We start from the raw sequence: 72,089 nt of genomic DNA on the forward strand, positions 1-72,089 counted from the left end.
AAAATAGGAGAAAATCTTCATGATTTTGGCTAAAAAGGTCTTAGCAATAACATCAAAAGCATGATCCATAAAAGAAAGCATTGACAAATTGGACTTCGTCAAAATTAGAAATGAAAAAAATAGAAATGTTTATTTGCAAGATACACTGTTAAGAAACTAAAAAAAAAAAAAAAAGACACAGACTGGGAGGGAGAAAGTATTTGCAAATGAAATAATCAGAAAAGGATTTATATCTAAAATATGTAAAGAAATCTCAGAATTCAAAAGTAAGAAAATCAACTACCCAGTTAAAAAGTAGACAAAGCATTTGGTCAGACACATCAGCAAAGAGAGTATAGGGACAGCAAATAAACACATGAAAAGATGTTCCACATCATTAGCCATTAGAGAAACGCAAACTGCTGCCACTGCACCTATCAGAATGGCTACAATTAAAGACACTGACAATTCCTAGTGCTGGTGAAAATGTCAACATAAACTCATAAACATTGTTGGGTGGTAACACAGAATAGTACATCCACTCTGAAAAATGTTTTAGCATTTTATTACAAAGCAAAAAATCTAATATAATCTAGCAATCCTGCTCTTAAGTATTTATAACAGCAAGGATTGGTAAACTATGGCCAACAAGCTAAATCCAGCCTACTGCCTGTTTTTATAAATGAAGTTTTATTGGAACACAGCCATACTACTTGCCACACTTATTTCTATACAATTATCTATGGCTGCTTTCACACCAGTTGCAACAGAAACTGTAAGGCCCAAAAAGCTAAAATATTTACTCTCTAGCCCTATACAGAAACAATGGACTGTCCCATGTTTGGGTGGACATATATAAGTATATGAAAACAAAAGCCTGCACACAAATATTTTAATAGTAGCTTTATTCATAATTGCCCCAAACTTGAAACAACCCGAATGCACTTCAACAGATAAATGGCTAAACAAATTGTGGTATATCTATACAATGGAAATATTTAAAAGGAATACTATTTAAAAAGAGCAAACTATTAACACTGGCAAAAACTTGGAGAATCTCAAAAGCATTATGCTGAATGAAAGCTAATTTCAAGAGGTTACATTTCTACGAATCTATTTATATGACATTTTTGAAAAGACAAAATTCTAGTAATAGAGAAGAACTCAAAGGTCACCGTGGGTTATGGGTGGTGATAGGGTGTGATTACAAAAGAAAAGCATGTGAGGGTTTTATGAGGTGATAGAATCATTCTATATCTTAATTGTAGTGGTACCTTCATGAATCTATACATGTGCTAAAATGTATAGAACTGCACACCAAAAAAATCAGTTTCCTTGTATGTTAATTTTAGAAATAAAAAATAACTTTAAAGTGAAGCTATCTGTCCAAGGCCAAACAACTAGCCAGGAGTATAATTGAGATTCAAATCCAAGACTATGTCACTCCACTGACATTTAACCTGATTTCCTCATTTTCTCTAAGAGTTAACAAGGCTTGGAGGGATTAAATCACCTGATTTATGTCCTGCTCTGAGCAATTCATGGTGGCTGTGTTGACACTTGCATGAAAACCGTGTTCCCTTGGGCTTGGGTACCTACTAAGCGTTATAACTGAGGCCAAAGACCCTTGCTCATTCTCCAGTGATATGAGGTGACTGGCTCCTCTAACCCACTCCTTCATGCGGTTTTGGGCAGGAACTTGAGTACCCATGCCTGTGACCCATCAACATTATCAGCACCACACTTGTCTCATGCTATCTTATCTATTGTAGGCCTTTATAGTTTTCACGCAGCTTTCAGTTTCACTTGAACTTCACAACCACCGAGATAGAGATCGAGCAGGAATTAGTTATTTGCATGTTATAACCAAGAAAACGGAGGTTTAACCAGATTAAAGAATTTCTCCAAAGTTACAAGGTGTTATGAGAGAGAGGGGTGCTTAGAGTCTAAGAGGTCTGACTCCTTGAACACAGCTGCTCTTTTCATTTCTTATACAGATCATTCTTACACAGGCCATTTTATACAGATCATCCTTATCCTTTACGGAAACTTGTTCTGGTTCAAAATTGCTGAGGTGTGGGATGAAGGCATTCACAAAGCTGCTGTGTGGGGCGTAGCTTAGAAGGAAACCTCACTGATAAATGGATGCTTTTCTGAGTGTTATCTACCCATCTGCCTACTCTCTGAAACCTGCTGAGGCCAGAGGTCAGGGGCTTTACCCATCAACTGAAGTCATTTTAGAGCTTCATCATCTGAAACAGAGCCTCATCTTTACTTCTTAGATTCTTTCTGCGACAAACACAGACCACAGCAAATAAAGTTTCTGTGACCCAGCATCTTGAAGAGGAAAGTCGGGTCATCTGGTTAACTGTCCCTGGCTTGCCTGATGTGTATTTTGATAAAAATCCTTCTTTCAAATTCTTCATTAAATGTATTCAGCATGTTAGGTCTTGGGATTACTAATCTTGATTTCATTGTTAGTCCCGCTCCCTGCTGCAAAATTATCTTTGACACTGGTTTTCCTAGAGCATTCAAATCTTAAATTAGAAAGCATAAATTTCTCACATATTGAGTAGCAGCTATGTAAATGAAAAAAAGGTCTAAGTATTTGAGGCCAAAAATGTATTTTTCTAATATTTGTTATTTATATGTAATAATTGTATATGTGTATTGAGTACATGTGGTATTTTGATACATGCATGTATTGTGTAATAATAAGGGCAACTGGGATATCCATCACCTCAAACATGTATCATTTCTTTGTGTTGGGAACATGCCAAATCTTTTCTAGCTATTTTGAAATATACAGTAAATTATTGTTAGCTATAGTCACCCTTGAACACTAATACTAATTCTTTCTATCTAACTGTATTTTTTTAAAAGAGTATTTGGCCATCATCTAAGTAAACTAAATGCTTTTTACTCTAAAGAGATAATAAGATCCAGGAGATGAAACCCCAGTGTAATTAATAGAAATAGTAGATGACAAATCTAGTTAAATGTTATTATTCCCCACTCCTTCCCCTCTCAGTTCACCTTCTTTTCATTTTTCATATGCTATCAAGTAAGACATTCATAGACATGAGAAAGGCATTCACTGACATAAGGGAAATGGTACATGGAGAGCAAATTGTGGTGTGCATTTGAGAAAGCAGGTTTGCTCCAAAGAGAGGCTGGCACACAGTGATGTTTGCTTAGTGAGCCAGACTCTAATTTTATTAGCTCATTCTCGTCTTTGAAAGTGCTAAATGTCTGCAGTTTCCCCTGGGCAGGTGATTCAGCACCTTCCGCATCAAGGTCCAGATAGGGTTGCAGTTTCACTCTGTGTGACCAGATTATTGTTGAGTCAAAAGGAACCTGACATTGTGTATATATATCAATGTGGTTCTGCGTATTTCTTTACTGGGATGTTTATTTTTTCACATGCACACACTTTCCTACCCAACCCTCTTTCTGTGTTGGCATATGCTGTAGTGTTTCCGCAAGATATTGGTTCATTATTTCTGACTCTTGTGACATTCATTCTTATTACTTGCCCTTAAGGACCTGTTTCCAGTCATTGCTGGAGGTGGAACCAGGGAAGAATAACACACACGAAATGATTTCTGGTTTTAATTTTAATGGCAACTGCAGTCTCTCCCTATTCAATTATTTTTCTTGGAAACAATTCCTGAGTGCCTAGTTTCAGGGGAAACCTTCGTCAAATAAACATAATATCAAGTTTGTATTAATGTGATGGGATGGCATTTAGTACAATCAAATCTTGTTACTATGACTTACAGCAATGAATAAAGAAAGGAATTCAAATTCACGATTATAAGTTTTATGGAGGAAGGAATGTGATTTTGTGTAAATATATAAAGCTTTGTCTATGCATATATCAACATTCACACAGGGCATGCTATAGAGAAAATGAGATCCCTTAAACATGCTCATTCACTCAGTCAACCAACATAAGGGAACGATCTGATCAAGATGGTTCTACGTGGCTGGGTATGGCAGGGGAGCAGCTGCAGATGGGGCCAGGTTATGAAAAGTTAGCCAATGCCACAAGCTATAAAGTACTCCTCTTCCACTCCACTAGGCACTTTTTTGAGTATCTGTTATGTACCAGACACTGAGAAGACTCCAGCAATGGGAAGGCAAAGTGTCTGCCCTCCTGGAAGTTATATTCTAATGGAGAACATGCATTAAGCAAATAAACAAGATAATGATGGGTAGTGATTACTGTTATGAAGGAAATTCATAGAAATGCATAACAAGAGCTGCCATATTGGGGAAGGAGAATGTTGAGGGAAGGGGTTCTTTTAGATAGGGTGGTTATTGCTGGCCTCTCTAAGAGGAGACATCTATACTGAGATGAAAGAAGAGGAAGAGTCAGCCATGAGAAGTGTGCAGAAAAGACTATTCCATGCAGAGAGAACAGCAAGTGCAAACGCAAAGGCTGGCCATGTTGGAGTGATGGAAGAGGGCTCAGGTTGGCTGGAATATGGAGAGCCAGGGGGGCATGGGTATACAATGAGATTGAAGTCACATATGGATGTCTAGACCAGGGTGAAGTGTTGAGTTTTAAACAGGACTTGTATCAGCTCATCTTGGCTGCCGGGAGGAGAGAGGATTGTGAAGGAGCTGGGAGGAGAAAAGCAGAGAGAGCCCTTAGGAGACAACTGTAGTCATCCAAACAAAGAGCTAGGGAATGGAGCTAGTTAGTAGCAGATGAGATGGAGCACAGTGAGTAAGATACATGATATGGAAAACCAAAGAGCCTGCTTATTTATTGGCTGTAATAGATGAGGAAAAGAGAAGACATAAACATGGCTCCTGGGTCTACTATGGCCATTTAGATTACTTTCAGCTGAGGCAAAGCAGATGCCCTTCTAGAATAATTTGCATTTTACGGTGAGCCCTGTGACTTTTTCCTTACAGAAAGAAAGTGGTCTGCAAATGGTTATAATACAGAGCTTAAGAGGCCAAAGTCATCGTTTAACTGTGTGATCCTAGGCTCGACGTTGCCCCTCTCAGAGCCTCAGAACCACCTTGATTTACCTCCAAAATCCCTTGGAGGTAATGAGTTTTTCATTGGTGCAGAAATAGCCATTCCCTTGGTAGAAGTAGGATTGTAGAACTGGGAAACTGAACCAAACATAACAATTGGTCGAGTGCGTTCCTCCCTCATTACCCTGTAATCTCCAAAGAACCTCCTCATAGGTGCTCTTCATATGATTTATCTTTGCACCTTAATGTCAGCACAGCAGCAAGTCCATGGCAGGGAAGGGGCAGCCCAAAATACATCCACCAGAGGGCAGCATAGAGCTGTGCTTGCCCAGATCAGCCCCTGAGGTCATCAGCCCCTGCTGTGGGAGCGTGCAGATAGATAACCTGCTTCCGGAGAAGAGCAGAACTGGGGTCTGGAATCACTGCTGCTGAAGCAAACCTTTTAGCCAGGGTACTGAGAAGAGCATAAGAATGTCATTGCTACAAACAATGACAAACCCTAAATCCAACTGCAGCTTGCACAGTCCAAAAAATAGATAAAATAGTATTTTTATCTTTAGCTATCTTACATGGAGTGCTATGTACCTGGCACTGATAGATGGGTATATGCATTATCTCACTTAAGCTTTACATCAACCCTATGTGCTGCATCCTGTTTTTTATTCCTAGTTTACAGATGAGGAAACAAGTTACTGATGATCAGTGATGGGGCAGTTTTCTCTAACTCTAAAAGTCTGTTTCACTATAAAACCTCCTCCTCCAGGCTATATACATCTGCTTGTTATTTTTCTAGAGTTCTGCTGGCTGCTCTGTGGATAGAAAGGAAGTATTACATAAGGATTATATAGGATTTGGCTCTTGCCCTTGAAGTACGTACACTTTCAGAATGGAGAGAACAACTTAAGTATCATACAAACGATTGTATATAATCCAGAGCTTGACGGCTTGGTAAAACTACGTTTTCACTACTCCCCAGTCTCAAGTGTTTTTCCACTAGTACTACACAATTTCCATAAACAAAGTCATTTTCATGAGAAGCGGTGTGCTGTAGTCACACATTCAATCATTCATTCATTTGCTGTCCAAATATTTAATGAATATCTCTTAATATGACAGACACTGGATATCACACAGAAACATACTTCATCCTTGCCCTTGAGGGGATTATAATTTAGTTTGGGATGGTGAAAAATAGACAATAGCAAGTAAACCAACAAATACATGTGGGATTATAATTATACATGCCATTAAAAGGGTCCAGTGGTTAGCTATTATCCCTAGTGACCTCAGCTCTTGGACCAGTGATTTCCTACTTTGATTCCCGTGATCTCCTTCTCTATTCCAGCCACCGGGCAACTCTGCCTTGAGCAGGTCTTCTCTTCTGTGGCCTTGACCTTTCTGAATTGCCTCTGTGATTGCAATCTCATGGACACGTCTCTCACACTTGTTTGGATTCCAGCCAGCCTTTCCTCCGCCCTCAGTGTATAATCCCTCTTTCTGTATTCTCTTGTCTGCTCAGGACTCCATGGCAGGTTAATTCAGCCATACCCTTGTTCCTGCTCTAAAATCCCCTGACCTCCCGTGATGCCCATCCTGGCCAGTCCTGAGTCTACCTAGCACTCTGCCCTCTCTTCCCCAGCACCGCCCTGACCTTCTTCCCACTCATCCTCTCTGACCAAACCTCAAAGCTCCTCTGCAGACCTTTCAGGAGAACTTTCTTTGCTTCCTGTTTTATTCTCCATGGTCCCCATGTCAGGCCTTTTCTGCTCCCCTCAATCCCAAATATACTAAATGCACATTGTAGTAAATGTAAGAAAACATGTGAACATCCTCAGCTTCCTTTGTCTTTACCTCAGAATCTTCCTCCACCTGTGCCCATTTGTCTTTGGCTCTCCAAGCAGAACAGAGTTTCTTGCTCTTGCGGGCACTTCATGATAAGGCCCAATGGTACTTGAGAAGAATCTTTTTTATTATTATTATTATTATACTTTAGGTTTTAGGGTACATGTGCAAATGTGCAGGTTTGTTACATATGTATCCATGTGCCATGTTGGTTTGCTGCACCCATTAACTCGTCATTTAGCATTAGGTATATCTCCTAATGCTGTCCCTCCCCCCTCCCCCCAACCCACAACAGTCCCCAGAGTGTGATGTTCCCCTTCCTGTGTCCATGATTTCTCATTGTTCAATTCCCACCTATGAGTGAGAACATGCGGTGTTTAGTTTTTTGCGCTTGCGATAGTTTACTGAGAATGATGTTTTCCAGTTTCATCCGTGTCCCTACAAAGGACATGAACTCATCATTTTTTATGGCTGCATAATATTCCATGGTGTATATGTGCCACATTTTCTTAATCCAGTCTATCGTTGGACATTTGGGTTGGTTCCAAGTCTTTGCTATTGTGAATAGTGCCACAACAAACATACGTGTGCATGTGTCTTTATAGCAGCATGATTTATAGTCCTTCAGGTATATACCCAGTAATGGGATGGCTGGGTCAAATGGTATTTCTAGTTCTAGATCCCTGAGGAGTCGCCACACTGACTTCCACAATGGTTGAACTAGTTTACAGTCCCACCAACAGTGTAAAAGTGTTCCTGTTTCTCCATATCCTCTCCAGCACCTGTTGTTTCCTGACTTTTTAATAATCGCCATTCTAACTGGTGTGAGATGGTATCTCATTGTGGTTTTGATTTGCATTTCTCTGATGGCCAGTGATGATCAGCATTTTTTCATGTGTTTTTTGGCTGCATAAATGTCTTCTTTTGAGAAGTGTCTGTTCATGTCCTTCACCCACTTTTTGATGGGGTTGTTTGTTTTTTCTCCCATTCACAATTGCTTCAAAGAGAATAAAATACCTAGGAATCCAACTTACAAGGGATGTGAAGGACCTCTTCAAGGAGAACTACAAACCACTGCTCAATGAAATAAAAGAGGATACAAACAAATGGAAGAACATTCCATGCTCATGGGTTGGAAGAATCAAATTGTGAAAATGGCCATACTGCCCAAGGTAATTTATAGATTCAGTGCCAACCCCATCAAGCTACCAATGACTTTCTTCACAGAATTGGAAAAAACTACTTTAAAGTTCATATGGAACCAAAAAAGAGCCCGCATCACCAAGTCAATACTAAGCCAAAAGAAGAAAGCTGGAGGCATCACGCTACCTGACTTCAAACTATACTACAAGGCTACAGTAACCAAAAGAGCATGGTACTGGTACCACAACAGAGACATAGATCAATGGAACAGAACAGAGCCCTCAGAAATAATGCTGCATATCTACAACTATCTGATCTTTGACAAACCTGACAAAAACAAGCAATGGGGAAAGGATTCCCTATTTAATAAATGGTGCTGGGAAAACTGGCTAGCCATATGTAGAAAGCTGAAACTGGATCCCTTCCTTACACCTTATAGAAAAATTAATTCAAGATGGATTAAAGACTTGCATGTTAGACCGAAAACCATAAAAACCCTAGAAGAAAGCCTAGGCAATACCATTCAGAACATAGGCGTGGGCAAGGACTTCATGTCTAAAACACCAAAAGCAATGGCAACAAAAGCTAAAATTGACAAATGGGATCTAATTAAACTAAGGAGCTTCTGCAGAGCAAAAGAAACTACCATCAGAGTGAACAGGCAACCTACAGAATGGGAGAAAATTTTTGCAACCTACTCATCTGACAAAGGGCTAATATCCAGAATCTACAATGAACTCAAACAAATTTACAAGAGAAGAATCTTACAGAGGCACTCCATTCATTCCTTCATGCACGCCTACCTTTCCTACTGCATTCCACAGCTGTGTATTGACCACCTACTATTTTCCGGCATTACAGTTAGCACAAGAGATACCCCATAGCAGCCTAGGATCAGGTCAGGTAGACTGGAACATTATGGGAGAAATGGGGTGTCCTGGTACAAGGTCAGGCCAGTGTTGGGGGGTGTGTGTGGAAGACCTGCTCTGCACAACACCAGAGGTCATATTAACATTCCGAACTTATTCTAAAAGAAAAGGAAACCAGAAGACTGACCTGATCTGATTTGCAGTTTCCAAAGGACCACTGTGGTTGCAGTGTGGGGAATAAATTAGAGAGGGCCTGAGTGGAAACGGAATGGAGGGAACGATAGAAAGCTGGTCCAGTAACCTGGGTGAGTGGGAATGGCTTCCTGTGCACAAAATCTCCACTCTTGAACATTCCGGCAGCCCTTGGACTCTATGCTTCTGTGATTCCTCGCAAGTGCCCCAAGGCTCTGGCCCTGCTCTCCCTCCCCTAATTTATCTCACGCAGAGTATTGTGCCCCATCCTGTACGCTACGCTCTAAATGACAAGAACCTCTCTCTGTTCTCTGAACAGTCGGGCACATTCCCTCCTCCAGGCCTTTGCTCATGCTGTTCTCTCAACCTGAATGGCCCTCCCTTCTCTCAGTCTGCTCCTATGTTCAACCCCTTTACAAATGCTCATTCATTACATGAAGAGAATGAAGCTAGTCCTCCTTGCAAATTTATGTTTATAATTTATTATATCATGATTACATTTTGACTTGCATTTTAGTTAGTTCCTTCCTGCTGTCCCCTAAATTGGGAGTCTTGTGGGAGAGGGAACATATTTTATTAGTATTTTTATTATCTCCTTCACACCCATACTACCTTGCACAGTGACAGTGGGATATCTTAGTGGGTGTTAAATGCTCCCTGTATGAAATCGCAAAGAATCCAACCCAATCCAATCCAATCCAGTTCAATTCAATTCAATTCAATTCAATGCCTTGTATACTGGTTATTTCCTTTATAGGTGGTAAGCCCTTTAAGGTTAGGCACTTTACTGTGTTTCTTTGTGTCCTACCTGGCTTATATGGTAGGCGCTTGATAAATGCTTATTGATTGCCTTACTTAAACATACTCCTTGGTAGTGGAAGTGTTAAGTTGGCCTTGGACTTTCATTTCTTTTTACTTCATAGATACCAGTAACTACTTCTTATTTCAAATAGGGTATGTGTAAGCTTGAAAATTGTAATTCCGTACAATTAAATGGCCAAAAAATGAAATGTAATACAGACTCTTAAATAGTTGATAAATGGGTTTAGGCAGCTGTATATAAAGACATAAACATATTATTCTTGGCAGGCTCAGCTTCATGAGGGCAAAAGAAAAAGTTATGACTGATGGGGACAGGGACAATGGTGGCATGACATTAGAGACCACAAATAATCTCCCTTCAATATCTATTTCACCAAATGGAGGCCTCCCCTACTTCGGAGGCCAAAGGTGTCCTTTGTTTTATCCTAAATGCTGTTAAGACATCATCTGTAACTCTAGAGGGTCTATTACATCGAATTCATTGGTATTGCATTCAAAGGACTTCCAATCTGGCCCAGGCCCCCTTACCAAGCTTATCTTTAAGCTACACACTGCTCGCTTCTTTTTTTTTTTTTTTTTTTTTGAGACGGAGTCTCGCTCTGTCACCCAGGCTGGAGTGCAGTGGCGCAATCTCGGCTCACTGCAAGCTCCGCCTCCCGGGTTCACGCCATTCTCCTGCCTCAGCCTCTCCGAGTAGCTGGGACTACAGGCGCCCGCCACCGCGCCTGGCTAATTTTTTTTTGTATTTTTAGTAGAGACGGGGTTTCACCGTGGTCTCGATCTCCTGACCTCGTGATCCGCCCGCCTCGGCCTCCCAAAGTGCTGGGATTACAAGCGTGAGCCACCGTGCCTGGCCCACTGCTCACTTCTTATGTAATGGAAATGCCCTTGTGAAGGTCACCTTTTTTTTATTGTGGTAAACTATGCATAACATAAAATTTCCCATTTTAATTATGTTTAAGTATACAGTTCAGTGACATTCTTATGCAACCATCACCTTCATCCATCTCCAGAAGTTTTTCATCACTGCAAAATGAAATTCTATACCCAACCATACCTATTTTTAATTTTTTAATTTAAAATGATGTCTTCTAAAGATGGGAAATCCAAACAGTAACAATGTGTAAGTCCTACTCACCATTCCACACCCACTTTCTGCTGTAAACATTTTTTTTGTGTATTCATCTGCATCTCTTTTTTTTTTTTTTTTTTGAGATGGAGTCTCGTTCTGTCGCCCAGGCTGGAGTGCAGTGGCACAATCTCGGCTCACTGCTGCAAGCTCCGCCTCCCCAGGTCTGGCCATTCTCCTGCCTCAGTCTCCCGAGTAGCTGGGACTACAGGCGCCCACCACCAAGCCCGGCTAATTTTTTTGTATTTTTAGTAGAGACGGGGTTTCACCATGTTAGCCAGGATGGTCTCAATCTCTTGACCTCGTGATCCACCCGCCTCGGCCTCCCAACTGCATCTTTTATTGTGTGCATAAAACACATATATAAGTCCATAAAAATGTATTATTTTATTTTATGAAAATTGAATCATAAATGAAAAATGCTGTTTCCATTTAACCAGGTAGTATGTACATTTTCCCCATGTTCTAACATATAGGTATACTCTGTTCCTTTTATTGTCCACAGAATGTCCCATAGTATGAATGAATGTACTATAATTTATTTAGCTATTTCCCTAGCGATAGACACTTAGGTTTGTTTTTAAGGTGGTTGTTGTTGTTGTTTTTCCTTTGAGAAACACTGCTACAATAAAAATCCTGGTACAGTCAGGCAAGCATTCCTGTGGGACACATTACTGAAGGTTAAATTTCTAAATATAAATGTTTCTACTTAAAAAAAAAGAATGTATACTATCACATTACTCTCCACAAGTGTTATAACTGCTTGTTTTCCAGGAGTGTGCCGGGAAAAGGGCTCTGTGCTTGGTAGCCATTGTTAATTCATGTCTTAGTGTGGATTTGCTTGAAGTCATTTCCCTCTTTGATGGGACCCTAGATGCTCTCAAAGGAGGATCTAATAAAAAAGAAAGGAAGCCTCTAAGAAAGTGGTGAATTCATAAATCATGGCAGGTTGATCCTGTTTGGGAAAATGAGAGACACACACACACATGTTCAAAGGCTGACTTTTCATTTCACTGCGCAGAGCAGAGGGAAAGGGCGTATGTTCCACTTGCTTAATTTTACTCTTCATGCTCAGCAATTTGTCCCTGCTCATCCACACCAAAACTCTGGGCTTCGAGTCAAACTTCAACAGCAGTGTCAAGGTTTATAAGTCAGGGAAGAGCTGTGCCTCAGATACACATCATCTTCAACTTCAATCAATTCAGACTTCCAAACATGCAGAGAGCATATAGAAAAGAATGGCTTAGCTGAGACTTGAGCTTACAACTTCTCAGCAGTATTTTCTATTTAGATTAATAAAACTCCAAAGCAGAGCAAAGAGGACTTGTGTTAGCTTTTTAGTTTTGTTTTGTTCTGTTCTGTTTTTTTTTTTTTTTTTTTTTTTTTACTGATGATGAGCTGGGGTAGCACTTGTAGTAATGCATGGCTTTGGTATTTGCATAGCATAAGCTTACATTCATTAGAAAAGCATACTATTCATTGAATTTCCCACAAAAACCAGTGGTTTTAATTAAGAAGAAAATTAATGAAATGCAATTAGTTTTGCTAATAAAGAACCATGCTAATTCCTGCAAAAAATCTTATTTTCTATAATTAGCTCATATGCAATTCATTCATTAGAAAGAAAATCACGTATACATGCAGAAAATCAAACTACTGAGCGGGAGAGTTTCTAATAACTGAACTCTGAGAGTAACTGTTGAATAGCAGAAAAACATTAAGCCAATATTTCCTGATATAGTATATCTCATGGCAGATTTCCAGAGCAACCATGAAAGGGGTCCCTTATTTTAGAGCCAAGCCTATGTGAAATGAGATTATTCTCTTAAGAACAGTTTTTCCATAAGCCCAGGTTGTAAGGGCAAGAATATCTGATGGCACCCTTGTCATCACTAAGCCAAGAAAGGAGACTAGAGAAAATTTATTCTATTGCCATGACTCTGGGCATTTAAAAAATCAACAGGGAGCTTTGGAACTGGATAAAATCTAAATGTTCAATGTATACACTGAGACATGTGGTATTGCCATTGTGCTCCCCACCCCCCATTTTTTTTTTTTTTTTTTTTTGAGACAGAGTCTCACACTGTCACCCAGGCTGGAGTGCAGTGGTGCGATCTTGGCTCATTGCAACCTCTGCCCCCCGGGCTCAAGCAATTCTCCTGTCTCAGCCTCCCGAGTAGCTGGGATTACAGGCACCTGCCACTGTGCCTGGCTAATTTTTGTATTTTTAGAGGAGACAGGGTTTCACCATCTTGGTGTGGCCCTTTTTAAACTGTATTAGGCTGAAAGCCTTTCACATATGGATAAGGACTCCTCTTAGATATCTACAAAGAAGTTGCCAGGATATTGTAGTAGAATTTTAGGGTTCTCTGCCCATCTTACAATAACCCCATAACTGCTCTTTTCAGCTTAAGTGTTGGCAACTAATGTATATTATGTGACTCCATGCTCCTCCCTACCACTGGCAAACAAAATTCTCTTTCCCAGGAATTTGGTATTGGGACTAAAATATTGTGATTGAGTCTTGGCTGGTAAGTGGAAGAAATCTGTCAAGAATTGTGTACTTCCTATCTTCTATTACCACATTCATGGAGAAGCAGAGAAAAGAGAGATTGAGAGAGATATAGAGAGACAAACAGGTGGGAGTTGGAGGATGGATATAGAGAGACAATCAGAGAAAAGAAATAGAAAAGAAAGGTCTTTTGTTTTTATGTTTTCTAGTTCAGGTGATTTCCTAAAGCCTGGCTGAGTTGTTGACTTTGAGGTCCTCATGATACTCCTCTATCCTTGTAACAGACCTCCCCTCTTTTGCTGATGTTAACCTGAATAGAATTCTGTACTTGCAACAGAAGGTCTAACCATTGCACATGGTGGAGTACGTATTTAAGTAGAGACCAGCTAGGGGTAGAAGCTGGGGAAGAAAAAAGGGAAGAGAAAAAAAATAGCAAGTACTCACTATGTGTCAAGCAACTGGCTAAACACTTTAAAAATTATTACTCCATAAAGTATCCTTTAAAAAGATGTTATTTCTCCCCATGTTTTCAAGGAAGAGTCCCAAATTTCAGACGTTTAACTATAGGCTGCACAGCTGGCTGGTGGAAGATCCGGAATTTGTATTCACATTTGGGCTATTGGGCTTGGGCTCTGGTCTGACTGTGATAAATAATAGTCACTTTGATACTTGCGTAACCTTGAGCAAAGCACTTCACTCTATTTAGGCCTTGGGTAAATATAATACTATTTAAGGTCCCTTCCAACTTAATAGTATAGTATCACTTTAAAAAATTATTTAGAACAGTGTTTCTTTATCCAGTACTTTGAGTAGGGGTGGAGGTGGGTAAGTTAGATCTAAGCTTTGATGTCCTTTCAAATTTTACCCGTCCTTCATCCCTACCCTACCCTTCCCCTAAAGAATTCCATAAGCTCTGGTGGATGTGTAAAGGTCATGGGCAACAGAGTTAAGATTTAAACCCAGGGCTGTCTTACCACTTTGTTATGCTGCTGTTTCCTCTTTTACTATGCCTATTGGAATAATATAGAAGTTCAATAATTTTTTCAACTGAATTGCATGAATATTTGCCACAAATTACTAATGTGTCCTGTTTTGAATGCTTCTTTACACATTATAGAATTAACTTGTCAATTTCTAATAAAAATCCAGCTGGTATTTGTACTGGAATTGCATTGAATCTATTGATCAGTTTGGGGATATTGCTGTCTTAACAATATTGAGCCTTCTAATCCGTGAATATAATATACTTTTCCACATTTTCAAAGGTCTTCTTTAATTTCCCTCAGCAGTTTTGTAGTTTTCAGCCTAGAATTTTTGCACTGCATTTATTAATTTATTTCTAGGTATTTGATATCTTTGGATGCTACTGCAAATCAATGTTGTGAAAATGACCATACTGCCAAAAGCCATCTACAAATTCAACACTATCCCCATCAAAATACCACCATCATTCTTCACACAATTAGGAAAAAACAATTCTAAAATTCATATGGAACCAAAAAAAAAAGCCCGCATAGCCAAAGCAAGATAAGCAAAAAGAACAAATCTAGAGGCATCACATTACCTGATTTCAAACTATACTATAAGACATAGTCACCAAAACAGCATGGTACTGGTATAAAAATAGGCACATAGACCAATGGAACAGAATAGAGAACCTGAAATAAACCCAAATACTTACAGCCAACTGATATTTGACAGAACAAACAAAAACATAAAGTGGGGAAAGGACACCCTTGTCAACAAATGGTGGTGGGATAATTGGCTAGCCACATGTAGGAGAATGAAACTGGATCCTCATCTCTTCTCACCATATACAAAAATCAACTCAAGATGGATTAAGGACCCAAATCTAAGACCTGAAACTATAAAAATTCTAGAAGATAACATTGGAAAAATCCTTCTAGACATTGGCTTAGGCAAGGATTTCATGGCCAAGAGCCCAAAAGCAAATGCAATAAAAACAAAGATAAACAGCTGGGACTTAATTAAACTAAAGAACTTTTACACAGCAAAAGAAACAGCAGAGTAAACAGATGACTGACAAGAGTGGGAAAAAATCTTCACAATCTATACATGTGACAAAGGACTAAGGACTAATATCCAGAATCCACAACAAACTCAAGCAAATCAGTAAGGAAGAAAAAAATCCCATCAAAAAGTGGGCTAAGGGTGTGAATAGACAATTCTCAGAAGAAGATATACAAATGGCCAACAAACATATGAAAAAAACACTGAGCATCACTAATGATCAAGGAAATGCAAATCAAAACCACAGTGCAATACCACCTTACTCTGCAAGAATGGCTATAATCAAAAAATCAAAACACAGTAGATGCTGGCATGGATGCAGTGAACAGGGAACAATTTTACACTGCTGGTGGGAATGTAAACTAGTGCAACCATTATGGAAAACAGTGTGGAGATTCTTTAAAGAACTAAAAGTAGAGCTACTATTTGATCTAGCAATCCCACGACTGGATATCAACCCAGAGGAAAAGAAGTCATTATGCGAAAAAGATACTTGCACACACATGTTTATAGCAGCATAATTTGCAACTGCAAAATCATGGAACCAACCCAAATGCCCATTAATCAATGAGTGGATAAATAAACTCTGGTATATATATACAATGGAATACTACTCAGCCATAAAAAGGAATTAATTAATGGCATCCACAGTGGCCTGGATGAGAATGGAGAGTATTACTCTAAGTGAAGTAACTCAGGAGTGGAAAACCAAATATCAAATATTCCCACTCTTAAGTGAGAGCTAAGCTATGAGGATGCAAAGGCATAATAATGACACAGTGGACTTTGGGGACTCAGGGGGAAAGGGTGGGAAGGGAGTGAGGGATAAAAGACTATAAATAGGATGCAGTGTATACAGCTTATGTGATGAGTGCACCAAAATCTCAGAAATCACCACTAAAGAACTGACTCATGTAACCAAACACCACCTGCTCCACAATAACCTATGGAAATAAAAATATTGAAAAAATATATTCTTGGTAGCAGAATAATATTCTCCCCCAAGATGCTCATGTCCTAATCCTGAGAACTATGGCAAAGGATAATTAAGTTTGCAGATGGAATTTAGATTGCTAATCAGGTGACCTTAAAATAGGGAGATTGTTTTGGGTGATCTGAGAAAGTTTAATGTAATAAAAGGGCCCTTAAAAGTGGAAAAAAGGGCTGGGCACAGAGGCTCATGCCTGTAATCCCAGCACTTTGGGAGGCCGAGGTGGGCGGATCACCTGAGATCAGGAGTTCAAGACCAGCCTGGCCAACATGGCGAAACCCCATCTCTACTAAAAATACAAAAATTAGCCAGGCATGGTGGTGCTCACCTGTAATCCCAGCTACTTAGGAGGCTGAAGCAGGACAATCACTTGAACCCGAGAGGTGGAGGTTGCAGTGAGCCAAGATCACGCCACTGCACTCCAGCCTGGGCAACAGAGCGAGACTGCATCTCAAAAAAAAGGAAAAAAGAAAAAGAAAAAAGTAGAAGAGGGAAGCAAAACAGGAAAGTTAAAAGGATACATTACTTTGAAAAAAGGTTAGAGAGCTGCAACATTGTTAGCTTTAAAGATGGAAGATGGGACCATGAGCAATGGAATGCAGGTAAATCTGTAAGTTGGAAAAGGAAAGGAAAAGGATTCTCCCTAAGAGCCTTCAGATAAAACCACAGCTCGGCTGACACCTTGACTATAGCCAAATAAGGCCCTGATTGGATTTCTGTCCTCTTAACTGTAAGATAATGAATTGTGCAGATTTAAGCTACTAAGTTTGTGGTAATTCAGTATAGCAACAATAGGAAACTAATACAGAGTTAGGGAAAAGTTCAGTAACTTAGGACTCTGAACTTTGTTAGAAAGGTCAGTTCTCTCTTCACCCCTAATCCCTTCATTCATGGAGCTTGCCCCACGGTGACATCCTGCAATTTGCCAGCTTTGGTAACAGTATCAGACAGAGCAACATTTGCATTTTTGCACCATCCCTGCTGCAAAGCTGAGCAACAGAAAGGTTTGACGGGATAACAAATACCAACAAATGAGAGCTAGGTCAGGAAGAAAACCTGGTAGAAGCCACACAATATTTGTGCAGTAGCCACAGGTATTTGTGGGCACCAGTGAAGCACTACTTTGAAGGATAACTTTTAGTGGGGACAAATTCCCTTTTGAGAAAGTAGGAGGCTAAAAGTTCTAATTTTTATAATTATGACTCTATTTGTAGGTCAGGCCAACTTGGATTATGCTAATAATAAGGTATACACTAATACTGGTTAATTTCTGAAGTTTATAACATAATTTTAAATATAATTAGAGAAGATTGAAGATTACCCCTATAATGAGAGCATCCTTGCATATTAGTTTTTCAATATCTTGAGTGATAAAAAATGAGGAGGATGTGAGATGTTGTGCTGGGAAGTGCACATAGGCCTCAGACTGTCCTCTCTCTGCCAGCTAAGTCCTGAGTGAGCTCCTACTATGAACTGAAATGCAAAAAATGGAAAGGGCATTTGTTGGGGCCAGTGTAAGTCAACTGTTTCCATCCTTATTCCTTAACTCAGAAACTCAAATGAAGAAAGACATTGTCAATTTCATGAGCAGTCCATATTTTTTCTATTGACGAGAGATAAAGAATAACAAATAAAAGTATTTTATAAGGATATGAGTTATAAAATTAAATTTTTGTTATCTCGAAATTGTTATTTTGTAAGGAAAAATATATAAGTAACAAATATGAGTATTCCTTTTTTTGGATCCATATTTGGCTGGATGCAGCCTGGACAGGTGTCATGGTTATAGATTATTGTTATGTGTCTGAGTTGTGATTTCAGCATGCTTATTGCTATTTCTTTTATTTTGCCAATTGCTATATTTTTAATAAAGAAAAAGACAAGGATAGATGAGAAAAATATAGAACATTTTTATCTTCAATGCATGTCAGTAAGAATGATGCTATGAAATTTCAGTTAATAATGAAATTGGAGCTACAAAGACCAAATCATAAATAAAATGAATTTGCAATAGTGTTACTCATAGTAACACACAAAAATATGAAAATATCATGTGCCATATTTGCCTCTGCACTGGGTTACATCTGTGCTTATGCTTCAATACTGTAATTGGCCATCTCATTTCTATTGCCTATGGAGCAATAGTCTGAAATAAAAAAGAAATATTCATATTTATTACTTATATTTTTTCCTTGCAAAATGACAATTTGGAGATAAAAAAAAGTTAATTTTATAACTCACATCCTTACAAAAGAATTTTATTTGTTATTCTTCCAAAGGAAATCCACATGCTATTTACTTTATCTCTCACCAATAGAAAAAAATATGGACTGCTCATGAGACTGACAATGTCTTTCTTCATTTGAGTTTCTGAGTTAAGGAAACAAGGATGGAAACAGTTGACTTACGCTCTCCCCAACAAATGCCCTTTCCATTTTTTACTTTTCAGTTCAGCTAACATATATTGGCAGCTTTTACTGTGCCAAGCACTGTGCTAGATACCAAGGATACAGAAATGATTAAAACACAGTTCCTTTCCTCAAGAAGCCCATGCTCTGATGGAGGAGGCAAACAAGTGCTTTAGGCCAAAATGTAAAACTATGAGGGCACCAAAAAGTGAGTAGTTTATTTTGCCTGGAAAGAAATAAAACCTTCATAGAAGAGGTGACATTTGAAAGGGGCCTTGAAGGAAAAAAGAGAAGGTCAGTAGTTGTCCGTATGAAACAATAAAACAGCATAAAAATTCTAAAAGAAAGTTCCGTTTGTATTCTGTGGGCTGCCTGTGCAACTGGATCTGAGCATTCCCTGGGGTAGCTGAGGGGGCTGTGTGGACCAGACAGAGCACAGTCTTCCCCGGCCTCATCAGTCCAGGCTGAGTGACCTCCAGCTGCAGGAAGGAGAAAACACCAGATCCCTTCACTGCACGGCACCAACACCTCCTGTAACGTCAACCCAGGGCTCCGGCACCAACACCTCCTATAATGTCAACCCAGGGCTCCGTGTGTCCTCTTCAAGAGGAGAAAACAAGACAAAACAAACAAACAAACAAAAAACACAGCAGGGCCTTTCTGCCATTTCCTGGCTCTGAAATGAGGTTAGTGAGTTAATGAACGAAGCCATCGTGTCTTTATCTGTAAACTGGGGAAAGCTATACCCCCCTCAAGTGCTTCAGTGAGGATGAAAGAGAGAAATGCATGCAAAGCCTCCGGCACATGATCCTGAAAAGTGGGAGCATGGCGATGATGGTGATGATGGTGGCCATGCTAAGGATAAAGGACGGGTCTGGTCTCTGGGCTGCCTTGGGAAGCCTGAGCATCCCATGCGGTGGGCAAGAACAATGTGATCTTGGCTACCCTGGCTCCGACCCAGAGGGACTTCCTGCCCATGTGCACTTCCCTTGCCGTTGTCCTTGTGGCTCAGGTGGTGCAGGCAGCTGCTCCAACTGCTGCCTCTGGTGCCCTGACAGCTGCAGGGAGCCAGGCAATGGGCTATGAAACCGAACCTCAACTGGAAACTATCCGCCCTAAATAATCCCAGCAACAAGGCCCGTCTCACTCCTCTTCCCTGCCTTCCGCCATCCCTGTTTTCACCTGTTGTGGTTTCCCTCTCATTCCACCTGTATTTTCTTTCATTTTCTTTGCCCCTTCGCTGCCTCTTTTCCTCTCTCTCTGTTCTCCCTCCTCCTCGCTCCCTCACCTCTTTTTTCTTCTCTGCATTCTGGCTGCTCCTCCAGTTCTGGTTTCTCCACTGTGGTGTGGCAGAGGATGTGAGGTCAGAAGGCTCAGGGCCTGCCCGGCTTCTGAGATGCAGGGCAAGCCGCCTCAGCCTCCTGGGATGTGGTTTCCTCATCTGCAGAACTGGACCAGAATGACTCCGGAGTGTTCCTTCCGCTCTAAACCCCCGTTCTGTTACATTGTGTTGTGTTTGCCTTTGTGCCTGCTTTTCCTGTTTCAGCTGTCTCATCTGTCCACCTGCCTCTCCAATCTGCATCCCACCACTCGGGTTCAAGCCGCCAGCATCCCTTGCAAGGACCCCTAGAGCAGCCTCCTGCTACTGGAGGTCTTCCTGCTCCTGTGCTTATCCACATGCAATGTGTTATCCACACAGAAGCCGCAGTGACCTTATCAAAATAGAGATGAGGTTGCTCACTCAGCTTAAATCCTCCAAACTCCTTTACACCCCTTTTCTATCATAGGTCCCTGTTTATGCTCTTCAGAGTAATTATTATTGCCTGAAATTATCTTTATTTACTCATGAATTTCTTAATGTTGATGTATCATTTGCTGTATGTCTTCCACACTAGAATGCAGGCTCCAGGAGTGATGGACTTGATTGTCTTGTTTACTCCATATCCTCACTGGAGGGGCCAGGGCCTTTATTCTCTCCAGAAACACTGAATGAGGGAAACTCCCTTTGCCGGAGAATCCATCTCTCCCCTTCTTGAGAGTATTCTCCCCTAACCACACCATTTCTTACTTAGAAATACCTGTGCCTGCCAGAAATCCTGCCCATCCTTCTCTGTCATTTCTGATATAATTCCCCTCATTCACTTTTCTCAGTCAGCCGGGTCCTGTGTTCTCGTGGGCTATGGTAAAGAACAAGAGCAATGATGAAGCTAGTTCTTCTCTTACTAGAGAAGCCCCCTTTAATGTCAATCTGTGCCGTTGGATGCCTTAGGATAAAATAACTTAACAACTCTGAGACTTGAATCTAGATAATTGTCTTACAATGCTGAGAAAGAGACTTCTTTAAGAAAATGTATTAAAACTTCCAAAATTCTGTGCTTGGTTCCTGGGGAGATGTTAGGAGTAGCCATTTTCTTTAAAACACCTCTTTAAAGTAGGTAATGTTAATATGTCCACTTTACAGGTAACAAAACTGGGATTTAGAGAGTGCACAACTGGACAAGGCCATAGAGCCAGAGGTACATGGAGCCAGGATTTGAATGGAAGAAGTGCAATGCCAGACCCAGGCACCTAGCCACCACGTGGGTGACCCTAGTCACCCTCTCACTCCATAGATTAGATTACTCTGCATTATTTTCAGCATAACACTTATGAATACCTGATGCGGTCAGATTTCTTGTCTATTTGCTTCCATTATAACATAAACTCCATCCAGGCAGTTACCATATCTGACCTGTTCTCTGCACTTATTCCAATGCTTACAATAGTGCTTCATACATAATGGACGTTCAATAAATATTTCCTAAATGAATTAGTTATTTGCATATTGAGGATGAGATATAAAAGAAGGCCTGATAATTCTGTATATAAAACTCCATCTTAGCCAGGCACTGTGGCTCACACCTGTAATTCCCAGCACTTTGGGAGGCCAAGGCAGGAGGATCGCTTGAGCGCGGGAGTTTGTAGCCAGCCTGGTCAACATAGACCTCATCGCTACCAAAAAAAAAAAAAAAAATTAAAAATTAGCCAGGCACGGTGGTGCATACATGTAGCCTCAGTTACTCAGGAGGCTGAGGCCAGAGGATCACTTGAGCCCAGGAGTTTGAGGCTGCAATAAACCATGATTACTCCAATGCACCCCAACCTGAATGACAGAAAGTCTGGGTCTGTAAAAAACAAAACCATCTTCTTTGTCGATGGAATTTTCTCAAAAGTATCTTAGTATTGGCATATCTTTTTCCTTTGAGAATGCATTGGCTTTTTGCAATTAGCCAAAACTGTTAAAGACTGCTTTTTTGTCAAAAAGAACATATGGTCATAAAGCATCGTCACTGCTTTTCTTGCCCTGAAATTCGAGCTGTTTGTGGAGGTGTCTAACTTTCTGTGCTTTGGGAAACTTATGCACTCTGGTAAGGCCCCTGGACTCTGTCTCAGAATCATCGTTTTTATAACTATAAAAGAAAATATATAGAATTATAAAGAGCCAATTATATTGAATACAGTTATCAAAATATTAAAAATTGTGACATAGTAACATATTTGCTTCTTTAATAATGTATTAAATAAGAAGATCTAAAAATGTCTAATATCAACCTGGGAATGATATTTACACATATCTGCAAAAACTAAAATGTGATATGAAAATTACAGAATTAAATTAGACTCACAATTTTCACTGGTAACAAAAACTTAGGTATTACTATTGCTTTCATAATTAAAGGAAACTTTAACTTTCATAAAGAGGTTAGTACAAAGAAAGATGTAATTTTGCTGCCCAGATTTACAGGCTCCTGAATCTTATCCACAGACTCCATGGACCCCAAATTTTAAAACCCTATATTAGAGAAATCTAGAATAGGTTCAGCAATAGCAGCTACATGTAAGTAAGAGTATTACCTCTTAAGGTGACCCTAAACGGGTTATTCCTTACATGGTGTATAAGTTCTGACATACATGGTTATTTTTAAAGTTCAGCACCACTTTTAAACCTACTCTAAACCTTTTAAAACTTAAAATTATTTAATTTTAAATTAATTTTTAAAATTAAAAGTTTTAAATTAAGTTGTTGAAATTCAGCATCACTTTATACCTACAAATAGCGGGCATAGTTATTATCATTTTAATCTGTTTGCTCATTCTCTACATATATATGATATAATATTCTGAAAACTTTTAGTCCTTGACTATTATAAATTTATAAATTTTATTGGTAAATTTTATTTTATATTTGTAATTTGGTCCTCCTCTTTTATCTTTTCTTTTTTTTTGACCAACATCTCCCTAACCCCTTTCCCAAATTTATTGATTTTTACATATTAATTTAAAATAGTTAATGCAGTCACATAATCCAAAAATTCAAAAGGTATAAACGTACAGAAAATCTCCTTCTATCTCTGTCCAGAGTCACTTGGGTCTCTTCCTTTAAGGCAACCAATATTAGTTTCTTATGTATTCTTTCAGAGATGTTTGAGATATACAAGCTTGTAAATTGTAGCATATTATCCACATGATTTTCCACGCTGTTTTTTTCACTTACTTCTATGTCTAGAAGTTAATTCTATATTGGTGCCTTAAAACCTTCTTCATTTCTTTTTGTGGCTGCATAGTCTAATGTAAAGATGTATCATAATTACTTAACCAGTCTCTTACTGATGCGCATTTAAGTTTTGCTATTTGATTTGCTGTTTACTATCATGAAAATTATTTGCTATTAGAAAAAGAGAGAACAGCAAAAAGTATCATGTAAGATCGGAATTTTGTCATGGGCACCCACATATGTGGGACTTAGAATCAGGAACCCTAAATATAAGTAGGTGGCAAGAGATGTATACCATACAGAGGTTAATATAACATATTGAAAATCACAATATCATGGATAATACCCCAACAGGATAGAGAGGAAACACAGAAATGTCATCAACTCTTTCAGCGGTCTAGGCCAGGTTTAGCATTTTTCAGGACCTAAGAGGGGATAACTGAGGGCAGGTAGGATATCCCCAATTTGACAGGCCCCTTCGGAGGAAGCTTGAAAGTTTCAACGGAGCATATTTGTTTTGTTTTGTTTACTCTGGCTCTTAGGAACAGAGACTTGAGTTAATAACACTCTTTTGTTCGTGGCACAATGTCATCAGTGGTCCATGGAGGTTCCTCTATTGTGCTTATTTATTCCCCTTAACCTCCATTTCTGTCTTTCATTGCCCCCCTCCCGCATCATTCTAAATAAATGTGTTTAATGTGTACATTTTTATGTGCAAAATGGATATGATGATGTTTTGTGCATGTGTGTGTATTTCAATTTACAGCAATGATACTGGATTATAACTAATTCTATTTCTTCTTCCGCCTCCACTATGTTGTATGGTCCCTCCATGTTGCCACACAAACATCTAATTCATGGTCTCTAACTGCAGGGTGGTCATGTCCATCACTTTGTATCCACCTGCTTTCTCAGCGGGGGACAGCCACCAGAAATTAAATTGCAGTTCACAACCTTGTACGTGGCCCCCTCTGGATCTGTGTGAGAATTTATCTGGTGTACACACCTGGGATGGAATTGCTGGGTTATACAATTATATATACTTAGTTTGACTAATTACTGCCAGATTACTCCCCCAGATGGCTCCTCAGTCAGCAACAGCAGAACACCTAGAGTTTTCCATCCCCATATGTTTGCCAGCTCTTGAAATGATCTTGATTTCTATTTTTTTTCTAGTCAAGTGATGTATCATAATTATTTGCACTTGCATTTGTCTATTAGCAGATGATTTTGAGCGTCTCTTCAATGCTTCTGGGCCTTTTCAATGCACTCCCCTATAGATCGCCTGTTCCTACCCATTGTCTGTACTTCCAGGGTTTCTGTCTTTTCCTTGTTGATGCTTAAGAATTTTTCATATTATTTATTTTCCTCAATAATGTATAAGAGTTTCTTGTCAATTTTAGATATGATAAATTCTTTTTCAATGTTCTCATCTGCCTGTTATCTTTGCCTTTCATTGAACCAAAATTCCTTTTAAAGTAATCATATTAATCTTTTTTAAAATGTACAGTTGTGCTTTTGATGTTCTGTTTAATAAATTTTTTCCACCCTAGTTAACAAAGATATTCTCCTACATTTTCTCCTATCATATTTCTCAATTTATCTTTTACATTTCAACACATCTGACTTCACCTCTATGTATGGTATTAGGAAGGGATTCAGTTTCATTTTTCTCCAAAGATAGTGGGACCTTTGAGCCAATGTGCTTGAAAGAAGCAGAAGCTGCAGGCTGGAAGAGATGGAAGAGAGGAGGGAAATAAGATATCTGGGACCCACAGAGAAAGGTCATAGACGCAGAATCCAGAGGCTCCATGTGACCTACCCTAGGAGGCACTCCTCCATCTGCGGTCTGTAATGAAATACTGAAAAAGCCAGCATGCAGCATACTTCTCTTACAAATAAAGCCGTTTGGAGGAATTTCCCAGCAGCATTGAAGTTCCGGTACATGGCTTTAAAAATATCCCCTGTACACAACAGAAGGACTTTCCCAAGTGGGAGGGAGAGTTGGGTGAGTAGGAAGAAAGGAAGCACCCGAGGGAGGCAGGCCAGAGCACACACAAGCAGGTAGCTGAGAATTGATTGCTCTAAAGATGAGCCGGATGACAGAAAAATCAAAGAATTATTTCTGGTCCTCAAAGTTGAAAATCTACCCTTTTAGGAAATGTAATTGGTTCTTTTCCAGTGTCTGAATCTTGAACATTCTTCTATTTCTAGTTTATTATCAACTGCCTGTGGTTAGACCAAGTGCTTATCAACCAATTAGAAAGGTCAAAGAAAAGCCCAGGGAAAATGACCTAACCAAATTATCGGCAAATGTTTGATATTTCCAGGCTTATGATATGCATATATTATAACAAACGCAAAGATGCCGGATTGTTTCAAAATTTTCTTCTTTGTAAATGGACCCAGCAGTCAGCCTTTCATTCTTCTGTGACTTTACCTTTACTAAGGAACCCCATCATAGCTGCAGGGAGGCTGTGAAATTGTCCTAAGACCATAGCTCAAGAAGGATAAGAAAAAAGAAAACCTCGGGGGAAAGAATAAAAAGCAAAAAATGTTCTCTTTTCAAATCTATAAAAATGGTTCTTAAGAGCTGGAATTTTTCTTAACCAGCCAAAAGCAATGGTTACCCAGTGGAAGGAAAAGGTAGAAGGGAAATAAAAGGTCACAGGGAGCATTATGTGTGTATGTGTTTTTTAAAATTTTTCATGGTTTCTTGTCCTGAATAATTTTTTTAATACAAGAGAAAATTTAAATTGATGTCTTCAGTGTCTCTGCTAAGCCCTCTCTTTTTTTTTGTTCAAAAGAAAGTACATTTCTGATTGAAGGCATCTTCCAGCTTATTCACAAACTGACAGTTAGGCAAAGTATCCCCAACTTTTAAAAGAAATCAACAAGGTGTATTAAAGTTTATGACTTGCAAATAGAAGCCACATGTGAAGATACATGTCTTGTCAAATAGATTGCTCTTATACCACAATGTGGAATGTCTTTAGGACTCTGGAGTTAAATCCTGGGATTCTTCTGCCCCTTACATAATGTGAGGTCTATGGTGATGTACTTACGCTCTCTGAGCCTTCATTTCTTCACTCATAAAACTGAGATAATAATACCACCTACTTTATAGTGATATTAGAGTATTATATGCCACATACCTATTAAATGACTAAAAATACTACTGACAATACCAACTTCTAATGAAGATGTGTGGCAGTTGAAACTCTCATACATTGCTAACAGGAATGCAAAATGGTACAGCCATTCTGGAAGAAGTTTCGTAGATTTTTTGTATGTAATCTTACCATATGACTTAACATTCCCACTCTTGGATATTTTCCCAAGTGAAATGAATACTTACATTCACACAAAACTATATGTAAATACTTACAGCAGTTTTATTTATAATCGCCAAAACTGGAAGCAACCCAAAAGACTGGGAGAATGAATTAATAAGCTATGATATAGCCATACAATGGAATACTACTCAGCAACAGAAAGGAATGAACTATTGATACACACAGCTTGGATGAATCTCAGAGGCCTTAGGCTAAGTGAAAGAAACCAGTCTCAAAGGTTATATATTGTATAATTCCATTTATATAACATTCTTGAAAAGACACAGGTATATTGACAGAAAACAGGAGCTTGGCTGCCATGGATCTGCTGAGGGTTAAGGGTGGAGAAAGAGTTGACTGCAAGAGAACACCAGGGGGTTTCATGGGGTAATGGAACTGTTCTGTGTCCTGATTGCGATGGTATTTTAAGAATCTATGCCTGTGTTAAATGTCATACAACTGTACACCAAAAACGTCAATTTTACTGTATGACTTTAAAAAATAAAACTTTAAACAAGATTACATAAAATAATGCATGTTTAATATAGTCCCTGGCAGACAGTAAATTTTGTCTATGAGTTCTTTCCAAGACTGTGGTATAGAGTGTATCTCCATGCATCTAATTTAATAGAGCCAACTGGTAGAGTTCAATACAGTGTGCCCAGGTGAAACATAAGATAAAAGAAAATACTATAAACCATGTAAATACTGCAGCGATTCTACCTGACCACCTCCTCAATACATATGTGCTTGGAGTGCAGGAGAGATGGGAAAAGTGAATCTGATCTTCCACATTTGGTGCCAGTTCCCAAATGCTCCTCTCATGGTATGGACATCTCTCTGCACTGAATGTGCTACTAGTGTTTCAAGATAAGAACATTTCCTAAAATATGGCCTCCAAATGCACGCCGACTACTTAGTCTGGTAGTAATCCAAAGAAACAGGAATATGTCTAGACAGTGGGAAAAAACTGGCTGTGTTGGGTTTATTGGCATTCAATTTGATGTCTTCCTAAAAGATTATAAAAGGTAATTTTGGCTATATGCAACTCTTGCCGTACACACTCGTATGATTTAAAATCAGCTCTGTTGTTCAGCGATGAGAAAACTAATTGATATTTAATGCAGGTTGTCATATACACCTGCTTGATTGGCTGTTTGGAATTGCTAATAGTCCTTATGCAATGCTCCTAGAAAATGTACCAGCCATCATGACAGCTCAAGGACAGGTAGACCACAGAGACACTGGGACCCAATGACAAATGCAGGTTGACTTCCACACCTCCCATAGTTTCAGATTAATGAAGGTAAATAGTCTAGTCTGTTATCCTACCCCCAAATGAATGAGTCTTAACTTAAAAGAACTCTTTGGCAGTGGTATTTAAAAGCTGAGACACACTCTTCATTGTTGAGAGTCTGTAGATTATTCATCTGTTAAAGTCAGATTTAATTTCTGGAAAAGTAAATGTAATTTTCAGTTAAATCTTATGTTAAGTAAATTAATTCTGTTACAGATACCAATTTTGGCAAAAGATATTATATATATTTTTATATATAATAATATATATGTAAAATATATATATACACATACACACACACACACACACACATATATATATATATATATATATATATATATATATATATATATATAGACATGCCTAGGAAAAGAGGAAGCTGGTTTTAGGGGTCTCCCAAAATGTTTGAGACCTGTATAGACTGGAAAATGTTAACAGGCTGGGAAATTGCATTTTAAATGTCTTCAGCTCAGTGTTAGTCTTTCAAGTTGACTTCTTTGAAGGTAGAATATTAACACGAAAGTATGTATTCTAGCATTAATTATTTGAGTCTTAACTCTCCTGAGCCTTTATTTTGTTAAGGTGCACAATCTTGATGTAATCTTAATTTTTGTTTGCTTGAAAAATCCGAATTGAGCAATGCATAGGCTTACAAAAGAATACAATAATTGCTAATACTTTATTGTACAACTACATTGAACTATGTTGAAGGAACTCTCCTAAGCATTTGACAAGTGTTATCTTATTTAATCCTCACATCAACTTTCTGTAAAAGCTACTATGCTATACCTATTGTACAGTAGAGGGCTGAGATCCAGAGAGGTTAAGTAACCTACTAGTGGCCAAATGGGTGGTAGGTAAGTTATAGAGTCAAGGCCCCTTGAGAAGTTTTGCCTGACGCCTGAGTGCCTGCTTCCCAGTCTCCTTGCTACGTTGCCTTCCAGGAAAGGCATGGAAAATAATCAGAATGGTAACAAAGCAATCCAAGACAGGATATGAGAACCAGTCGGGATATAGGACATGACTGGGGATTCAAAATGCGTTAGGGAGAAGAGGTACAAAGAGGCGAACAGCCCCTCATTCTGATTTTCTCCATTTGAAATAACGCCCAGAATAATCCATTATTATTATATTTTTCAAGACGGAGTCTTGCTCTGTCACCCAGGCTGGAGAGCAGTGGTGCAATCTCAGCTCACTGCAACCTCCGCCTCCCGGGTTCAACCAATTTTCCTGTCTCAGCCTCCCGAGTAGCTGGGACTACAGGTGCGTACCACCACACCCAGCTAATTTTTTTTTTTTTGTAGTTTTAGTAGAGACCGGGTTTCACCACGTTGGCCAGGCTGGTCTTGAACTCCTGACCTCGTGATCCACCCGCCTTGTCCTCCCAAAGTACTGGGATTTTAGGTGTGAACCATTGCACCCAGCCCATCATTTATTATTTTACCTAAATATTTAATTTATTAATTCACTCAACAAGTATGACTGATCCCCTATTCCATGCTGAGCTCTGAATTAGCTAGGCACACAGAGTTGAATCTACCAAGGCTTTGATGTTTTTTCCATTTTATTTTCAGTTGACATGTAATAATTGTACATATTTATAGGCTACAGAGTGATATTTCAGTATGTATATACAGTATATGAAGATCAAATCAGGATAATTAACATATCAGTTACTTCAAACATTTATGATTTCTTTGTGTTGTGAACTTTCAAAATCGTCTCTTCTAGCTTTTTGAAAATATACAACAAATTATTAAAGAGCTTTTAGTCTCTTATATGAGCTATTATTTACTTTAAAACATTTCATCATGAAGTATTATAGATACATGTGTGTTTATTCTACACTCTAATCAAAAATACATACTTCAGAGTGATCAACCAGCCCTTAATTATTAGAGTCATACCCCAGAAGTGCTGCTGCAAGGGTTTCAGCTCTTTATCTCTAATCAACAATATGTTTTGTGTATTGGCATAATAGATAATTTTCTCTCATGCTAATAACCAAAGGTGTTTCCATTAGTGCAATTAGTGTGTTCAAGAGGTAGATTGGCTAAAAATAGCATGGAGACATACTCCATCCTTGCATGACAGGGTATGAGAATCTTCTGACCTCAGTGGTCTTTATATCTAGTTGAATGCCAGATTTTTGTGTATAAAAACTTATGAAGGCTGTAGATGTTATCTTCCACCAGAAGAAGATCAACTCTTTCCTCTGTGGGGCAGATAGACTGAGGCTGGGAGAAGCATCTTCCCCAAGCTTGTGACTGGGCTGCGTGTATCTTGGGTTTGTTCCTGTTCCCAGAATAAGGCCCTTCTTCTAAGTGAGAACATGAAGTATCGACCAGGACCCCAGTGCCTGGGAGATCCTTGACTACTCAGTGCGCACGGAATACAGAAAACACCCATTTGCTTTTCAGAAGTTTTCTGATTTTTAATCTCCTATTCCATGCAGCTTCAGAATTCTGCAAATTTCTTAAAGGGAAACCAGCTGTGTGTTTGAGGCTTCTCAAGTCTCCAGTGAATTCCAGCCTCACATAAATGCAAAAACCTCCGCTTTCCTATCCCAACAGTGGCCCTCTGTTGGGCCAAGCAAGATGCTCAGCTCTGGCCATACCCGGAACTGGCCAAAGCTGCCAGGGAACAGGCAGCTGCAAACAAGTCACCTTACCACTGCCCCCAGGCCCCATGAACCAGAGTTCCTCCCCAGCAGTCAGCATCTTCGCAGAACCATGAACTGGAGGAAAGTTCTGCTCTGCTTTTCTAAGATTTTTAAACTTAGTTTCTAAGTCTCCCACTGGGCTCAGCTTCAGGATTGAGCAAATATCTTCAAGAAGTAACTAGCTGTGTGTTAAGGCCATTGAAATCACCATTTGGGTCACCTCCTTACTGCATACCTACCCCAGTCTCTGCTGTTTTCTCCTTCCCTGGCCACAGCGGCCCTTTGCTGGAGCCAAGAAAGTCTTCTCAGCCTCATGGCCACACCTAGAACTAGGCAAATACCCCCTAGGAAAAAGCTACAAAAGATCCCTCCCTCACCCCTCTGGGATTTTCCCATCTGGAATTTTAGCCCATCTAGTCCTCATTGCTTTTGCAGCTCTCTGATGCCTTGAAACAGATGTGTTTTTTGAATTTGATCTAGCTTTTTTTCAGTTGTGTTCCCGTGGGAGTGTTAAGCTGCCATAAACCACTCTATTCTAAGTGGAAAGCCCCATCTGCACTTTTGAAATGGCAGCCAACGCAGGACCCAGGTTGCTGGTGGGAAGGACTCTGTCTGCATGATGCCAACCATAGTGTTGAATCCATCTTGCCCCCAGAATAGTATCCATTTGTGTCCAATGAGACTTTCACGCAAAGTATGAAACTAAAAGGATAGAATTGAGACTCAAGAAGATTGCCAAACAGGTTCTAGACTGTTTGGTGTCTGCTTTCTAAAAAAAAAAAAAAAAAAAAAGTGTGAAAGATCTGGGTTTGAGAATTTTCTTTTCTTTTCTTTTTAGTTTTTTGAGACAGAGTTTTGCTCTGTTGCCCAGGCTGGAGTGCAGTGTCACAATCTCAGCTCACTGCAACCTCTGCCTCCCAGGTTCAGGCAATTCTCCTGTCTCAGCCTCCCGAGTAGCTGGGATTACAGGTGCATGCTGCATGCCTGGCTAATTTTTTGTATTTTTAGTAGAGTTAGAATTTTGCCATGTTGGCCAGGCTGGTCTTGAACTCCTGACTCAGGTGATCCACCCCCCTCAGCATCTCGAAGTGCTGAGATTACAAGCATCAGCCACTGTGCCCGGCTAAGAGTTACTTTCATTATAACCTGGTAGGAAAGTTGCAGGGGAGGAGATCCTAAACTGTAAACTACCTCTAAATTTTTGAAGGTTACTAGTTCTTAAAAAAAGAAGCTAATAATTGGGAATGACCAAACTGGCTTAGATCCATTCTCAACATAGTCCAATTTATTTCTTTTTGACTGACATCACTTCTTCAGTAATAAGTGCTATAAATAAACAAACCAGTGTGTAAAGCATTATTTCCTGTTCCTTTTGCTCTAAAAATAACTAATTTTCCACTGAACAACTTCATTTATCTGGTCCATGAGGTCCATAAGTATGTCAATACATTTGTTTTTCACCTCTGGGTCCCCTCAATTGTTTTAAAAACATCAATTCTATGTCTTCTCAGTCTTCATATTTTCTCACTTGAGTGCTTATGTTCCCATTTGTAGATTTATCAAAATCCCTAATTCTAATTTTAACTGATCTTTCCCAGAGACTTTTCTTCTCCAGCTCTGTATTCCTTTGTTTATTCAAAGATTTACTAAGTATTGCTTTATTATATCCAGACTTACGAACTGTACATAGCCACATCTCAGTTTTGTAGCTGAGGAAGACAGTATTTGATTTCATATACCTGAAGGTAATTGATACTTGATTGTAGAACTACCCTTTTATTCCAAAACAGAGAATCGAAAGTACTCTATACCTTGTCTGTCAATTTCTCACCAAACCTTAGCATACTGTCTTACACATACTAGGCATTTAGCAGCTATGTTAATGTATTAATCAATGAAAAATATATTAAATTCATTCAGGGAGTAGGGGAGTAAGTAAAAGCGCACACACGATTTGTAGTATTTCCCATGTTCTTCTCTTGAATCTCGTCTAAAATAAAAGCCCATGTTATAGACTCAGAGACCTGTTTGGTGCCTCAGGCCAAAAGAAGCAAGAAAAACTTTGTTTAAAAAAATCCATCTTTGCTTCTGAAAGAACAGAAGAGTGAGGATAGAAGTCTTATCAAAAGAGAGAGCTTCCCAAACCATTCTTGAAAGGGCATAGAAAACAGGTACAGGGGAAGGTTTACATTCAAAGAAAGAATGATAAAAGTGTGAAAAGGCAAGAATATAGAGGTGTCGAAAAGTACACTGAGATTAAAGAACTGACAGTATGCTGTGTTGACTTTATAAGTAGAAACTACAAGGAAAGGTGATAGTGAGGAACCCTGGAGCAAGATAGGAAGAAGGAAGCTTATTTCACTAACTTCTCTTTCAGACCCCAAGGCATCATCTACACTGAAGTCTGCACATTACTAGCACTCTGAGCACTGTGCTGGGAGGGTGAGTTAAGAGAGAGAAAAAGTATTTGTGCACCTTGATATTTATGAAGATCTACTGGAGACTATCCATATGCTGAAGCCACCATTTGTTTTGCTTGTGGAGGTTTTTTCTTATTTGATTCTTTTAGAATAGGAAGAAAAACCAGAAAGAAATGATTTCTAGAAACCATTTCTCTCAACAAAACATGTGTTTCTGATCTCATCTTCACTCGCCTTCCCTGGGGAGGACTTCTGCCCAAGTTGACATGATGCTAACGCATGTTAGGAACACATTTAACATAACAATGGTGTGCACAACACACTTGAGCATTTATCCAGGAGCATATGTGACACTGGCAAATTGAAGGCTGGTTCCAATTTGTTTGTGGATAGACACAGGAGACTAAGTCCAACGCAAAAGTGCAGAGTAAATATTTGATAAATATAGTCAAATGAATAAACCAATGAACGAACACAAAATAAGTTGAACCATACATATGTAGAGAAAACACTATAGAAAGAGTCATCTAAGCTCTCTGCTTGGTCATAGATTTATCGCATCATCAACAATTTATTGTATCAACAAATGAAACAGTAAAATGAATCCAAACTTGTTTAGTACATCTAAAAAAATTGCTGGCAGATAAAGGTATCTCAAATTCAAAAAAAAAAGGAGACAGGAGTTTTATGTCTTACATATGCAGGTCCTGATTAAAAACTAAGAAAACAGGCTGGGCACAATAGCTCATGCCTGTAATCCCAACAGTTTGAGAGGCTAAAGTGGGAGGATCACATGAGCCCAGGAGTTTGAGACCAACCTGGGCAACATAGTGAAACCCCATTTCTATTAATTTTTTTTAAAAAGACAAGAAAGCAAAACAAAAACATTGCTTCATCCAATTAGAACATATAGTGAAAAACAAAAGGATGTCAGGCCTAAGTTTGGATTCTTGCTCCATCTCTTCTGTTTGCTTCAGGAATGTTATTAACTCCCTCGAACCTTTTTCCTTATCTTTGAAATGTGCTACGCATACTTATTTGGAAGTGTATTAACCTAGTACATATACTAAGTAAGCTCGTGAAGGTAAAGGCCTTGTGGGTTCTTTTCACTTGATAGGAATTTTCTATTTAGATTCCTCTTTCTTCTTGGAGTATGTTCACTAACATACCCTTTGCTGCTGACTACAAAGTAATGTGCTCATGCCATTTTCCAGAGAAGCATGCAGTAAGAATATAACAAGTATGCTGATGCCAAGAACAGGTTTCTTCTTATCTGGTTACTGTTCTTGTTTTCTTTGGACATTTCATCTCCAAATCCAAATCTACTGTTCACGCCCACGTAGAACAGTCTTCTGGAACATAGATGGATGAAGGGACCCAATAAAGGTTTGCTCTTTTTTGGTTAGGTCACTTCTTTCCCCTCTAGAAATTTGTCTCAGGCTCACTGTGTGTAGTCCCTATCATATTCTTTTATCATTCATTTCCAGAATGCAGAAATTCCCATGCTGATAGGTGGGTTCAGACTGCCATGTCTATCAACTCATCATTTTCTTGGAGCAGACAGTCTTGGATGGCTTTAAAATAAGGCTGAGAGATCGATCATAAGAACATGAAGAACAGTCACGGTTTTCTTCTGGCAAGAGCAGCAGTTCCCAAACTTTAGTCATTTTAATGTGATGGCCATGATTTTTGTCACAGTGGCACATCAACTCATCTTTATGTTTTTATCATAGTTGCTTAATACTTCCTGTTAAATCACCTCTTCTTTTTACCCAAAATTATTTAAAGTGAAAGTTTATATTATTATTTTCATTGTTAAAAAATCACCATAAAAAGAAAATTTTAAAAAGCGTAAATTCTAACTAGAAGGTTGTCTAAGATTCTGAGCTTCTGACCTGCTTTTTTTAAAGATGGAGTTTATGAAGTGAAAAAGATATGTGTTAAATATTTGTAGCTCCGAACTTAGACTTTCTGCTTGATGAAATCAGCACTGAGAAGGAATTGAAAAGGGAATCGCTTCCTCATCCTGTGGGTCAAGGAGATGTAATGCTTTATCTAAGGACTATCAGTAACGAAGAAGTGCCTGTTACAGGGGGGTGCTAAGGGCAACTCCATTTCTCTGGTTACAGGGACCTGCAAACTCAGTGGGGCCCAAGACGGGTACATTCGGGTCACGGCAACATGCAGAGAGAGAGAACACACACCTTTTTGGTGAGTACCCTGTTACATAGACATTTCACAAATATTGTTTCCCTGGAAGCTCCTCCCACCTTCCCTCTCATCCTTGTAAGTTCTTCCTCGTATCCCACCTTAATATAAACAATAACCAGTTATTACTGAGGGCTCCCTATGTGCCAAGCAGTTTCATGTATCATTTCATTCAATCTTCACCACACTTTAATCATTTTATAATTGAGGAAACTTAATTTATAACTGAAGCAACTTGCCCCAAATTGCCCAAGGGCAGGGATCTCTTATGATTTGGGGTTTCACCACCAAGATATAATTAGAGATAAGGATGTTATTTAGCTAATTAAGTCAAATAGACAAAACAAACCATTTGCCTCAATTATCTGAATTTTGGCTCACCATTCTTAAAGTTTGGCTCAGAAATTATACTCTTCTTTTTTCTAGGAACAGTTTTGTTTTGTTTTTGGCTTGGGTAATCTGGCTTATTGCCTCGGTTCTCCCATCAGTGACTACCACAGTATTGTTCTCAGAGCGACTTCATAAATATACATGGAGAGAGGAAGTAAGGGAGAAAGACAGAGAGAAGGGGAGAGAAGGAGGGCAGGAGGGAGGGAGGAGGATGCCTCTTTGTTAGCAAATCCACTGGACGTGTACGCCTGAGAATGAAGGTCTGCACCAAATGATTGCTAATAAGCCTCATCACTTTGGGTCACTTCCCTTACTATCGATGGTTCACTGTGTTTCTGTTACCCTCAGCCCTGAAATGGAGCTCACAGAATTGGCCCTAACCTCCTCACATGGCTGTGACAATCTAATACGCATATGTTCACGGAAGTATTATACCCATAAACACGTTGCTTCAGATGGGGTTCTTCCTGGTGATTTAACCGGGTGCTCTGCCCTCCTAGGGAGCTGCAGCTTTGTAAGACTCTCCAGAACTGTAGTCACAGCCAGCCAACATTTTAGGGATAAAACTAAAGAAATTCTAGATCCCATCTAAATTCTCCATGCCTTGTATGTGCAAATGTGAAAAGCCAGAAACACCATTCCCAGTTCCATGGTCTATTAATAATATTCTTTCAGCTCCAAAACAATTCAGTTGCTCTGAATGAATTTAACATATCCTTGCTCCATTCTTCAAATTCAAACATCACCTCCATGAACAAAACAAAACAAGACACATTTGCCAAAAACAAAAACATGTTTTGCCTCAAATTTCTGGTCTGACAATTCTGGGGGTAATAATTAGGTGAATAAGTGTTTCAGCCACCTACTTCGTTTTGCTTATATGTGTGAGCATCCACGATATAGTTATATTTATAAACTATAAAGATGTTTCTCCTATGTCTGAATTTTTAAAAGTCAGTACCTACTGAAATTCTGTCCTATTTGCAAACAAGAACGTTTGGCCCCTAACTTTTCCATTTAGCTTAAAAAATCTCATAAGTATCTTAATAAATACAGGGTTGAAGCAGTTCTCATACACTTATGGCCAGGTTATCACAATAAGACCTTTATTTCCTCATTATAAAATATTTTTAAATTGCCCTTTGAACTGCCACTCACCTTATGGAGTTTATGACAGTTTTTTGTTTTGTTTTCTCTTCAAACTGAAGCACTGAACTGACAACAGTCATGGGCTTGTCGAGTTTAGATTTTTCTCAACTCCTATTGTCAATGTCAAGTAACCTCTACAAGTGTGCCAAGATGCTTAGCTCTGTTGCCTGCAGGTTAACTGTATGGGTCCCAAAGTCTTCAAGACTCAGGGAAATCTGTGATTGTAAAAAACAACCACCCCCCAAAAAAAACTTTCCCACCTGGAGGACTTCTAACTGAAGAGTGAAAAGCATATCCTTAGGGACTAGGGGAGAATGGACCAAAGCAACTAAGAGTGGAGATACATTTTAAGACTATCTTATTGTATAAATCAACATGAGGTTTTGCACACGTAACTGGAGTTGAATACATGACTACCCACCTGTACCTCTGAATCCATCTATTTGTTGCCTATCTCCAGAGCTACCAACTTTGTTCAAATACTTTCTTGGAGAATAGCAATAGTCTCCTAGCTGTTCTCCCAACACCAACCCTACCCTCCTATACTCCAGTGTTCACACGGCAGCCAAAGTAATCTTTGAAAACACAGAACTAATCTTGTCACTTCCCTAGTTTAAGAAAGAAAAGACAGTGATTTCTCAAAACTCTTCAAAGTAAGGTAAATGGCCCCAGCATCTTCCGCTCTGACCTGGCTGATTTCATCACACACCACTCCCCTCTGTTTTCTGTGCTCCAGCCCCAAACTTCTGTGCATCTGGTATGGAGTCTTTCTCCCCTCTTCTCCACCTATATGGGAAGCAGTGGAGTGTGGTTAAGAGAATATTTCTGGAAAATAACAGGCAGGGCTGTACTGAGGACTCAAAGAGTTACTACATGAAAAGTGCTTAGAGTAAACCCTGATACCTAGTCTACACTCAGTCAGTGATAGCTGTTTCAGGAGCTTACTCAACTTTCAGCTTTCAGCTTAAATAGCACTTTCCCTGGGAGGCCTCTCCAACTCCCCCAGGCCAAGCCTGGACAACCTATTAGGTACACTCGCAACTTCTTCCACTTCTTTAAGGTACTTGTCACAATTTGTCGTTATGGGTGACTATTTGGTTGATTTCTGTCTCCCTGCTAGGCTATAAACTCAGCGAGGTCACAAATCATGACTATTTCGTTCGCCATTTATAATATTCTGAGCACTTAACTCAGTGCCTATAGTCTACTGGGTGGTAGGTGTATATATATTTAGAGTTGGGGTCTCACTGTGTTGCCCAGACTGGTCTCAAACTCCTGGCCTCAAGCAAACTTCCTGCTTTAGCCTCCCAAGTCACTCAGATTACGAGTGTGAGCCACCATGCCTGGCTAGTCAATATATATTCATCAAGGGATATTGAAGGAATAAAAAAGTAGATGGATGGACAGATGAATGGATAGATGGGTGAGTGGGTGGTTGGATGGATGGGTAGATGGACGGACAGATGGACGGACGGACAGATGGATGAGCATATCTGGTGAAGTGTTAAACTAGGTAAGATAAAGCCCCAAAAAGAATATTAGAGATCTAAATAAACATGGATCTTGCGGAAATAAAGACAACTGTAGGGTGGTACAGAAGAGAAGAAGGAGAGTTATCTGAAATTTTAACAGATATTTACTTCCAGTGGGAGGGAGTGCTCAGGCTGAAGCTTCCTGGTGAGCAGAAGGAGGATGGTCCTTAGCCGAGGCCTCACAGCATAACGCTAGAGAGCACAGACTCTAACATCTATCAGACCTGATTTGAATTCCAGCTCCACTGCTCCCAAGCTATCCACAGAGAACATGTTTCTTCACATACCTAAGTTCAATTGTTCGTGCTATAGAATTGGGTAACAATAATGCCCTCCCGTGAAGATATGAGGAGGCTTAAGTGAATTTTGGATGTAAAGTGATGCACTCAGTGCCTTGAGCATAGTCATAAGAAACTGCCACCCTGACCTCAATCTTAAAATCCTCAACAGAGCAACACAGTTTGTACTGCTGTGTTGTAAGGGGCAGGGGGAGTTGCAAGCGAATCACAACCACCTTGCAGAAAATCTGCTTCTGCTCCTGCGAGATAGGACGCACAGCAGCCATATCTTACAGGGACAAGTTGCTCCATGTATCTTGTGCCTAAATGGCTATTCCTCTTCCTCTCACCCCCTGTGATGAACCCTGGGTCCTTAGGGGCTCAGCTGGTATTTTCAGTGTTGTCAAAACTAACTTCCTAATTACTTGAATTAATATAACTTGAATTTTTTTCAAATATATATAATTTTCTAGAGACTACTAATTTTCTTTTCATAAAATAAATTCCTAAAATAATCTAGTTGTGTTTTTCCCCATAGGCCTTACCAAAAAAAAAAAAAAAGGAATATTTGCTTTTGAAATCACCTCATGTCTCCTGGATTTCCTCATTCACCAGCAAAAAATTTAATAATAGACCCAGCACAATTCACAGTGGGGGAGGAAAGTCTGCCACCCCAGTCCTCAAGGGAAGAGACATGAGGCTGACTGCAGAGTAAAAATTTAATCTCTGCCTGAGGTTCCAAAGAAAAGGGGGTCTGAGCCGATTGTTCAATTACACACTCAGTAAGCAATGGTTGTGTTATCCCTGCTGAAAAAGGGCAGTGAGCCAGGCTTTCATTCTTGTGTTCAACATACGGGACACTGCAAAGACCACACAGATGGCAGACGACACAGTATAACCCACTTCTTCACGAAGGCAATAAGTGAGTTTCTGTCTGGTGGTAACACAGATTGGGTGATTGTGGCTGGCAGGCGCAATTAGTTGTAAGCTTGATATGGCCGTAGGGAGTGAAGGGCCCAACATAGATTTCCATAATATAGATAGCCCTGAGATTTTACTAGAAATTATCCCAAATCCTTTGGGAATATCTGTACTTGTGAATGCACAGTTTCCTCCATAACATTCAGATGATTTCAGATCCTTAGTGATTCTGTACCAATCTAGTTTTCTCTGGCTAAGAATGTTTTTTCATACCGCTTTCACTTTCTCTTCCTTTTCTTCACTGGCACGAACACTGGCTTTTTTTCGGGAACAATTTTCTAAAAATAAATCAAATTGTTTTTTATTGTTTCCTAAGATTCATGGCACATGTGGTAAGGAAGGAACAATGAAACCGTGCGGAGATGGGGATGTGGAAGGTGGGCAGGAGGCTAGGCTCCCTCACCCACTAGAGCAGGCATGTGAATGCACGTCAGGGAAAGAAAAGGAAACGAACTTTATTGATTTCTGCCCTTTGCTTAGTATGATGAGAGTTCCTTCCATGTCATATCGTCTTACTCCAGAGTCTATACTCATAAACACTGTTCTTTATAGAAACTCTGAGAGGTTTGATCTTACTATACCCATGTACACGAAAACTGAGACTTGAGAAGGTCAAGAAGAAAAATCTCTTAGCAGTGTATAGGATCTTTATGGACCTGTTATATAAACAACAAGAAAGCGTGGTTACATTTTGATTTATGGCAACAACAGGTCTTAACCAAGGATATATATCAGAGGTACTTAGAACTTCTGAAAATGAAGGTTTCCACGTACTGATCCTGATCTATGGAATTGGAATCCATCACCTTAAAGGCTAGTCAGCAATTTCATTCCATAGATAATCCTGCTAATTATAAAGCATAATTCATTTATCTCATTTAGTTTTGCAATGGCCCTTAAAGGGACAATTGTTAGGATTCCTATTTTATTGATGAGGAAAAAGGCACAGAGAAGTCTAGGGACATGCCCAGCGTCATGTAGGAAGTGTGGAGGCAGAATTCAAACCCAGGTTGTTCATGCCTGAATTTTTCCCACTACATATTTATCATCTTCCCAACATTCAGGATGCTTCAAAAGAACACAGGGCTTTTAATGCCCAGACATTTCTACTATTTTTCCAAAATCTATTAAAAGTGGGGAGGGCGGAGCATCTATGAATATAATTAATACCTGGTATTTCAATAGCAATTTTTAATTTAAAAGGGCTATGTATTTATTATGCTATTTAATCCTCACAACAACCTAAAAGGAAAATGTTATTTTTCTTATTTTACAGACAGAAAATTAAGCCTGGGAGGGATTAGATAATTTATCTTGGATCCTACAGCCAGTGAGTGATAGGCCCTGTATTCAAACCCAGATTCTCTGCTTCCGCAGCCCTCCCTGCCTTGGCCTTACTAATAGTTCCTGGACCTCAGAGGCAGCCTCTTTCTTTTCTCTGCCTTTCCTACCTTTCCACACAGGCTTTGTGTTTCTTTGTGCTTCCTGATGAAGGATACAAGTGCAAGTAGCAAGAGCTTGATGCCATCAGCCTGTGATTCTGGACAATCTGATGCAATCATCTTTCTCACAGCATCCTCAAGGAATAAATCATAGGAAAGAGCTCCTGGGCTTTTTGTTTGTTTTAAACAATAAGAGATGTTCAAGTTGTTATCAGTGTTTGAGGTTTCTAATCAGCCTAAACTGTCTCCTCTATAATATATGCTGACCTTCTAGACTGATAAACCTGCATAATTATTGACTTCTACACAAGTTAGTGTTTGCATATTATGTTGGGGACATAGTTCTGACAACATTGGGAGCAGCAAGTATTAGAAATCATTACGGGCAGGCTGGCTGTGAGAATGGTACTTTCAATTGTACCAGGCAAATGGCAAACAGATGAGTTTATATCAAGGCTAGAAATAAATTTAGGTTTTCTCTATATACCCAGCCTCCAGATCAAGCCAAAACAGCAATTTTTGTTTTCATCAATTAGAGAAGACAGTCTCTTAGGGGTCACAGCTGGTTTATTTGCCATGTCTGTGACAGCAATAGTGGCAACAAAAGCTGATATATGTCATTTAAATAAAGGCATACCGTCTTGGTGTTATTTGGTGAGACCTGTCATCAAACTAAAAAGTTAAAAATCAATCAACTGTTGGAGCCGGGCGTGGTGGCTCACGCCTGTAATCCCAGCACTTTGGGAGGCCAAGACGGGCGGATCACGAGGTCAGGAGATCAAGACCATCCTGGCTAACATGGTGAAACCCCATCTCTAATAAAAATACAAAAAAACAAAATTAGCCGGGCATGGTGGCGGGCACCTGTAGTCCCAGCTACTCAGGAGGCTGAGGCAGGAGAATGGTGTGAACCCGGGAGGCAGAGCTTGCAGTGAGCCAAGATCGCACCACTGCACTCCAGCCTGGGCGACAGAGCAAGCCTCCATCTCAAAAAAAGAAAAAAATAAAATAAATAAATAAATAAATAAATAAACCGTTTCTTTTTATATGTCATAGCAAACCAAATAGCTCCACCACTTTTTTTTAATCAGAATTATTTAGCTTATAAATTGACTACAACCAAATGTGGTGTCTGATTTTAGTTCAGTCATTTAAAACTATTTATTGAGCGCCTACTATATGTAAAGTATTGTGCTAGCTCTGAGGTTACAATTAAGAATAGCATAGGTGGTAGCTCCTGCCCTCATGGGGCTTACATTCTAGAGACAGAGAAGTAAATTAATAAAATAAATTGTTTCCTTGAATATTCAGGGAGGGCCTTTCTGAAGAGGCAATAGTTGATCCTGCACTGAAGGTTAAAAAGAACCTGGTTATGTGATAATCAGGGGAAGAGCATGCCAAAACACAAAAGCTCCAAAGCAAGAGGTACTAAGCCTGTTTGAAGCATAGAAAGGAGGCTAAAATAGCTGTAAGGTGGTTAGCCAAGATATAAGGATGGTATGGAGTACGGGTGAGAGAAAATGGAGGTGGTGAATTTGGAAAGGTAGACAGCGACCAAATCATGTCAGGCCTTGCATGAGTTATCAGTAAAAATTTTGGGTGATGATGACATTCATCCTGTGACATCCTTCCACCCTGCTGAGTTCATTCAGGCATCTGTGCCTTTGTCCATTTCGTCTACTTCCCTCTAATACTATGGAGGCACTGTTAGGTACTCCATGACTCCTTGGATCTTCTCCTTGGAGATGACCAGTGTTTTGTGGGTCAAACACTTCTGGTGTGGAAGGACTTTAGGACACCAGGAAGTGCTGAAGGTTGGAAGAAAACCTGACTCTATCATTTTCTCTAATGGGAAAAATGCCTACAGAAGCGTTTTTTCCCCTATCAAATTGGATAGAGATGTGACTCTTCCTTTTGAGTAACATGACTGATAAGCACAGGAATGACACAGCTATTTGGCTAGATGATACAGTGGTGATGGCTCTTCCAAAATGAGATAATTTAAAAATAAATTACATTGGATTTGGCAATATTGAGTTTTATGGAATCTCTACAATTGAATAAATTGGTCAAAATCCAAAGAACCCTGGGATAGAGGTAAGTATTCACTCTGATTCCCCCAACTCTTTTCCTGGCCAACTTCTATCATCCTTCAGGTCTCAGCCCAGTCAGTAGTCATTTCTTGGAGAAATCCTACCTTACCACCAAGGGCTAGGTTAGTTGCACCATATCCTCTTTTTTTCTGATGCTATATTTTTGCCTTGAAAACACTTATCACCACAGTAACTATAGCCATATGTGAATACCTTTATTGTTCTCATTAGACAGAGAAAGCAAGGACTATGTCTGTCCTCATTCATGCATGTGTCTGACAAATATGAATAAAGTGCTCACAGTATGCCAGTCAGTGAGCTCAGCGATAGGGAACACATAAATTGTTGTTCTTATGGAGCTCATGTTCTACTTGGGAGGCTCAGTTGCCACTTGGACTATATTCCTTCCCCATTCTTCTTTTCTTTTTTCCCTCTTCCTTTCTTTCTCCTTTCCTTGCTTCCTTTCTACGATATATTTAAGGAATACCTGCTCTGCTCCAGGCACTTAGTTAGCTGCCAGGGCTACGCTGATGAGCAAGACAGTTCAGCAGTCTATTGTTTAATTTGTATTATATTTTTTTGGTGGGGCAGAGAAAAGGAAATAGATAGTGTTAGCTTGTGTTATATAATTTATTGTCAAGGCTTACAACTAAACTTTACATGGAAGTATTTATCATCCTCATAGAGTATAGGTCTTCTAGTCTCACTCCTTGAGGAAAATGAAGAATGTTACTAGTGCCAAGATATGCTATAGGAAATACTAGGCAGGCTGGCCATAACTTGAGAGATTTCATTTACCTTTTATAGGCAAACAGCCATAGAAGAGACAGATTAGGTGATGTCTCCCACCTTTCATTTTTTACCGAGACTACAGAGGAAAACCAAACAAACCTCTTCTTAGTCTACGTGTGTGTGTGTATATATATATATATATATATATATATATAGAGAGAGAGAGAGAGAGAGAGAGAGAGAGAGAGAGACAGAGTCTCGCTATGTTGCCCAGGCTGGAGTGAGGTGGCACAATTTTGGCTCACTTCAACTTTCACCTCCCAGGGTCAAGTGATTCTCCTGCCTCTCCTGCCTCAGCCTCCCAAGTAGCTGGGATTACAGGCATGCACCACCAAACCCAGCTAATTTTTGTATTTTTAGTAGAGATGGGGTTTCACCATGTTGGCCAGGCTGGTCTTGAACTCCTGACTTCAGGTGATTCGCCCTCAGCCTTCCTAAGTGCTGGGATTACAGGTATGAGCCACCATACCTGACCAGATATTTTTAAAAAGAGCAAATTCAAACTTCTAGAACTGAAAAATACACTATTTAAAGTAAAAAAATATACTAATGAGATTAATGGCAAATTAGACATTGCATAAGAAAAGATTCATAGGCATGGCCGGGCGCGGTGGCTCACGCTTGTAATCCCAGCACTTTGGGAGGCCAAGGCGGGCGGATCACGAGGTCAGGAGATCGAGACCATGGTGAAAGCCCGTCTCTACTAAAAATACAAAAAATTAGCCGGGCGTGGTGGTGGGCGCCTGTAGTCCCAGCTACTCGGAGAGGCTGAGGCAGGAGAATGGCGTGAACCCGGGAGGCGGAGCTTGCAGTGAGCTGAGATTGCGCCACTGCACTCCAGCCTGGGTGACAGCGAGACTCCGTCTCAAAAAAAAAAAAGAAAAGATTTATAGGCATTAAGACATAGCAATAGAAATAATATAAAATAAAGCAGAGTACAGATAATTTTTAATTTAAAAAAATCTGATAGGTATATGACAACTTTAAGCAGCCTAATATGATGTGTTTTTGGAGGCCATAAGGGAGATGAGATAGAGAGAGGACAGAAAAAAATATTTGAAGAAATAATGGCCCTAAGTTTTCCAAATTTAATAGAAATCATAAAATCATAGATCTCACAAGCTCAATGAAACTATGCTAGGGCATATCATAATAAAATTTCTGAAAACAAGTGTTAAAAAGAAAATCTTAAAAGAAGCCAAAGGAAAAAGAAAGACATGATACATAGAAAGGAACAAGGATAAGGATGTCAACATATTTCTCATTGGAAGCAACGCCAGAAAGAAGACAGAGGAGCACCCTCTTTAAAGTATTAAAGAAACTACAACCTAGAAACCTGTATCAAGGAAAAATAGCCCTCAAAAATGAAGGTGAAATACAGACCTTTTCAGACACACAAAAGCTAAAAGCATTCATCACCTGCCCTACAAGAAGTATTACTGGAAGGTCTTCAGAAAGAAGAAAAACTTCTGGAAATGTAGAAATGTAGCTTTACTGAAAGGAATGAGGAGCATTGGAATTGGTAAATATCTGGAAAAAAAAAGATTTTTTTTTTTTACTATTTAATTTTCTTTAAAATATAACTGACAAACAAAAATAACAATGTCGTATTGGGTTTATAATGTATATCTATGTAAGGCAACAGTAGAGAGGGAAGAAATGGAAGTGTACTATTATTGGTGAAGTACTATAATGTTATTTGAAGTTAGAGTGTGATAAGTTAAAGATGTATATTATAAATCATAAAGCAAACACTAAAATAACAAAGTCAAGAATATGACCAATAAACCAACAAAGAAGATCAATTAAATTATTTTAAAAATCCAAAAGAAGGAAGAGAAAGAGAAAAATGGAAAGAACAGGTAACACAAATAGAAAATGAACAGCAAGACAACAGATGTAAACTTAACTACATCAATAATTACATTAAATGTAAATGGTCTAAATATATGCTGCCTACCGAAAAGGATTTTAATTATAAAGATACAAACAAGTTAAAAGTAAAAGGATATTAAAATGTACGATGTTAACCATAGTCAAAAGAAGACTGGTAGCTATAGTAATATCAAAATAGATTTCAGAATAAACAAAACTATTGCATGTAATTCTATTCATAATTTAAAGAGGTCAATTCATCAAAAGGATATAACACTTTTAAATGTTTATACATTTAACAAAGTTCAAATGAAGCAAAGAAGAAGTATACATATCCACATATGTCTATATTCAGAGGTTTCAAAACCCCTTCCTCATTAATTGATAGAATGAGTAGACAGAAAATCACTAAGGACTCAAATTTGAACATTATCAACCAACTCTATCTAATTGGCAATTATAGAGCACTTTATCCAAAATCAGTATAATGCAAGTTTTTATTAAGTGTACACAGTACACTTACCAAAGTAGACCATATTCTAAATATATAAGTATCAACAAATTTGAAGGGATGCAAGTCATACAAAATAACTCTCTGACCACAATGAAGTTAAATTACAAATCAATAACAGAGAAATCTCTGAAAAATCCCCCAAACATTTGAAAACTAAATAACACACTTATAAACAGCCCATGAGTCCAAAGAGAAATCAAAATGCTAATTAGAAAGTATCTTAAGCTGCATGAAATTGAAAATACAAAGTATCATATACACAAATACAAAATATGTGGAATAGCACATAAGCAGTACTTAGAGGAAATTTTGAGCACTAAATGTCTACATTAGAAAAGAAATAAGGTCTAATATCAATGACATTGATTCCATCTCAAGGTACTAGGGAAAAAAAAGGAGCAAATAAAACCTAAAATAAGCAGAAAAAAATAAAGGTTAGAGCAGAAATTACTGAAATAGAAAGCAGAAAAAAGTAGAAAAATCCATGAAACTAAAAGGTGGTTCTTGGAGAAGATCAATATAGTAATTTTTTGCCCTCTAGCCAAAATGATCAGAAAAATAATAAAAAAAAAAACAGAAAAGACACAAACTTCCAACATCCAGGATGAGAGAGGTGATGTCACCGCCTATTCTATAGATTTTTTTAAATGAGTGAACATTATAAACTTTATGCCAATACATTTGATAACTTAGATGAAATAGACTAACTCCTTGAAAGATACAAACTATCAAAATTCACTCAAGAAGTAGATAACCTGAATACTTTAATACCTATTAAAGAAATCGAATTTATGATCATAAACCTTCTCACAACAAAACCCCAGGCTCAAATGGCTTTATTGGTGAATGCGAATGATGTAGGAGTTAATAAGAAATTATTTAGGCAGATAGTGAGGGTAAAGAAGTCCTTGGTAAGGTTTCCTTTTAAATAAAAAGCACCTCCCAAATCCTTTCTTTTCTAACAAAAAGCAGCCTGTAAAATCGAGCTGCAAACATAGATAAGCAAGCTGGAAGCTTGCATGGGTGAATGCCGGCAGCTGTAACAATAGGAAAAGGCTACCTGGGGGCTAGGCATGTCCAACATGGAGGCTCCATCTTCCCTTCTCTTTATCAACCACGTGTACAGTAAGGAGTAGACAAATGGCCAATGGCCAGGTAAAAAACAATTTCCACAATAAAAGATTAGGGTGGGGTGGCCAGTTTCTTTGATGTGCCATGCAAATATCACACCTGGTCCAACCAATCTTGGGGCCCTATGTAAATCAGATGCCACCTCCTCAAGCCAGTCTATAAAACCCTATGCATTTCACCAAAGGATGAGAAGTCCCACTCGGGTGCCTCTCTCTCTTGCAGGAAGGAGAGCTGTTCTCCTTTCTCTTTCTTTTGCCTATTAAACCTCCACTCTTAACCTCACTCCATGTGTGTCCACGCCCTTGATTTCCTTGGCATGGGGCAACAAACCTCAGGTATTACCCCAAACAATGCTGCTTCACTACCAAATATTTAAGGAGGAAATAATACCAATTCTGCAAACACTCTTTCAGAAACTGAATAGGAGAGGATACTTAACAACTCATTATCTGAAAGCAAAATTACAGTGATACCAAAACCAAAGACATTACAAGAAAAGAAAACTATAGACCACAAATCCTCAAGAACATAGGGGCAAAATGTTTAAATAAAATTTTAGCAAATCAAATCCAACAAGATGTAAAAACAATAATACATCATTACCAAGTGGGATATATCCCAAGATTAAAAATTTTGTTTAACATTTGAAAATCAATCTAATTCACCATATTAACAAACTAAAAATGAAAAACCATATGAACATCTTAATAGATGCAAATAAAGCATTTGCTAAGACCCACATCCTTCCTAACAAAATAATAATCTCAGCAAACTAAGGATTTGAGGGAACTTCCTCAATGTGATTAAAGATGTCTAAACGGTAAAGATAACATCAAACAGTGGTCAAGGCCTAATGCTTTCCACTTAGATCAGGTACAAAGTAAAGGATGTCTGCTCTTACTACTTCTATTCAACACAGTACTGGTGGTGATAGCCTGTAAAATAAGTGAGAAAGAAAACAAAAGGCATCCAGGATGAAAAGGAAGAAATAAAGCTGCCTTTATTTGCAGACAACATGATCATCTATGTAGGAAATGTAACAGAATCTACAAAAAACCTTCTAGAACCAATAATTCAGTGTAAAGGGTTATGGGATATGAGATCAACATCTAAAATCATTTGTATTTATAAATATTAGTAACAAATAATCAGAATTGAAATAAAAAAACAAAAGCATTTACAATACCTTCAAAAATGTTATGTACTTAGGAGTAAATACGGCTAAACATGAAAGGTATGTACACTAAAAACTACAAAACATTGTAAAGAGGAATTGAAGATGACATAAACAAGTTCAGAGAGATAGGGTACTCATGGGTCAAAAGACTAAATATTAAGAAGTCAATTATCCATCAAATGATTTATGAGATCAATGCAATTCAAACAAAATCTTAGCATGTCTTTTTATTGAAACTGACAGGTTGATTCTAAAATTTATAGAGAAGTGAAAAGGAGCTCTAGTGTAGCCAAAATAACTTTTAAAAGGAACAAAGTTGGAGACTAATACTACCTGATGTCAACATTTATTATAATGTTATAGTAACAAAGACAGTGTGGTATTGGCATAAAGATAGACCATACATCATTAGAATAGAATAGAGTTCAAAAGTAGACCCACATATATATGGAAAATGTGTTTTTGACAAAGGTGTAAAGATGATTCAGTGGAAAAAGTGTAATCTTTTCAATAAATGTGCTGGGTCAATCTGATGTATGCAAAAAAGAGAGAGAGTTAACTTCAATCTGTACATCACACCATAAACAAAATTTAACTGAAAGTAGATAATAGACCTAAGTTTAAAGCCTTACATTATACAACTTCTAGGAGAAAAACATAGGGGAAAATCTTTGTGGCCTTGAGTTAGGCAATGATTTCTTAGATAAGACACAAAATCACAATACATTAAAAAAACACAATTGAAAAATTGTACTTTGTCAAAATACTAAAATGTTGCTCTCAAAAAACATTGTTAGGAGCATGAAAAGACAAACCACAGACTTGGAGAAAATATTTGAAAATTGTATATCTAATAAAGTACTTACATCAAATATAGGTAAAGAACTCTCAAAATTCAATAAGACAAATGACCTAATTTTAAAATCTAGCAAAAGATTTTAAAGAAGATAAACAGGTGGCAAATTGAGCATTAAAAGATGCTTAGTATCGTTAGTCATTTGGGAAATGCAATTTAAAACCACAATAAACAACTATAAACCTATTAGAATGGCTAAAATTAAGAAGACTGACTATAGGTGCTGAGGAGGAGATGAAAGAACTGGCACCCTCATACTCTTCTGGTATGAATGTAAAATGGTACAACCACTTTGAAAAATGGTTTGGCAATTTCTTTAAAGTTAAACATACACTACCATATGATTCAGCCATTCCACTCCTGGGTATGGGCCCAAGAACGATGAAAGCATACGTCCTTACAAAAACATGATCATGAGCATTCACAGTAGCTTTTTTTGCAATTGGTGAAAGCTGGAAACAACCCAAATGTCCATCAACAGGTGAACGGAAAAGCAAATTGTGATCTATTTATATAATGGAAAACTGCCTGTATACACACAAAAATTTGGATGAATCTCAAAATAAATGTTAGGTGAAAGTAGCCAGACCCTCCCAAAAGAGAGTTCACCATAATATAGTGACAGAAAGAAGGTCAGTAGTTGCCTGGAGATGGGATTGAGCAGAAGGGTGGGAAGAGGAGATCACAATGGGTCACAGGAATACTTTTGGGGTGACAGAAGTAGTTACTATCTTGATTATGGAAGTGGTTTTATGGGTATCTGCATAGGTCAAACTTTTCAAATTGTACACTTTCAACACATGCAGCTTGCTTTATGTCAATTATACCTCAATGAAGCTGTTAAAAATATTCTGACTATGGCCTGCTCTCCCTATTGTAAAAGGCAGATTGGCTCAGGTTAGAAAGTGTTAATGGCATACCAAAGAATGTAACCTTGACTGCACAAAGAGGGATTGAATGAGAAATCAAAGAGGAATAACACTCACCCTCCGTAATTCAATGTTATCAAATGCTCTGTCCATGAACCACTTTAAACCACATCAAATACCAGCAGGTGGGACATGTATGCATCACACTCTATGGGAAACGAAACACTGAACTAGAGGAAAACTTGTAAGAGTGTAGATTGTAAGTGTAGGCTGTATTAACAGGTAACTTTGCTTAATAAACTTTGAGTCTGTAACCTTGATTAATTTTGGAGTAACAATAACTTTAGACCAACATTGCTTAAATGAGGAACCCAAGATAGCCTTCCAGATTCCTGCTGAGGGATCCTAACTGGATAACTATGGCTTCTTACAGTTTCTTTGTAGGCTAAAATTCTGCAGATTTTAACAGTCCATTCAATCTTCTGGCCGGTCTCCCCAAACTAGGGCAGATACAATGCCGGGTTTCAAGGTAAGATCTACAGTAAACAGTAAAATGCTTAAAAATAAGAGTTTCCAAAAGAAGTGAAGAATGAGTGAGATTTTGTTAGTCCTCTAACAAAATCATAAAGGCCAAATCTTTCCCAAGTCCACTTCTCCTTTCAAAATATATAAGATACCCACTGATGCAAAATCAAATCATGACATAGGCTTGGGGGCTTCATTCCAGGTATAGGAAGAATGTCTCCCCAGGCACAGAAAGCAAGCACTTTTCAAAAGCCAACTTGAAAGCCAGAGTCACAACGCATGTGGGCTGACACAGGTCAAGATAAATGGGGAAACTTGATGGGGCTAAGAAGATACAAGATGAGACCAGCAGATTTATTTGAGTTATGGAGTTCTGAATTGCTTGCCCTCATAAAGGGAGAAAATGGCAAAGGTCATTGTATTCATTTTCTATGGCTACTGTAAAAACTGGCCACAAATTTCATGGCTTAAAACAAAACAAATTTATTATCTTACAGTTCTGGAGATCGGAAGTCTGGCATGGGTCTCACTGTGCTAAAACCTTGGTGTCAGCGGGGCTGCAATCCTTTCTGGATGCTCTAGGGAAGAATCTGTCTTTTCCAGCTTCTGAAACCCTTGGTGGCGGGCTTGCGGTCCTCTTCCTTCACCTTCAAAGCCAGCACCAGTAAGTTGAGCCCTCCTCAAATTGCATCACCTTCTCTTCTGTCATCAAATCTCCCCTTGCCTCTCTCTTCTGCCTCTTCAACTCTTAAGTACCTTTGTAGTTACACTGAGCTTACACAAATAATCTAGATGGCATCCTGATCTCAAGATCCTTCACTTAATCTATTAGGCAAGTCCCTTTTGCCATGTAAGGGGACATGTTCACAGGTTCCTGGGATTAGGAAGTGATCGTCTTTGGAGGGTCATTATTCCGTCTACCATAGTCATTGAATCATTGATGTAAAACCATTGTCTCTATGGGGAAAGAACAATCCTGGGATGCTATAAAAGAATTCCTGGGGCACAAAGAAAAGCAGGCCCGTTCATGGTGTCCTATAGAAGGGGCAAAAGCATGTCAGGCATGTGAGAGAGCACCCTTGACAGGGAGGGCTCAGAGGATTGTTTCCATGCCCTTTAGATGAAGACAGCAAGGTTGAAAGGCTGCCTTACTGCTGATTTAAGGGTGGATTCCAGCCAGCCTTGTTCACAGGTCTGTGTTGAAAATTCACCCTCTCTCCAGTACCACCACTTCCCCTAACCCATCATCACAGGTACCTTCTTTCTTTCTTAACACTTACTCAGGCTTTGGGTCAATGAAAATGCATGTCACCCCTCTCTGGATGTGACAGCACTTTGAGCTGTCATCATTGTAGAGAAAAGAAGTCTTTCTCTCTCTTCTAACTGCTTGTTTAATTTTGACCAGCCCCAGGAAGAAAGGGTTACAAAAAACACATGAAAAAATGCTCATCATCACTGGCCATCAAAAATTTGAAATGCAAATCAAAACCACAATGAGATACCATCTCACACCAGTTAGAATGGCGAACATTAAAAAGTCAGGAAACAAATCTCTCGTATTCTAGAATACCACTTGGTTCCCATTTATTAGCCAGTGGGATCGCTATGATTTCAAAGGTCACACACTTGAACAGTTTTCCTTCTATGCACAATTTGTAAGCTCAGCCAGGCTCCTTTAAAGCCTTATTATCTTGTTTAGTCATCTGACTTCCTCAAATGAGCCTAACACATCCTTACATTAAGATTCAATGTCTGGAGCCCAGTATAACATGATAAGAGCAAAAGACCTGGGCCACATGTTCCATCTTGGCTTTACCAGGTAACCATTATTCCACTCATAGTTTCTCACTAGTCACTCATTCTTTTTCACACTTACTCTTCCCTTCCTCAAGAGGCTTCTAGGAAGGCAACTCTGGGGAGACACACACACACACACCTTAAACACACACACACACACACACACACACACACTGCTGAATCTCGTTCCATACTAAGTAGCTGCGAGATCTTGAGCAAGGGGCAAGTTACTTAATCTCTCTGTTTTGTTTTCTCACCTCCAATGTTGAGATGCTGTGAGATGTCTCTCCTGGGATTGCCAGGAGGATTAAACAAATTTATATCTGCAAGGCTATTAGAAGAGTTCCTGGCAAATAGTAAAGAATAAATGTTTGTTTTTTAAAAAAAATGTGTTAGAAACCCTTCCTTCTAGCTTTATTAACTTCTTTATCACTCTGCTGACATATTTTGCCATTATCTGTTTAAGTGTCGTGGAGTTTCCTTGAGGGCAGGAACTATGCCATGTTCACCTTTTCATTCCTACCATTGAGACAGTGACTGACACCTAGGCATTCAATGAATGTTAAATAAGTAAGTCACTAAATGAGAAATATAAGATATGCTACATCTGAACTCAGGGATGTATCTAGTAATGGTTGTATGAAAAGACTGGCCAGGTACGGTGGCTCACGCCTGTAATCCCAGCACTTTGGGAGGCCAAGGTGGGCAGATCACGAGGTCAGGGGTTTGAGATCAGCTTGGCTAACATGGTGAAATCCTGTCTCTACTAAAAATACAAAAATTAGCCAGGCATGGTTGGCGGGTGCCTGTAATCCCAGCTACTTGGGAGGCTGAGGCAGGAGAATCACTTGAAACCAGAGGGCAGAGGTTGCAGTGAGCCGAGATCACACCACTGCACTCCAGCCTGGGCAACCAAGAGCGCAACTCCATCAAAAACAAACAAACAAACAAAACAAAACAAAACAAAAAACTACAGCCTTTTTTGCTATAGAAAAAAATAGAGTGAGAGAAAATATACAAAGAGGAGTGCCTGTCCCTGGCAGGTGAGGTGATACTTAACATTTATTTTCTTCTTTCTACTTTTCTGTGTTTCCTATAATGGGGGCTGGATAGAGGAAGTGTGGGTACACAGCAGGGCCAACAGTGCGTGCAAAGGACTGAGCCCTACTCTATCTAACCAGAGAGATGCAGAAATTATATAAGTGAAGATGACACCAGCTGCATTAAAAGATGAACTTGGAAATGTCTATCATAATGTGATGAAATTTGTTTCTTGCTCATATGTTTAGAGGCATGTGTATTTGTATGTACTCCATGCAGTCATTCAGGGGCCCAGCCCCATGGAGGCTCTGCCAGCAAAACACGTAGACTGAGGAAGAGAGGGCACAGAGAGGCTTGTATGGGAGGCAGCATATGGTGTGCCCCACTTCTGGCCACGTTCGTCTGGTCTGAATTCAGTGACACTGCCACACCCAGCAAGGAAAGCTGGGAAAACATGTTAGCCATGTGTTCCAAAGCAAAGGGAGCCAAGTTGGGTGAGCAGGCCATCGGTGAGTTAGCTCATCTCCCTGCATGCCCTCCAACACAACCCTGTTGACTCAACCGTCACCTCCTGACTGGTCTCTCCTTCTCAAGTCTCTCACCGCTCAATCCACCTTTCACTTTGCTGCCAAAGTGACTTTTCTAAAACAATTATTTGGCATGTCACTGGCCTTACTTAGCTGCCTATCCCCTACTGAATAAAGTTCAGATCCCTCAAAAATAAAACTCTCAGTCCACAAACTCAAGTGTACAAATAATATTTCTGGTCTATGACTAAATTTAATATCAATTTCGATCTCCTATCTTGACAGGTAGTAGAACTATAACCTTAATTCAGAGGTTTCCCCCTCCTTTATCTGGCGAAAGGTCTAAGTTTTGGGGGTATCACACAAAGCCAAGGCCTTGAGTAGGCACAGGGTTCTCAGTAGTCATCATAGAGGGATTTTCTGGACGAAACCAAGGTAACTCTTGCCCTTATAACACTCCAGGTAATCATATCATTTTTTTCTACCTTTTATTTTAAGTTCAAGGGTACATGTGCAGGTTTGTTATGTAGGTAAACTCATGTCATGGGTGTTTGTTGTACAGATTATTTTGTCATCCAGCTATTAACCCTAGTACTCATTAGTTATTTTTCCTGATCCTCTCCCTCCTCCCACCCTCCACCCTCCAATAGGCCCTAGTGTGTGTTGTTCCCCTCTAAGTGTCCATATGTTCTCATTGTTTAGCTCCCACTTACAAGTGAGAACACACAGTATTTGTTTTTCTGTTCCTGCATTAGTTTGCTCAGGATGATGGCATCTAGCTCCACTCATGTTCCTGCAAAGGACATGATATTGTTCTTTTTTATGGCTGTGTAGTATTCCATGGTGTATATGTACCACATGTTCTTTATCCAGTCTACCATTGATGAGTATTTAGGCTGATTCCATGTCTTTGCTATTGTGAATACTGCTGTGAGGAACATATGTGTGCTTATGTCTTTATGGTAGAATGATTTACAAGGAAACCATATCTTGAGAGACTCTCATTCAGTTAGTGAAAGGAGGAAAGCCAAGCCCAGCAGCACTGAAAAAAATTTTTTTTAAAAAAGCAAGAAATTAAGATGTTGTGGGTACAAGGGTGGAGGAACCTTAAAAAAGTTCATGGTAGGCTGGGTGCAGTGGTGGCTCACACCTCTAATCCCAGCACTTTGGGAAGCTGAGGCAGGTGGATCACGAGGTTAGGAGTTCGAACCAGCTGGGCCAACGTGGTGAAACCCCGTTCCTACTAAAAATACAAAAAAATTAGCCGGGCCAGGCACGGTGGCTCATGCCTGTAATCCCGGCACTTTGGGAGGCTGAGCTGGGTGGATCACGAGGTCAGGAGTTTGAGACCACCCTGGCTAACATGATGAAACCCCACCTCTGCTAAAAAAAAAAAAAATACAAAAAATTAGCCGGGAGTTGTGGCGGGTGCCTGTAGTCCCAGCTACTCGGGAGGCTGAGGCAGGAGAATGATGTGAACCCAGGAGGTGGAGCTTGCAGTGAGCCAAGATCGCAACACTGCACTCCAGCCTGGGTGACAGAGCAAGATTCTGTCTCAAAAAAAAAAAAAAAAATTATCTGGGCACGGTGGCACATGCCTGTAGTCCCAGCTACTTGGGAGGCTGAGGCTGGAGAATTGCTTGAACCTGTGGGGGTGGAGGTTGCAGTGAGCCGAGTTCATGCCACTGCACTCCAGCCTGGGTGGCAGAGTGAGACTCTGTCTCAAAAAAAAAAAAAATAGTTAATGATAGACACTAAAATCTCTGATACACCTATGTTCATGAAGAAAATAGAAGGGCAACCTAAGATAGGAGATTATTGCAGTAGCCAGCTAGCTAGTATATAATGTGAAAACAAGTGGCAGCGTGTTTCAATGCTTCTTATTGGTATATTTGAAAATTCTAATTTATAGTTAAGCATCATGTTTATATATTTATACAGTTCCATTCAAACGAAATACAATTTGCACTTCAATTTTTACTAGCATGCCAAATAATTCCAACAAACGATATGGAGATATTTCTGCTTTACTGAATTACATAGTCAAATGTATGAAGGACAGGGATGTGTCCAGATATATAAATAATAAAATATTACATCCGAAAAGAGATTTCATTTTATGTATGGGGAATCTGGGGTCTGTAGAAATGATGGCTGACCCAAGATCACACAACTAATAAGCAACAAACTGGGGCCTGGGTCCAGATCGCCACACCTATCTGAGCTGGAACAATGTGGATGGTTTTTTACTGAGTTTCAGAAGGTATCAGCCTTGAGAGTTGCCAGGAAAATAGTTGTCAAAGCATAAAGCAACAGTCAGCAGCTGAAGTTTTCCTTGTATTCTGAACCCCATCTGCCTCCTTCTAACCAGAATCAGTACTTGCTTCTTGGGCTCTGGATCTCCCCATGCCTAATGCTGTTTCCTATACATACTTAATGTGATGGTTAACTTTATAGGTCAACTTGCCTTGGCTGAGGACTGCCCAGATAGCTGGTAAAAATAATTTCTGGGTGTGTCTGAGAGGGTGTTTCTGGAAGAGTTTAGCATTGGAATCCACAGATTAGTAAAGAAGATCGGCTGCACAACCAGGCTGCACAGTAGGAGGTGAGCAGTGGGTGAGCCAGTGTTACCGCCTGAGCTCTGCTTCTTTGTGTCAGATCAGAGGTGACATTAGATTCTCATAGGAGCAGGAACCCTATTGTGAACTATGCATGCGACGGATCTAGATACTACTTATGAGAGTCTAACTAATGCCTAATAATCTGAGGTAGAACAGTTTTATCCCGAAACCATCACTGTGTCCTCTCATCCTGCCACACATGGAAAAACTGTCTTCCATGAAAACAGGTCCCTGGTGCCAAAAAGGTTGAGGACCGCTGCCTTATAACATCTCTTCCTAGAAGATTTGGAATGTTCCCAACACACAAAAAAGTGAGAGATGTTTTGGATATCCTAATTACCCTGATTTTATCATTACACATTATGTGCCTATATCAAAATATCACATGTACCCCATAAATGTGTACTTTTATTATGTATCAATAAAAAAATTAAAAATAAAACTCTTTTTACGTATTTATCTACAACTTGTTGGTTATGCTTTTCTGGAGAATGCTGACTAATGCACTTATAGACCTAGATCCTCCATGCATAGTCCCCTTTTCTGGTGACAGCATCTCAGGTTGTCTTTGGGAATGACTCCTCCCCAGGGCATGTAATCTTCCGGGAGAATCTTTTATAGCATCTGGTTTTCCCTTGGTTGAGGAATGCATGTAATCTGCAGGCCAATCAGAGTCCTTCTCCTGGAGACTCTAGTCTTGATCAGAGTGACACAAAGATGAAAAAACAGTTGGAACCAATTTATGCAGTGATGACACCCTGAGACTATCCATTAGTGCCTGCTTCCAAGATAACCAGTGTTTCCCTAGTTCTTATCCTTCCAATAAACTTCTTCCTTTGACTAAGTGTTTTTTGTTTTGTTTTGTTTTGTTTTGTTTTCACTCTGTTGCCTAGGCTGGAGTGCACTGGTGAAATCTCGGCTCACTGCAACCTCCGCCTCCTGGGTTCAAGCGATTCTCCTGCCTCAGCCTCCCAAGTAGTTGGGACTACACGTGCCTGCCAACCATGCCTGGCTAATTTTTGTATTTTTAGTAGAGACGGGGTTTCACTGTGTTGGCCAGGCTGGTCTCGATCTCCTGACCTCATGATCCACCCGCCTCAGCCTCCCAAAGTGCTGGGATTACAGGCGTGAGCCGCTGAGCCCAGCCTTTTGCCTAAGCTTATAGGGTTGGTTTTGTTTACCTGCAATAATATGAACTGATAAAACATTCAATTAGCAGTCTGATTGATCAACTTCCACTTAACTGATTTTATTAACCGAGTACTAACTAGTACCTCAGCATGTTGATCCCCAATATCTAGTAAGCTTGACTCCATTACACCTGTGCACTGCATTTGATTCTATACTTACCAACCATCATAGTATTTGTTTTCAAATCTGCTTATGCTAATTGTACATAGTATAGCAATTATGTAACATAATTAAATGTTAAGTAAACCAATGAAATGTGAAGGCAAAACCAATGCTTATTCTTGTGAAAACTGTGTGGGAGTCTTGATAAAGGTAGGCAAGTAAAAATGCTGTCATAAATTAGGTGTGTGTGAGAGAGAGAGGATTATCAGATAATGGTACAAAATAATAAAACTCTAGTCTTTTCTTGTTTTAGGTTTTAAAGACAGGGTCTCACTTTGTCTCTCAAGCTAGAGTGCATTGGTGCAGTCATGGCTCACTGCAGCCTCTACCTGCTGGGCTCAAGTGATCCTCCTGCCTCAGCCTCCTGAGTTGCTAGTACTGACATGCACCACCATGCCTGGTTAGTTTTTATTTTATTTTATTTATTGTAGAGACAGTGTCTCACTATATAACCCAGGTTGCTCTTGAACTCCTCACCTTAAGCAATCCTTTCACATAGGCCTCCCAAAGTGCTGGGATTACAGGCATGAGCCATCACAGCCAGTCCTCTAGAAGAAATTTTTAAATAAAATCATTTCTCAAGAGTTAAGTTCTTATTCTCCTTTAAACAAATCAAAATTGGACATGACAGAGCATTCCCAATGGGAGATTCCAATCAGCAGACCCAAAAAATCAAAGGCAAGTCTTTGGCCCTAGGAAAAATTGGAAAATAAATGAACATTTATTTAATGTTCATTAAATAATGTAAAAACACTTAAGGTATATATCATTTATTATAATTCCTTGATTTATGTATTTTTTTCTCAAATTAACTGAGTGATCAAATTGAACAGGAGGTCTTCGTATAAAGAAATCCAGAAGGAAGCTACTATGCTTAGATCTATTCATGTGTTAGTACTCAGTGGTATGGACCCATATTGAATTTAAGGAGACACCCCAATTATTTGCCTCTCAAAATATAAGAGTTGCAAAGAATCTGAAGAGTCATCTAGGTCACATCTTCTTTTCACAAATTGAAAATTGAGGCCCAGAAAGGCGAAGTGATTATGCTGAGTCATACAGTGGTTCATGACAGAGCTGTGACTATGACCTGGGTCTCCTTAACGTATGAGCTCATCTTGCAGCATGGCAATTTGGTTCAAAGGTTTTTATCCATTTATTTATTCCTCTGCAGACACAGGTTTAATAGAAAAAAATTCTTAAAATAAAACAATGTGAAATAAATTCTAAGGCCATTTTAGGAATAGTATCCAGTCAAACAATATGAAGCTTATTATTCAGAAGTCAAGGAAATGGGAATGAATTAACTTGGGAACCCTGAATAAATCAGGAATTTATTTGTATGCACTTTATATGAATACTAATGAGGGACCATACTATCCCTGGTTTGCTTTCTCTTATGTCACACAGATTTTCACATCCCCAACTCACTTTTCCTGATGCAACTTTATAAATGAAACAAGAAAACTGCAACTTACAGTCGATCACCAGACCAGCAAGATCTTTTCCTTAATTATCCCAGATATAAAGATGCCCTTTTTGTCAAGGTAGATGTGAGCACAAAGGTTAGTGGTCAAGTAGGTCAAAAAAGCAGGATTGGCTGATCTGCTTCTCCCTGATTTTTTTCCTTCCTAGAATTGGCTACATTTTTAGCAGAATCAACAAGATTGGATGATGGTCTGGTGTTGGCTAGTTAAGGGCAAGAAGGGTGCATTACCCACCCATTCTGGACACCATGTTGGAAGCAAGTAGCACTCTCAGCTCTCCCATTCAATCTTCCCTCCTCCTCCTACTCCTCTGAAAAGAGTTGCCATATTTTATTTCACTCCCTTCTCTAAGGAGGGGTAGTGTTGCTCCAAACCAAAGACTTGACTAGGTCAGACCATCAGAGTTGGGGAGGGAAGGTATCTGCTCCTTTGCTGGGTTTTATTTCCCAGGAGTCTCAAACAATCTAGATCAGGCAGAGATTCCAAAGTCAAATACGACAGAGCAAGACAAGTAATATGCATGGGGAGGTGGAAAGATCTGTTAGGGGGCAGGAGGCTCTGTATAAACTGGGAATCCATGCATCATCCAAAGGGGCAGCCAGGATGTGACTCTGGCCTCCTGGAGGAACACGAGCCCAGCCAGCCAGATCTCTAACTTAAAAAGAGGTGGAAATCCAATTACTACATGTAAAAGTCTTTCGACTCTAAAATCAGTTAAAATTTTAAACACTGTCCAAGCCAAATAAAATGTCTTTGGGCCAGTTACAGCCCATGGTCTGCTCATGGCTGATGCCTTGACTTCTCCAAGCCTCCCACACCACCAGGTGAGCTCCAAACTAGACAGACCGACATGAAAATGTTACAATTCGAGAAGAGGCCTTGAGATTTGGAGGAAAAAGCAAAGCTTCAGCTTACTTTCATTCTTGACCACTTGAACTGTCCAGGCCCAGCAAAAAGTGTCTTCCTATGACTCAGCCTAGCTTGATCAAGTTCAACGTTAGAAGTCAGGGCCAAAATCTCGGCATCATAGAATATCTGTTTTCCAGGCTAATTTTCTTGTTCGGTATTGATGACTTTCTCCCATGGTCCTTTGGGAAAGTGATATGGCAAGAATCAGAGGTTCAAGATCCCCTGTCCTGTCCTTCTTTCTTTTGTTTAATTGTCTGCAGGTAGCCTTGTTACACCCCTAACCCCCCACAAAGCTTCCTTTGTCTACCTGTGGATGTGGAGAGTGAGCAGAAGATGAAGAACAAAACATCTGATGGTCTATATGCATTGTCCCCTTCACTGACTCTGAAAAAATTTTTGGAAGACCCTACTGTAGTTCGCTATTCAAGCTGCTGTGATCTTATTTAATGAAAACATTCTATTTATTTGCCACCTCTAATATTTCAGAGACCATAGCTTTCCCATAAATAATTAGAATTCAATAGGACTAATTGTTTATTATAATTCAATAGGACTAATTGTTCATTATATATCGAAATACTTTACATAGCCTTTGGTTCTGAAGACTTCTTCATGTAATTAGAGAACGCCACGATTTGGCATTTGGTATTTCCTATTATCTCTGTAAGGTTTTAGTTGGAAACCTTCTCAATGAGTGAAATCACAATGTGTTAACTGAACCAACAGATATGGACCCACCCAAATCTCATGTCAAATCGTAATCCCCAATGTTGGAGATAGGGCCTGCTGGGAGGAGATTGGATCATGGGGCCAGTTTCTTATAGTTTAACACCATCCTCCTTGGTGTTATCATGGCAACAGTGAGTAAGTGAGTTATCAAGAGTTATGGTTGTTTTAAAAGTGTGTGGCACCCTCCTACCTTTCTCTCTTGCTCCTCCTCTAGCCATACAAGATGTGCCTGCTTCCCTGTTCACCTTCCACCATGATTGTATTAATAAGTTTCCTGAGGCCTCCCCAGAAGCTGGGCAGATGCCAGAATCATGCTTTCTGTACAGCCTGCAGAACCATGAGCCAATTCAACCTTTTTCTTTATAAATGACCCAGTCTCAGGTATTTCTTTATAGCATTGCTAGAATGGACTACTACATCAACTAGATGTCTGATATTCATCATTAATAATGTGAGAAACCATAGGCTCTGTTGTGCAATTTATTAAGCACTTATCATGTACAACTCTATGTAATATTAAAACACTGTTTCTTCTGGAGAGTACTCAACAGCCCCACCATCAGGAAGAATCTTTGAGCAAGATCGGCTACATTTTATAAATGAGTGAAATCATACGTCCTCTGTTTTCTGGACTTGCTCCCTTGCTGTGGAAGGGGTAGGGTAGGCAGAATCTTCTCTAATGGCCTTTTCTAGCCCTGACTTTGTGAAGAAGGTTGGGCTCTGGACTCCAGTGTTTGGGTTTGAGTCCTTGCTCTGTCACTTGCTCACCGAATGACTTTGGACAAGTCCCTCTTTAAGCATCAATTTTCTCACCTGTTAAATGAGAATACTAGTATTGCCAATCTCACTGTGACTGTAAGGATTAAATAGGATAACACGTATGCTTGGAACAGTACTTGTTATGTGGTAAGCACATGCCTCTCCACCAAAAGTGTTGACTAGTAATATCGCAGCACTGAAGTAAATACAGTTCCTTACAAAGAGATTTTGCCCATTGAGAAAGAGCCCTAGCTGCTGGTTACAGCTCTGCAGTGAGCTAACTTGGACCCTGAGCAGGTTGCTCTTACAAGGCCCCTGATTTCAAATCCATAAATGAGGAGGTTAGACTGGCATTGTTGATTCTCAAAAACTACTAATTTATAACCTCCCAGCAGTGAGATTTGAGTGCTCCTGGCAATTATGAAATGTATATTTCTATCTAGGTTAACTAACCTCAGCCCAAGGATGTGGGTTAAAATGAACAGATCTATCACATTGTCTAGGATGGAGTATTTTAAAGCGAATTGCAGACAATGTAACATTTTTGGAATTTCTGTAGTGGGAAACATTCCCCTAGGCAGGAAAAGTGTGGGAGAAACACTGAGACCTCTCTCTTCCTGCTCCCTTCCTCCTCCTCCATGAGTGGCTGAGTGAGTTGCGGAGAAGGACTGGGCAGCTCAGCATTCTCTGCAGGATCAGCCTCGCCTCAGAACATGAGCGGAGTAGCCTGCCCTGCAAGAGACCAACAGCTGTCCCCTTCTGCCCTGGCTGAGTAGGCAAGTTTAATTCACAGAGAAAAGTGGTGCTGGTTGCAGATCCGAGCTATGTTCCAGCTCAATTTTCATCATTAAGATTTTGGTCTTTAATCGTCTCATTTCCAGCGATAAATTTCTCAGTGAGATCTAAACCCAGAGGGGGAAAATGAGCAGTTATTTATGCGGCCCCCAAAGTCTCAAGAAATATCTTAGGGTCGACTTGAATTGCTTAGAAGAAAAATGCTCAAGCCCAGTATGGTTTGTTTAAACTGCAATGCAATTTCCTAGCCAGGCCAGACCGCAAGGATCCAAAATTTCCAAGGACCTATAAACAGATTTTTCCCGGTTGAAAGATGCAAGTCTTTGGACTCCAGCTGCCCTGCTGCTGCTTTCTGAGCCAAACCTTCTTGGTTGAGGACTTTTTCCTCGGAATGTGACTGTCTCCACAGTTCCACCCTGCCTCAGCTAAAAGGTTCTCTGTTCCAGCTCTGAAATCCTGAGGAACTATCCGTCTTGTTCTTATTTAAACATTCTAGCCCAGAAATAACTTGCAGGATGAAAGGGGGTCTTATTTCAGCTCTGGTTGGGCTGTTTCACTCGGGTACAAACATTTTCTATGTACTCTTTTTCAGCACTCCTTACACAGCACTAATCAGAAAAATATTCTCTCCTTCTTGACTTCGCATTAGCTGTTTGAACAACCCAGAGTTTTCCAGCAGCTGAGGTGATTGCACACATCATTGCCAGATTAGTTATATTTTATGTCCTTCCATTATTTTTGCTGGTCCTTGCAAGTGGGTCAAGATAGAGCTGAAATTTTCTCAAAAGGAACATATTATGCTGTGTAAATAATAAAAGTAAAACCAGCGTTTGTTTCTCTATAAGACAAATTAATGCCAAGCTTTTCCTTGCATATAATAATCATGTCTAAAACCACAGTGATGAATTTGACTGCAACAATGCACTGGGCTGTAGAATTTAGGTCCCTTGTTACCGCCCTACTGATGCAGGTGACGGATAGTAATGAAGATGTAATGTATCTTTGAGCTCCAGTTGTTGGGCTCTGCCACCCACCCATTGATTCCACAAATGGTTTCTTTTCCAGATTGTAAAAGCGACTGATAAGCCATTTCCTCTCATCACCACAGCACTTCAGGCAGAGCTTCTATATTGATCTATCCTCTTTACTCCCAGCCCTCACCAGCCCAAAGCAAGGCAGGATTTCCTTTAAAACACTTCGAACCCTCCAAATAATTTTGGTGAGGTCTTTAAAAATGCAATTCTTCCCCTGGATTTTACTTTTCATAACACCGTGAAAGTCAGTCATATGAATTGGGTCATTCTCATCATACCCAACTCAAACAAAGTCAGAAGCCAGGGGGAGAAAAGCACTTGGGACACATAATATTGCTCCAAAAATGTTAATTCTCTGCAGCATGGTTGCTGAAACTGCCTCCTGTAACCTGAAGCCAGTTTGATCTAATGGCTTCTGAAATAAACTGCTGCAACTAATTTTACCCACTGCCATCACTCACCAATCAGAACTTGCCAGCCCCCCAAAACTGTACTTGTGCCAATGAACAAAAAAGAGCAATATGTAACATTTCTCCTTTTTATAAAACCTGCAAATTCCTCTTTGTTCTTCAGACATATTGAAGACCACCAGGTCTTTGTGTATTCCCCAAATTGCAATTCTTATATCCCAAATAAATCCTTACATTTAGAGATTTGTCTCTACATATTCATTTTACTTTAAGAACACTCAGGCTGTTGGGTTAGCTGTTCAAAGGAGGATTATTAGGTGGAGAAAGAGAAATATATGTGCATCTCTAACGTTGTGTTGTAAAACAAAAAGACCACAATCTACTTTTTCAAGAATTATATTCCCCTGAGAATGCCAGCTAAAGTTGCCAATGAAACAAATAGGAATAATGTCTGAGTACAAAAATGTCTCATTTTGTTTTTTTCTATTTAGATTGTATTCTAACATTTTTCCTAAAATATTAAAAAAATTAAAAATCATTGGAGATAAATTATTGCAGTTTTAAAATAGATCCTCCCCGAAAACTGGATTGGTATTGCCTTTTAAGAGTATTTCACATATGCTCAGCTGAGCAGAATGCTGCCAGAAAAGCTAGGTCTAGACCAAATCAAGAGCTGGCAAGACAGCTTTCCAGGCACAGAAAAGAAAAAGAAGCCCCTGCTCATCTTTCCAGTGCTCTGCCGCTCACAAGGCCCCAGAGGGTTTAGTTACAGGGGGCCAGTGACCTAAAGGGTAAATGTCTGAGATGTTTTTAATGAAAAAAACCTAACATTTACAAAGGAAATACAATAAATATTGATGTGCCCACCACTAAAAATGAACAATATTGTACATTATTTACTTCAAAATATCTTTTATTTAAAGAAATAAGCACACACATTTCCAAGAAGACACCATGTCATCTCTTCCCATCCTCAGACATATTTTTCTCTCTCCAATCCCAGAAGCAACTTACATCACCACACAGTATGTCTGATCTGTATATATGTTGAAAATCACGCTTTTAAACATGTAATGTGAGTGGCTATATAGATATACATATATATCCATAAACACCATATAACATTATTATATGCACCATTTTGTAAAGAAATGGTATCAAAATATAACTTGCATTTCTCATTCAATGTTGTTTTTAAGCTCTTTCCAAGTTGAGGTATGAAAATATTCCCAACTTATTTTAGCTATTGTACAACACTTCATCTTCATCAATGCATCACAATTCATTAATCTCTGCTCTCTTACTGACAAACATTGGAATCAATTCCAACATTTTGTTATTAAAAACAATGCTGCAAAGAACATTCTTTGGCATGTCTCTGTGTTGCACATGCACAAGGTTTTCACTAGGATAGAAACCCACAAGTGAAATTGAGAGTCACAAAGTATGTGCATTTTCAACTCTGCTTAATATCACCAAATCACTTTCCAAAGTCATACCAGTCGGCACTCCTACCATTAGTGATTATGCATTCTCTGTTCTCCACCAACACTTTCTATTAGCAAACTGCTTCAATTCTGCCAATTCTACCGTTGTAAAATGTCATCTAGCTATTTTAATGTATATTTCCCTGAACACTAGTAAGGTTGAGCATCTCTTTGTATGCTTATTGCTACTTGAATTTATTCTGTAAAATTTCTGCTTGTATCTTCCGTCTATTACTCTGTATGACTATCTTTATCTTACTGATTTGTAAGTTCTTTAGATAAGCGGTTAACCAATGTTTTTTTTTTTTCTTCAAACCTATGTTGCATCAAGAAGCTCCACTATGCCTTGGAAATTAGTCAAGTGTTGCAGATCCACATACTCAGGCCCTTTTAGAGCATCAAGTTTTAATCTGCAGAATGATATTAAGAAATCCCTTGATCTGAGCATGAGAGTGCTCAGGAGGAATGATAGGTTTTGGAGAAAAGGCTAGAACCTAGAGATTTGATAAAAAGCTTTAGGTGTACAATTCTGTCATCATCTCAGTAATACATAATTTTGTCCTAATTAGAATAGGTTTTCTCAAAAAATGATTAGGATTTTAACTCTGTCACCCTTCCAAGCAGTTCTAAGCCATGCTCTGAGAATCCCTCAAGCTTTGTAACTGGGTGCCGATCATTTATTTTTAATGTTTACACGGGTAGCTTTTCCTTTAAGGGAAAGGAGACAACACACTGATAGGCAACAATGGCAACCGTAAATGATATTCCACCTGAAATTTTCTGCTGCAGAATAACACTCCATTTCCCTAAGCAATGTCATCCTGGATGTTGTTAAACTGATCAGCAGAAGTATTATTTTGCAAAAGCTGTACTTCTAGGCACTTTCTATGGTCTTTTTTCTTGGGGGGAGGGGGTCACTCTAATTTTAAGAGAGGCATTTCAACAACAATTAAATGTAATGAATATTTATTAAGTAAACAGGCAGAACCCATCCACATCCTCTAAATCAGGGGTGTCCAATCTTTTGGCATCCCTGTGCCACACAGGAAGAAGAAGACTTGTCTTGGGCCACAAATAAATATACTAACACAATAGCCAATGAGCTAAAAAAAAAAAAAAAAAAAAGAAACTCATGGTGTTTTAAGAAAGTTTACGAAATTGCATTGGGCCTCATTCAACGCCATCCTGGGCTGCATGTGGCTCATGGGCTGTGGGTTGGACAGGCTTGCTCTAAATGGAGGAAGAGGGGATTGGGGATTGGATTCGATTTTTTCTTCCCGATGGTGAGAAAGAAAAGAAATAGAGAACTTGCCATTAGAAACCACTTTGCCATCATGGATGACAAGCTTTCCAAGCAGCTGTCTTGGGTGGGGAGTTAAAAATAAGTGTGACCCCATTAAGGGAAATACCCAGAGTGACTGGCATCTCCTTAATGTGGTGAGGTTCTTCCAAGAACATGCACAGCAGCAGAGAGAGCAGACGCAGACCCACGGAGTACAGAGAGTGAAAGCTAGGCAAAACCTTAACACAGACATGGAAAGGGACCTCCTGGTCCCCCTTCCTCTCCAAAAGCAGGGAAGAAATGACCCAGAGATAAAGTGGTTCTTCTAAACCTGCCAGCAGTCCTAAATCTTTCTCCTTTCACAACTAGTGGAGGGGATCACTGAACTAACCACAAAAACTTGCACCAGCTCAGATTCCAGCTTCAACATTTAGAGAATATCCTCACATGGTGTAGGTATATCAGGAGATCCACTCAGAATCTGCCCAACAGTTTCAGACTCAATGCCAGACATAAATCAATCTCATGTTCATGTTCAAGGGTGGATAAACAATACAGAATCTATAAAAACAAAATAAAGAAATATAACATTGTAAGCTAGAAATAAATAGCATCCACCTGAAATGAAAATTCTATGTTAAAACAGAAATAAAGTTCAGATAGCATCTGTTTTGTGCTCATAATAAAATCCAATAAAACAGCCTCTGAGATAAAGAAGAAAGATTAGATGGTAGTCTTATACTAAAAAATAAAGGAAACTTGGTAGATAGTGAAAAAATGAAGAAACTAATATTACTAAAACTAAACTTTAAACTATATTATAATCAATAAACAGTAAAGCAACTACTGTAAAAACGGAATTAGTTATGTAAAGAAAAATATTGAAACACTCTCCTTGATTTAGAAGACTGGTGAAAATGAGAAACACATGAAATCAAAAGAAAAGTTAGACACAAAAGAAAAATATTTCCTGAGATGAAGATCTGAATTTGCAGATCAAAGGTATTCATCATGTTGCAAGATAATTTGTTAAAATGAGATCAGCACTTAGACATATCCTGTTCAACCAGTGGAATTACAAAAAGTAAAGATAATTTTCCAGAAGAGTCAAGCAGAGAGAGTTGGGTTTTACAGAAGGAGGATTGCTTTATAAAGCAAAAAATTTCAGCTTGGCCTGAAAGATCTTCTGTACAACACTAAAAGTCAAATAATAAGACAAAAAATGTTCAAAATAATATACTTAAGATAAAATGATAAATTAAAATAATAAAACAAACCCCTCAGGTTTCTGAAGACAAAGGTCTTCAGGACCGAAAAAGATAAATCAAAACAAAAAGCCAAAGAATGAGTAATTTATTTAATAAAAGGTTAATATGGAAGATTAATGTCATTTCAATATAGAATTACTCATATAAATATTTTTCCCATTTTCATTATATATTTATTTTTGAATATTATTACAAAACAGAATGAAAATGTAATAATTCTTGAAAGTGAAAATGTGATACTAAAAAAAATTTTACAGTAATAAATTAGTAAATAATTATTACTAATTTATACTCTGTCAAAACTCCAAGAATACACAGAGGATAAAAGAAGAAGGATATTAAGGGGTGTAGAGAAATGAGTGAATTTCTGCATTTTTATGAGGGAACATAATACATAAAGTTTCATTCATAATGTTAATAACTACACTTTTTAAACTTAAGAATAACAACTAGGAAAATTTAAATCCATATATATGCCATTCAAGTTACTGGAAGCAAAAATGTCAAGATAAATGATGCTTCCTCTCCACCCTTATCACTGGTTAATCCCAAAGCCTCATTACTGAGAGCATTGTCACACTTAATTGTAGTTTAACACCTCCACGAGAAGATATGCAACAAATTAATACAGCCATGCTAGATACAGTCCACAGAAAGTACTAACAAGCTATCACTTGCATTAATAAAAATCCTTTGATATTGATAAGTAAATACAATGTAAGTAGCAAAATATCCCTGGTATTCATTTCTGAATTGAGATTTAAGGCATACAAATTTATTTGGCTGGCACTAATAGTTCAGTGAATTTATATTCCATCTGCCATCAGCCTATCACACTCTTGGCTTTGAATTCTATTTATCCAGAATTTCTTTATTAATAAAACTATTCCATTAGTGTCATGGGCTGAAATTTCATTAAAGCTTTAATGATCATAATAATTCCAGAGGGGTAAAAAACAAACATTCTAGTTAAATGACTTTAACTAACACACCCTGTAATAATGAAAGACTCAGTCTCCACATCCTTGGCTTCATGTCCACAAAACTATATGTATTTTGCTACACAAAGGGGGTCTGACTGTCCCCTTGTTCTCTTCTTTCATTTTTTTTAATCAGTGACTGAACTTCAGACTGTCTTCCAACTAAGCAAGGTGAAATAAAAATTGATTATTCAGAATCCAAAATATCTTATGGACCACTTTTCTATATATATATATTTGTTTTCTAAAATAGACGTATCTTTGGTGTAAGGGGAAAGCAATTTTAGAGAGAATATTTTTAAAATCCAAAGGAAAGGACAGATGGAGAGGTAACTATTGTATCACAACTGAGTTTATAACTTATGTTGGCTGTTTGGACACACAGTTAAACTTAAGAAATTTCAAAACCATATACTTCCTGTACATTTCTTGTATTGGGGACATGACGATCTTGTGCATTTGCTGTCCAGACCCAAGATAGGGGAACACAATGTTGAGACCAACAATCTACTTTCAACACATAATAACGCAGTCTTTCCATCCCTGTGATATGGTTTGGCTCTCTGTCCCCACTCAAATCTCACCTTGAATTGTAATAATTCCCACGTGTCAAGGGCAGGACTAGGTGGGGATAATTGAATCATGGGAGTGGTTTCACCCATACCGTTCTCGTTATAGTGAGTGAGTTCTCAGGAGATCTGGTGGTTTTATAAGGAGTTTCTCCTTCGCTCGGCACTCATTCTTCTTCCTGCCGCCATGTCAAGAAGGATGTGTTTTCTTCTCCTTCTGCCATGATTGTAAGTTTCCTGAGATCTCCCCAGTCCTGTGGAACCACGAGTCAATTAAACCTCTTTCCTTTATAAATTACCCAGTCTTGGGTATGTCCTTTTAGCAACAGGAGAATGGACTAATACACCCTGTATGTAGCATAAAATATTTCAGAAAGTTTAAATAAATGAAGAAAACAAATGTTTTAAATACATTTTTGGTTAATTTGTTTCAGTCACAAATAACAAAAGAAGGCAAACTTGGTTATAGTGTAGCTGAAAATTGTAACAAATTTATTTACAATAACTATACAATAAAGGGTGGATTTTAATCATGTTTTTCTCCTTCAACAATGAGCACATCTTTGACCTATGAATTCACGGATTATAATAATTCTTATTGCCTGCCTGAATGAACCAGTCACCCATAACCATTTTAGCCTTTCTTTCCTTACAGTTTATAATTTTATATAATAGCAGCTGTCAGTAAACATGGAGACTTACTAAGCTAGTGAATAATTATCCTTCACATTATAATTATAATCCTGCTAATCATTAACATATTTTCTAATTATTATTTTTTATTACGGATATAAACGCAGTTTGTCAGGGATCTGGAATGTCAAGTTAAGGACATTTTTCTTCTGTTGTATACGTGGTGATGAGTATGAAGAGGAAGGAGTAAAGAATTAGCACCAAGTCACCAAGTCCAGTTCCTGACACATAGAAGATAAACACTAGTTGAGTGACTGGGATTAGTACTTATTGAGTGTCTACTATGTGCCAAGCAGTGCTAGGTACTTTACATCATTATCACATCTAATCCCCTAGTCTGTGTAGTTGTGGGTATTAATATTCCCATTTCTCCAATAAGGAAGCACAGACTCAGAGAATTTAACATACTTGCCTATAACTTGGCTGCATTGCTAAAATTTGAAACCAGATTTGTTCAACTGTAAATCCCAGATCTTTCTTTCATACTCCTGATACCTGAAAATATTGATCACTGAAAATTATTCACAAACTATATGATACAGGATTGCAACCTCAGTTCAACAGTGAGCAATAATACAGTGATTTACACTTCAGGGGCATTTATTTTAAAATATATTTCATTTTAAAGATGAAATCATTTCTAGTGAAATATGATACCTTTATATTATATTGGGGTTCACACCAATATAATTTTAAGAAAACTTTTAACAGAAACATAGAAGTTGAGGGTCTAAAGAGACTTCAAACTTTGGCGAATCATGATAGGAAATTTATGTCTGTTGTTCTGATCAGGATGTTGAACACTTCTAATACATTATGTTAGAAATTTGCTAGACATACTCTTTGCTAAAGAAAGAAAAATCATAGAGAGTAGAGTGGGTTGCCAAGGAATCAATGGCACATAAGGAAGACAAATGGAGTGAGAAATTTAGAAGTAAATTCAAGTGCTTCATTTTCCATCTTCAGATCTGAAGACCAAGCGATATAAATACTCAACTGGTGCTGGACTGGCTGAAATTTGAGATCTCTTTAGACCATGTAGCTCTAAGATGATATCGAAGGTCTTTCTAGAATTGTTGTGATGATGATGATGATGATGAAGATGATGATGATGAAACCCATAAAACCTCTTGAAGCTGAGAGGGTGGAAGAAGGGATGTTTAGAAACTTCACATAGGTTGTGTGTGTTCAAGTGGACATTGGGAATTTTGAAGCACATAGAGTATATTTACAGCCAACTGAATTTTGGCTGAATAGTGGCCTCTCAAATAGTTCCATATCCTAATTGCCAGAATCAGTGAATGTTACCTAATACAGAAAGAGGGACTTAGCATGTGTGATTAAGTGAAGGACTTTGAGATGGGGAGATTATCCT

The 72,089-nt window shown here is 38.9% G+C and overlaps 1 protein-coding gene across 1 annotated transcript; it reads right to left on the reverse strand.

Annotated features, from left to right (window-relative positions):
- Positions 1 to 12,108: 12,108 nt before the first annotated feature.
- On the reverse strand, positions 12,109 to 30,799 carry HMHB1 (histocompatibility minor HB-1). Its single transcript, XM_030821672.1, has 3 exons — positions 30,751 to 30,799; positions 20,202 to 20,252; positions 12,109 to 12,197 (listed from the first exon to the last, which is right to left on the reverse strand). The coding sequence occupies exons 1-3, from the start codon at positions 30,797 to 30,799 to the stop codon at positions 12,109 to 12,111; spliced, it is 189 nt and encodes a 62-aa protein (XP_030677532.1).
- Positions 30,800 to 72,089: the final 41,290 nt, after the last annotated feature.

This window comes from Nomascus leucogenys, chromosome 2 (genome assembly GCF_006542625.1).
Source record: "Nomascus leucogenys isolate Asia chromosome 2, Asia_NLE_v1, whole genome shotgun sequence".
Classification (NCBI taxonomy): domain Eukaryota; kingdom Metazoa; phylum Chordata; class Mammalia; order Primates; family Hylobatidae; genus Nomascus; species Nomascus leucogenys.

What these genes read in the sequence shown, in the direction of transcription:
- HMHB1 (XM_030821672.1), bottom strand. Translation starts at nt 30,799, where the DNA reads ATGCTGACTGCTGGGGAGGAACTCTGGTTCATGGGGCCTGGGGGCAGT. An exon ending in CATGGGGCCTGGGGGCAGTG is followed by an intron (nt 20,253 to 30,750) that starts GTAAGGTGACTT and finishes GCCACACCACAG; the next exon opens with TGGAGAAACCAGAACTGGAG. An exon ending in ATGCAGAGAAGAAAAAAGAG is followed by an intron (nt 12,198 to 20,201) that starts GTGAGGGAGCGA and finishes TCTTTTCTATAT; the next exon opens with GCTCTCTGCATGTTTGGAAG.